The sequence below is a fragment of the Equus quagga genome, chromosome 20 (assembly GCF_021613505.1).
Source record: "Equus quagga isolate Etosha38 chromosome 20, UCLA_HA_Equagga_1.0, whole genome shotgun sequence".
NCBI lineage: Eukaryota > Metazoa > Chordata > Mammalia > Perissodactyla > Equidae > Equus > Equus quagga.
Genome location: NC_060286.1, coordinates 11,930,326 through 12,002,414, shown reverse-complemented (window position 1 = coordinate 12,002,414; position 72,089 = coordinate 11,930,326). Strand labels below are relative to the sequence as shown.

The window sequence follows — 72,089 nt, the reverse complement described above, 5'->3', positions numbered from 1 at the left end:
TCAGTTTTAAGTGTGGCCTCAACTCAATTTTCTTAAGTATGAAATCAAAGCACTTAAATTCAGTAAAGAATAATTTTACATAATAAAACTGCAGCACTTGAAGTTCTTCTACAAGACAAAACTGCACACACAGTTTCATTTTTGTAGGGGGTTTTTTTGGCGCAAAATTACATGGACTGTCAAGACCACAAATATTAGCTATCTGTAATAAAATCCACTATTTGCAGACTGCAGGCTGGTGCCCCTTCCTCTGATTCTTCCCCCTTTCCAGCCTCCACCATAGTAGACAATATTTGTATCAATAACTTTTCAAGAAAAAAACCTTACTTATTTCCAAGTTTACATATCCATTTTATCATCAAATCCTACTGTCCTCTGTTACCACTTCTCCCAAACTTGCAACTTCCTTTTCATTCCTTCAGCTACATTCTTATTCCTTACCCTAGACTTACTCCTAAACTACTGTGCCTCATTCTCATGAGACAGCTTCTCCAGATTATCTTTAATTTCACTGCCAAAGTTATCCTCTCACCTTGACATTTTGCCTCTGCCACTTATCGATCCCACCTCAGCTTTTCAAGGCCTTTGCTTTACGTTTTTATTCTGCTCAAGAGTCTCATCCTCAACAGCATATTCATTTATAAGGTTGCCAGTGACTTTGAACTTGCCTTAAAAATGCCAGTTTCTTTAATTTCTGGTAAATGTACTAAATTCTCTCTTCAGATAACCACATTTACTCCTAATCCAGCTGAATATGGAATTGCTTTTACATTTAGCCCCCAAACACGAGTATTTACTTAGTTTTAACACAATAATTACATACATTGTTTCTGTAGCTGTTTGCATAATCCTTGTTATCACTATCCGACTGTACGGATACAGATAAGGGCTGCATCTTTCAAAGCATTCTGTAGAACACCTATCTATTTGACCCAGATAAGATAATTCACTACATAAAACTATTAGGGAAAGCTTAAATAAACAAAAAAAAAAACTCTTATGATTTAACTTTAAAACATCTATGACCTTTCATTTCCATGCACAGCTGACATACTTTGGCTTTCATTAAGCTTCACTCTTACTACTCTACTAATTTTCAAACCACGGCTACAATTTCAAGTGCAAGTCGATGGCTGATATGGGGTATACACTTTTACATCCCCCGATTAGATTCTTTAAAATCAGCAATGCCAACTCTAAGAATTCTGAGATATAACTGAATCTTCGCACAAGACAGTTTCAGCACCAAAAGAAGAGAACAGAGCATCTTCTGATTTGGGGGTTCCCTTCCCTGCAACTGGTTTAGACTAGTTTCTGTACCCCAGGGTCTGTGGATTAGCAAAATTCAATAAATCACCATTAACATCTGGAAAGACTACCAGGGAAAGGCAACCCGTTTACTTAAAAGAGGAAGCGGTATCTCCCCGGATAACCCCTTTTCATATAATTCGGCAGCCAAATTAAGCTTTGCACTCAGTAACTACCTACAGAGATTTTTTTCTACCTAATAAAAGCAAGTCTCATTCAATTTAGTCCCTTCTCGAGCGCCGTCTCAACCCATCAATTTGAAAAGGGGAAAAAAATTAAACAGAAGTGGTGGGGGGAGACACGAGGATTCCCGTCTACCTCGATTCTTTTTCCGAAATCACATCAGTAACTTGGATTTCCTTCACTCCGAACTAAGCCCTCAGATGCCAAATATAGTTCTTTAACCCTTTCCTCGCTACTCAATTACACATAAACGTTGCCAAGTACAGAACCACAGCAGAGACCCCTACAAATCGGCTTAATATTCATCTCGGAAGTCATGCCCTGCAGCAACTGCCTATCGCCAAACTGAGGAATATTACACAAATGCAACGCAACGGAATCAGACATGCAGAGCACACACGGCTTCCGCGAGGGAGGGAAACGAGACCCGGGAAAGTGCGCTCCTCGCAAGCCTCGGGACCATCCGGAGGGGGGTTCCCAGAAGGGAGGGGGACAGAGGAGCCCGAGTGGGGGAATCCTTCCCTCTCAAGTCCAAAAGGCTGGATCCCTGGCAGCAGGCTGCAGCCTGTCACTCTAAGGAAAGGAAGATGCAGGCAGAGGGCCCTTTGCTGGGGAAGGTGGAATGCACTTTCCGAGGTCCGGGTGCAAGCCGATCCCCCACCTCCCGGGGGAGACGAGGGGTGTCCCATGGGCGGCTAAGGGGATGCCTGGCTCGCGAGAAGCAGCCGGGAGCGGAGCAGAGTTTCGCCGGATGGACACCTGCGTCGAGTCCGGCCAATGCCCGGGGCAAGCACAGCTAGGGCGGCGCGGGGGGGAGTGGGATTCCACCTCTCGGACGGGCACCAGCCGAGGAAGCGCGCGGGCCGCCGAGGGCTTCAGACTGCGGAGCCGGGATCCCGCCGCCTGCGCCGGCAGCAGGAGCCCCGCAGCGCCAGTCGCACCGGCCCCTCGGTCCCCGGGGTCCAGAGACTTCGGCTACGAAGGCATCGGGGCCTGACATCCCACGGAGCCGGCCCCAGCTCCCGGGGTCTCCGCGGGAACACCCCAACCTCCAGCAGCTTTCGGCGGTTGTAAAACGCCCTCCCCCGTCCCCTCCTCAGCCATCCCTCCTCCCGGGGCCGCAGAGAAGGGTCACCACAGGCGAGAAGCCTGAGGTAAGTCGGCGACAGCGGCCGCGGCGGTCCCGGATCTCCTTCCCCAGTTACCTGTGAGGACTCCGACGCGGATTTGATGGTCGTGGTTAGTGAGGATCATTCCCTCGGTCGCCATGTTTCCCAGCGCAGTCACCGCACTGACAAGAGCCGGGAGAAGCCGGAGCCCGGAGCGCGCGGGCCGGGAGCGCGCTCGCCTCGGAGAGCGCGAGAGCGCCCGGGGAGCGGCAGGCGAGCGGGACAGGGGGGCGGGCGGCCGGGCGCTCGGAGGCCTGAGCCGGGAGAGGCCGGGCCGGGAGTGCGCGAGTCCGCGGGAGGAGGTGGAGTCAGGGCGCGCGACCCCGAGTCCCGGTCGGAGGCAGAGAGCTGCGAGGAGTGGACGCGGAGGCCGCACCAGGAGAGCGCGCGGGGGCGGCTGAGGGAGGCTGGAGAGACGCGGCTGCTCTGCGGAGCAGGGGACCCAGGACGGCTAGACGGCAGGAGCCTGCGGGGAAAGGAGAGCACACGTTCCGGCGGCTGCGGGGGCGGGCTCAGGAAGGGGCGGAGCCACTCCGCGAGGCGTGGAACTCGTGGAGAGTGAGAGGAGTGCGAGCTCGGTTGCGGAGTACGGGCAGCGCGGAGGAGCCCGCCCAGCCCGAGGAGGGCCGAAGAACGCTGCTGGGCGCGCGAGTAGCGTCCGATTGGCCGAGAGAACGGGGAACGGGCGCGCGCGAGACCCGAACGCAGCCTCCGCCAGGCCCAGACAGAAGCAATCCCCTGCCGAGCCGGGCTCCTCGTCGGTCGTCGGCGCCTTGGGCCGGCTCTCGAGGCCGGCGAGCCGCTCTCCGAGGGGACGAGAGGAGGGCTCAGCGTACGTAGCCTCTCCTCGCAGCTTTCAGGAGCGGCCGGCCGACCCCCTGCAGGTGCCATGGGACCTGGAGGTAGCTTAGAAAGCTGTGTGGGTGGCAGCAGCGCGGGTGCTGTGACAGCGAGGCCGCCGTGGGCGAAGAAGGAGGCATCCTGTCCGCTTCGTCTTCCCGATTGTTTCCTCGGTCGGCTCGCCCTGCCGGAGGGTTTCCGCCCCTCCGGTGCTTCGGGATCCCTTCTCCAAGTCTGTACCTACCTGACCGTCTTCACAAGAGAAGCTGGGAGGCTGCGGCACAGCGTCTTGAGTGGAGAAATATGATTTCTCTTTTTCCCGCTGTCCCGTGATTTTGTGGCCTTACGCTTCATCGCCACGGTCTCTGCTTTTAGATGAAAAATGCCGATCTTAAGGAATGAGAAGAACGTGTTTCTCCCACCTGAACCACGGTCACGGCAATTGAGTTTCATTTCAGTAGATGTGGGATAGGAGATTACCGTAAAGATAGCTTTGTTGCCGCTTATTTTGTTTTTCATAAAATGTTATTAATCACCTGTGGCTGTTCCACATCGATTTCTTAGTTCCCTTCTTTCTAGCCCTTTCAACTTCTGAATAAAAACTGTATACACATAGATGTAAATGTATATATTTTTTCCTTCTGTTTTCACCCATGTTAAAACCTGGGAAGTATAAAAATGAAAAGAAAAGTGTCAAAAAAATGTATAATCGACATTGGTACACAACTAAAATCTCAGTCGATTTGATGGTTATAAGTTTTTTGTTGTTCCAATTGGAACATGGACTTATCCTCTGAAGATTCACGTTGTTATGTATTTTAAATAATGGGAGTATAAAGGAGATGATTAGTGGATTGAGGTGGGGTAAAATAAATTAGTAAAATTTCTTTTGAGTATGTGTATTGCTAGTATTTTTGACAGTGGATTAAAAATTGAAGCCAGATCATGGACCCACCTCCTATAATAATCTATCACCCCGGAGCCTGGTGGCCAAAGCCTAGTTGGTTACACTGTTAACTTTCTAACCTATCTTTATTTATAGCGCCCTCTGATTTGAAATGATTAGAAAATATCTTGAAGTTTTAGAGAAATTCTAAAACTACTCACTAATAGGTCCAGTAATCTTAAACAAGTTTGGGCCTTTTTCTTTGTCCTTTAAATACAGTAGTAGACTAAATAAGCACTCTTTAAGTAGTAGAGTAAATAAGCACACTTTCGACTTAGAATCCTATTCTATAAGTATTCATGGAAAGAAACGGGCAGTTTTGTTTCACGAATAAATAGAAGATGAGGGACTATCTGCATCTATAAAAGCAGTAATGGTGAAATTCATTAAAATTTAATTGGGAAGGGTGAGTATGAATTAAGGTTGGAGGTTTGCTGAACTACTAAAATGACTAAAAAAAAAAAAGTAATACAAATGGAACTAAGCAGGACAATTAAAATAGATACTTATCTTCCAACAATTTTTCTCATGTGAATTCCTCTCTGCCAAATTTAGCAAGGTGTAACAAAATTTACAGAGGAAGAACCCAGGGACCTTACTATCTAGTGTGATCTTCTTTTCTTTTACTGCTGGTTATTGAATGACTACTGGAGTATGCATGTGCTCTTTTACTCTTGTTACAGTGTAACATTTCTTCAAAATTCATCCTGAAATCAAATGTTAAAGAAAATTTTCTGAAAGGTAGAGAGTAGCGTTTCCAAATATTGACAAATGTCTCAGGAAACATGTGGGGGAGGGGAAGAACCAGAAGTAAAGAAGTTGAAAGTTTGTATGTAAAGAATTGTAAGTGTCCAGGGATTTATTCTCTCCATTTTTAAAAGTTTTAATAATGAAAACTAAAGGAGTTTATATTAACTGAAAATTAACATAAAATAATGATTTTTGTTATGAAGATGAAACTTTATCAGTAGAAGTGAATTACTGAATGAATGAAAGTTGAGTTTTTTCCAGTAGTGGTGTATATACACAGCCCTCTTGGTACTTTAGTTTTCCCGTGGTTAACCACAACTTCAATGCAAATAAGGTAAACGTTTAGTAGACTCTTCTGGGGTCAGACTCCTCATTAGCACTAGATGAGCAAGAATGAGTTTGGTAATGGATTATTCCTCCTCTAAGACTTATTCCACTCTTGACTTTCCTGATTGGCTAATGGCCAAAACTAAAACTGAGTCGATTAAAAATGGGTGCAGCAACATTTTGAATACAATTAATGTCACTGAATTGTACACTTTAAAATGGTTAAAGTGGTAAATTTTGTTATGCATATGAGCACACACACAAAAAGTGGGTGCAAGGTGTAACTCTGGTTGATTTTAACCAAGTTTCTTTCCCTAAAAGGAAGCTTCTAGTCAAGATGAATTTTAGACTGGCTGAATTAGGGAGTGTATTAGTTTCTAGGGCTGCTGTAACTAAATACCACAAACTGGATGGCTTCAAACAACAGAAATTTGTTTTCTCATGATTATGGAAGTTAGAAGTCTGAAATCAAGGTGTCGGTAAAGCCGTGCTCCCTCTGAAGGCTCTAGGGAAGAATTCTTCATTTCCTCTTTCTAGCTTCTGGTGGCTGCCAGCAATCCCTGGCCTTTCTTGGTTTGTAGCTGCATCACTCTAATCTTTGTCTCTGTCTTCACATGTCTTTTTTCCCTGTGTGTATCTTCACTTGGCCTTCTTATAAGGATACCAGTCATTCGATTTAGGGCTCACCATAATCCAATACGAGCCAATCTTAACTAATTACGTATATACAAAGACTCTATTGCCAAATAAGGTCATATCCTGAAGTTATGGATGGATGTGAAATTTGAGGGGACACTATTCAATCCAGTACAGCAGTGATAGATTACATTACTGTGTATTTCCATGAAAACATAAATTAGAAATTCAGCCTATCAGAAAAGAAGGTTCAAAGGTTAAAGCTAGGATTTAGAAGTTAGACATACTCTTAGAGAAATACAGATCTATAGAATAGAGAATACTGGGTAAATTTTTAATATTTGACCTAAGTAGCCTAAATTCTTTTCCCTCAGAAATAGTTTTCTAAATTAGAATTTTCCAGTCTGATGAGATAAATTTCTTCATACCTACTAATGAAATTGACGTTTTGCTTTCAGTTCTGATGCCCTTGTTATCTTTTAGTGAAGTGTAGTTGAACTACCTCAATTGCTCATGGAGTTTGATGAAACTCATTTGGGAACAACTACGACAATGTTTTTCAATGTCTGCCAGGTTTATTAAAATAAAGTCGAACTTTTCCTTGCACTTTTGATATTACATTTCTGCTGCCCAGATTGCTGCTTGAATAATTATTTTGTGCACTGGTCCCTTGTATTTTTCCCACCTTTAGTCTCTTCCTCTGAGTTCCCAGCTGGAAATTCAGATGTATGAGAACATTTTTGGTCGCAAATGACTGATCCTAGTATGAGCCAAAAGGAATTCATTGGCTCATGCAGCTAGGAAGTCTAGATATGTGTATAGCTTCAAGATATGGCTAGATTCAAGATCTGAAACTGTCATCAAGATGCCATCTTTCAGCTATGCTTTCTTCTTTGTTGACTTTTCACATTGGCTCTTCCTACATTGCAGCAAAGATGGTATTGGCTTCTCTAGGCCATAATTTAGGTGAGTAGTTTTCGAGTCAGTTTTGGAAAACCTGGAGACCCCAAGACCCTTTCAGAGGTTCTTCAAAGTCAAAAATATTTCCATACTAATACTAAGGCATTATTTGTCTTTCCACTCTCATTTTCTCATTAGATAAAATGAAATTTTCCAGAGGCTACATGATGTGTAATGATATCATCATGCTGATAGCTAATAGAATATGTATATTTTTATATTAAACAAATTTTTAATATAGTAAATATAGATAGATTTAATCTATATAAACAAAAGCTCTTTGGAGTCCTCAATAATTTTCAAGGGTGCAAAGAGGTCCTGAGACCACTATCTTGAGAACCATAGATTTAGGTCATGTACCTATCCCCAAAGGAAAGGGGAATGGCATTTTCTTTTTCTTTTTTTTTTTTTTTTGTGAGGAAGATTTGCCCTGAGCTCACGTTCATTGCCAATCCTCTCCTTTTTTCACTTGAGGAAGATTAGCCCTGAGCTAACATCTCTGCCAATCTTCCTTTATTTTTTGTATGTGGGATGCCTCCACAATGTGGCTGATGAGCAGAGTAGGTTCACAGCTGGGATCCTAACCTGTGAACCCAGGCTGCAGAAACTGAGCATGTGGAACTTCAACTACTTGACCATGGGGCAGGCCCCGGGAGTGGCATTTTCTGATTGGTTAGATCTCAGTCATGCACTTGTCCAGAGGATGGTGATCAGCCACACCCCTACCAAATGGACTAAGATCTAGGAAGGATGGATCTGGGTATCATATGTAAGGCTAGTGCCTTGATAGGTTAGCAGTTAGTTCAACTCTTCTTACAGACTCCTGTCTCTCTCCCCATTACTATAGATTTTATTCTTTTCTAAGGGCTCTGATTTATACCTTTAATACTACCCACATGTTAATAAAGAAACCAGGAACAGAAAAGTTTTATTTCTAAAGAAAGTGTTGGTTTTTCTCCCTCCTTAATTCAAATAAAGTGTAGACTATAAAGGAGGAGGACAATGTTTGCTGGAAGAGGAAAGAATTATTAGATAAGAGAAAGGAGAGCGAGATCTGTTAAATGGAAAAGTAACATTAAATGCCCAGAAGCTATTCGATTTCTTAAAAGGGCTCTGTCTACAAGGCCTTCAATTTTAGGATTCAGAATACACAAGTCAAGAAAGGATAGTCTGAAGTTTAACAACTGACATGGATTGAGTTTAAGTGAACTTTTTAAAAGATCAAAAGCATCATGCTTTTATTAAATTATTATTATTATTAATTGGTTTCCATGTATATTTTTGTCTCTATAAAAATAATACACAGAAACAAAATTGTTAGCCTAAAAAATCTCATTTTCTCTCAGGTTGACTCAGAATTGGAGGAAATATGTTTTATAGGAATGTTTGTACAGTGTTTCAGCTTGAAATGAACCTTAAGTAAAAGTGTGAAATGTTAGGAATCATAAATGAATTTGTGAAGGAAGCAGAAATGATGGGTTTTTCAGTTGTCCTGAAAAATCTCATTTTACCATGTAATAATTACATTTCATATTTATCTGCCTGTGTATCTCCTGTGTGGGATTGATTAGTTGCAGAGCAAGCATCCCTTTCCAATAGAATACCTTGTTCTCTTCCCGTTTCCTAATATTTGAGGACTAAATACAGAACATATGAAGCAATAGGGACTTTGAATTGCTAGCAGTGCAGGCGTCTCCAAAGGTGCCAGAGGGGTTATTAGATATTTACCTTGGCATGTTACAGACTGCAGAAGCCTCTCTTGTAAAAGGAGACACCACCTAAGGTGGCCATAGTTCACATAAAGAATACTAAAGCTGGATTTTCTGCCTGGATCTAAAAGCGTAAGGCAAAATGTTGCATACTGTCACTTGCCCTCTATGATGATTGCAATTCTAGACTAAAGATGAAAGTATTAGGCTGTTGTTGACCTTATTTTATTTAGGAAAGTGTGACAAACATTATTAATCACTTTGGGGTCAATGCAAAAGTCAACTTCTGGGGGAGAAATGTTAGCAAATATTCCCTGAATAGCTAGAAAGTCAAGGTAAAATAAATGAGACAAGCCACAAAAGTAGTACTACCCAACATTAAAATTTGTAAATGTACTGCTGATGGGACAGTTTTTCCTCACTTGAAAAGTATCTCCCAAGTACAGTCAAAGATTTCAGGGGTTTTATTCTCAGAGAAACATAACTGGAATACTATGCACATAAATAAAACTATAATAATGATGTTGCAATTCCACCAATACTTTCTGATTACTAGTTCAGTTTCCTTAATAATTTGATTCTGAGATGGGAATGCCCTAAATATAGACATATTCCAACCACATTGGAAGGTATAGCTCTCTCTGTAATTTAAATTAGTATTTGATTTATCAGTGACATTCTTGGGAGTTAGAATAGCTTGAATGAGTCCCTGATCTGTTGGGTAAGTTGACCAAATAAATTTGTACACACAAAGTTGAGATCCATATCCTGGATTTATTGAAATGTAGACACCTATGAACAGCCAGCCAACCTGATAACTTTGCACTGCCATATAGGTGAAAGTCAGAGTCCAATGTGAAGTCTTAAAGACAAAGTAGAATAAAACGCTATGATATTTCAATTTTGTATTTCGAAGAAATTGAAAGTTTGGAACATTTGAGGGAAAGGTGATAAGCCTGACGGATAACAAACATTCAATTTCAATACTTTGCAGATGGCAAATGACTCATTTCTTAAGAAATTATAAATCTCTTAGCAAGTAAACTAATGTATTTCATGTTTTAGTTAATGAAAAAAATAAGGGAAGAAGGTCAGATACTCATCTAAACTCATTAAAGCAGTAAGAAAAAAACCCAAAAACTATGATTTTGAAACATTCAAATGGTGCTCTTTTAATCCAATTTTAAAATTGGGAATCTAGGCCCTTAGATTAAATGATTTGAGACTAAATGACTTGTTCAAGGTAATCAGTGGTACAGTCAGATCTTATATTCCCGACTTTTGCTCTCATTGCTCTGTCTAATCCAGTTGACTTGGAAAATCTCTCAGGACTGCTAAAGCATAGAGGGACTAAATAAGTACAGAGGTGACTTTCTTAAACAGAATGTGGATTACACACTCCACTAACTCAGTTGGTAGAACATGAAACTAATTATCTCAGGGGTGCAGAACCTGTTATTTTTTGTGGTCAAAGAGGAAAGATATGAGTTGGATTGGACGATGAACTGGCAGTAATAATACCTGGGATCTGTTAACCAGTTTAACTGTCAACAGCCCTAATTATCCATTGGACTTTGGATACCCCTTCAAAATATCTGAACTCTAGTTTCCTCTTTTGTAAAGTGAAGGAACTTTGTACTTACTTAAAGTCCCTTCTAATGCCCAAATTCTACGATTTCATGTAAACTTTTTCCAGTCCAAAAGTACATTTAAAAAATCCACCTTTTGGGGCCGGCCCTGTGGCCGAGTGGTTGGATTCACACACTCCACTTCGGCGGCTCCGGGTTTTGCTAGTTTGGATCTTGGGTGCAGACATGGCACTGCTGGTCTGGCCATGCTGGGGCAGCATCCCACATAGCACAACCAGAGGCACTCACAACTGGAGTATACAACTGTGTGCTGGGGGGCTTTGGGGAGAAGAAAAAAAGGAAGATTGGCAACAGTTGTTAGCTCAGGTGCCAATCTTTAAAAAAATAAATCCACCTTTAAATGCACCTTTAAAGATTTAGATTGACTTTTCAAGAAAGAATACTTTTAATTGGTTGGTTTACTTTGCTCATTACCAGACTGTACAAAGGATTCCTAGAGATTTCAAAGCATTTCGTAACAAATCAGCTTTCTTCATATTGTCATGAGATAGGATATTAATGAGAGCTTAATCAGAGTAAAGAAAAGATCTGAAGATCTCGGGGACTACAAAATGATCCAGTGGTATCATATTGACACAAGACAGGGTTCAAGAGACCTTGCAAGGGACTTTGCAATGAACTTTCTGTGACCTTATGCAATATCTGAGCTTCTGTCAAATCCCAGGGACTGTGTTAGTGGTCAAAATGAAAAATGAGGGGCCAGCCTGGTGGCACAGCGGTTAAGTTTGCACAATCTGCTTCGGCAGCCTGGGGTTCACTGGTTTAGATCCTGGATGCGGACCCATGCACCACATATAAAGCCATGCTGAGGAGGCCTCCCACATATAAAGTAGAGGAAGATGGGCATGGATGTTAGCTCAGGGTCAATCTTCCTCAGCAAAAAAAGAGGAGGATTGGTGGCAGATGTTAGCTCAGGGCTAATCTTCCTCAAAAAAAAAAAAAGAAAAAATGAACAAGACATAGTCCTGGGCCTCAAAAGCTCACCATTTGTGGACAGAGATAGCTAGGTAAACAAATAATTGCAATATAGTTCATTAAGCACTATTACAGAGGTAAAAGAGCCTAGAATAGTGATTTTCAAACCTGGCTACAACAAAGAATTTCCCTGAGAGTTTTTAAAAAACACAGATGCTCTTGCCCTATCCTTCAGAGATAATGATTTAAATGCTCTGGAGAGGGGCCCAGTGACTTGGTATTTTTAAAAGCTCCCAAGGAGATCCTAATACACAACCAGGATTGAGAAACCCTTGGAGAGAAGGGCACCAGACTCAGCCTTTAGGACAAATGGGCAGTGGTCAAGCAGATAAGGAGAGAAAATCTTTGAGGCAGAGGAGCAGCTTTGTGCAAAGGCCTGGAGATAATAGAACTCACAGTGCATCAAGGGAACTGCAAAGAGTTCTATAGAGCTTGTGGGAGATTAGAATTGGCCACCCCAAGATATATCTCTTTGGCATGAGGATTATTTTGGCCTGGTTACTTTTAAAAACTGCAGACATGAGAGAAACTCTGAAAAGTAGAAGTTACCCTTTGTAAGAGACATTTACATTTGTAGAAGAAATCTCCATCTGTAAAGGTGTCTCCCTCTCTGTACCAGGAAGGCGGGGATGACCTTATATTTAGAAACTGTTGTCAATGCAGAAGGCAAGGACTTAAATCTGCATAATAACCTCAATCTTGTTTACTGTGATTTTCTGGGAATCTCCCATAACTGACTCCCCCTACACCCAACATCCTCCTTTGCCTTTAGCTGAGGAGAGCTTCCACCATTTTGGTGAGTTACTCAATTTTTCTGGGCCTCTCCCATGTATACACGTTATAAAGCTTTGTTTAATTTTCTCCTGTTATTCTGTCTCATGTCAGTTTAATTCGTAATCTGACCAGAAGGACCTAGTGTGGGTAGAGGGAATGTCTTCCTCCCCTACAAGCTCAATGTAGGATGTATGAGGGAGGGGGGACAGAGTGAGAGATGAGACTGGGAACATAGGTAGGAGGCAGATCATTACTTGATCTGTGAAGGAATTTGGACTTTATACTAAAGTCGGGAAACCTGTAGGGAAGTGACATGACCTCACTTCTGTTTTAGAAGAGAGAGTTTCAGCGGTGCTGGTGCCGTGGAAGATGGATTAGAGGGACTGGAAGCTGGGAAACCAATTAAGAAGCTGTGGTAATCCAGGCAGCAAGGAGCGCCTGAACTAACACAGTGGTACAAGGAAGGTAGAAGATATTCGAGGAATAGGTGACTAGGAGGCAGAATCAACAGGGCAGTAGGATGTGGTTGGTGAGAGAGTAAGGAGAATCTATGGAGTATAATTTTCCTTATTTTGTACCTATTTTTGCTCTTTTGCCAGTGGCGGATCTGCCCAGAATTAGACATTTCAGAGGTGGAGAGGAGCGACTTTTTATGGACTTATTAAGAACATACAATGTGGTTTGAATCTAGTCATTTCAAAATGCTCTAAAAAGCTATCATATCATACCACTGTATATCATATAATATCATATCATTTCAAATGCATATGAAAAGCTACCAAAATAACCAGAAGCTGTTTACAATCCCTAAATAACGAAATTCCTGACATGCTTAAGGCCAAGCATCTAACTAGCATTTCCACCCAGTTTGGTGGAGAGAGAGAGAGAGAGAGGGGAAACAACACTGAAACAAAGGTTTGAGAGATTTTAATTAACACCATTGGCTGTACCTCGTCTTTAAATCTGTCCAAAGCAAATGGAGTGAAAGCTTTCTATTCTTTCAGAGCTTCATCCTGCAGTGACCTCAGAAAAAGGAGCCTCCCTCTTGGACCATCAAACTGACTTTCTTTAGCTCCTTGTTGTTCTGTGTAGGTCTTTGATCCCAGAATTCGCTAAGACGGGAGAAAAACAGAAGAAAAAGACAACTAAAACATCAAAGTGTCTTTGCAAATCCCCTAAAAATATTAAATCAGAATGTATGTTAACAAATGCATTCCAAAAATCTACACCCGCTGTGTAGTCAAGTCTTTAAAATGATTTTGAAAAGAAAATAGTTCTTACCCCATTAGATTCATTTTTGCCTTAGTTGTTCTGCCCATGGTTGTGGCGCCCATAGTACCTGGTGGCAAACATTAGGAAAATGAGAGCTTCCTTTGAGAGAAAAACTAGTTTTGTTGTGAGTTGCAAGGCTATTAACATTCATCACAGTATCGTGTCATTGTGTCACTATAGGACTGACTCTGGTGTTAGCATGGATGTAGATTTTCTAATTATTGTTTTAAAAAATAACTTGACCCAACAATATATATATGTATATATTTTTTTTGAGGGAGATTAGCCCTGAGCTAACATCCATGCCCATCTTCCTCTACTTTATATGTGGGATGCCTGCCGCAGCATGGCTTGCCAAGCGGTGCCATGTCCACACCCAGGGTTTGAACCGGTGAACCCCGGGCCGCCAAAGCGGAACGTGAGAACTTAACGACTACACCACTGGGCCGGCCCCTAACCCAACAATATTTTTAAAGTTGGAGTAGTAAACCTTTTTTCTGTTGAGAGCTCATGTCCCACAGGAAAAAAATCATTTGAGGATTACATGCAAGTAAAAACAATTTTATTTGAGAGACTACAGAATGTACTTCTAATACAACTTTTAAGTGAAGAAATGGGATGATAAATCATGAAGATGTATACACACCCTCACATAACCCAGACACATATGCCACAAAAATGGCCTACTGTGGATAGTGGAGAACAAACAAACGATAAAGGCGGGGACAGGGATGAGAAAGAGGAAGCAGAGAGAATGACAGGCTGAGATAGAGGGGGGTAGGGAGGCAATGAAAAGGGGAAAAGGGAGAATTGTAGGGTGCCAAATAGGCTCTGTAGTGAGTCTGTCCTAGGTTAGGGTTGCCAGACAAGAATGTAGGACATCCAGTTAAATCTGGATTTTAATAAACACCAAATAAATTTTAGTATAAGTATGTCCCATGCAATATTTATACTAAAAAGTTATCATTTATCTACAATTCAAATTTAACTGGGCATCCTCTATTTTCTAAGTATGAGAACCCTATCCTAGACATCCTGCTGCTCTCCTGAGTGTGTGATGCAAAACAGTTTGGAATCTATTATCACTCATTGAAATAATCATACTATTAATAAAGGTATAGTTTTTTTTTTAACCTTCAAAATTTATATTTAAGGGGGCAGGCCTGGTGGCGCAGTGGTAGTGTTCGCACGTTCTGTTTCAGTGGCCTGGGGTTCGCCACTTCAGATCCCGGGTGCAGACCTATGCACTGCTTGTCAAGCCATGCTGTGGTAGGCGTCCCACATATAAAGTAGAGGAAGATAGGCACAGATATTAGCTCAGGGCCAGTCTTCCTCAACAAAAAGAGGAGGATTGGCAGCAGATGTTAGCTCAGGGCTAATCTTCCTCAAAAAAAAGTTGTATTTAAGAAAGAGAATTTTTATGCTTCTACTGGACTTATGTGGCATTTTATAGGAAGTGAAAGAATGACCTAGTTTAGAAATTAACTTCATAACCTACTAATACCATAAACCTAACCTTGACTTTCAAAAGGTTCGAGTTGCCTCAAAGCTGGAAAAAAGCCTGTATTTGAGAGTAATACTATTTATCCAAGACCTAGATTTGAGCTAGCTGTGGGTTTCCACCCCTGCCTTTCAGCAGTTTAGCTTAACACTACTATTTTCATTTTGGCAGCACCTGCTGGTGTGTATTTCAGCCATCAGGAAGAGTAATACTGAAATGAAGTAAAGGTTACAAGCGGGAAGAATGACTTGCTTTCAGAACAGAGTGAGCTATAGAATAAATAAGGTCTCAAGAGTATTCATTTCTCACCTCACTGGCCTTTCATCTGAATTTATAAGTGTAGCAAAATATTCAAATCTAACCTTCAGCTTCTTCTCAAAAGAGCTGAAAAAAAAAATGCAAAGGTTTTGGGAGGTGGGATGAGGAGGAGAGAAAAGAAGGCCATCAGAATCAAATATCTTATTATCACTGAAGGTAAACCTCCTCTTTAAACACCAGCAGGTGTGATGGGAAAGTCAGCTGAATCTGAAGATTGCTTGGTGCCGGTGCTCTCTAAGATAGATGACTGCCAAAGGCCACCAACTGCTCTCTTGACTCTACAGAAGCCAGGGAAGGGCTGCCACCCCTGTGGGTCAAATTGTAATTTTACACCGGTGGGAAAGTAAATCCCTTCAGATGTGACCTGTCTCTGGAAACACCAAAAGGAAAGACTTCACTGTAGTTATAAAATGTTTTCCTCTTCTATAAGACTAGGTGATGCAGTATGCTAAACAGCTAAAACTGATAACAACGGTAATCCTACAATCTGGACCTCAAGGGAATTTGCAAGCAGGGATTGCTTGAAGCGTAACAAAGTCAGGAATATTAACACTGGGTTGTATTTTGCCAACTGTGTAGATCACACCACTGCAACGCAGCCAACCAGCACACGGGGCAGTTGATGTGGAAGGAGGGGTTCTTGGCCAAAAGCCATAGGAGAAACCCTCCCTCTACTTGGAAATGCCTAGAACAAAAGGGCCTGTACCCTAAGGTGTGTCCAAAATGACATTCCACCCTTTTTTTCAGACAGGTTTGTGAAATTCAAGTTTTTTGAAACTAGAAGAAAAGGAACACTAGCCAGGAACACTATTAAGTGCCTAAACTTTAAAAAATCCCAGCTTGTGCAATTGGCCAACCAATTGTTTAATTCAGTGTTCCAATCACTTCATTTATCTGTGGTAGAAAGAAATAGTATTAGATAGGGATTGTGGAAGAAGCAGGCAGTGGCTGTTTTTGGAATCGAGGAAACAGTAGTTCACAGAGTGGAATAACGGGTGAGGAGTGTGCTGCAGAATACTGAATTTCATATGGTCTAACAGAGGCTGCCAGTAACACACCTCGGTGCCGAGGAGCATGACAGAAAACATCAATAGTTTCTTTCTGTCTTCATTTGATATCTAAATGTAGCACATTTTATCCTAAGGGTAATAGAAGGCTAATCTCTTCCCACAGCATTTCACATTTCCTGAATTACCACTATTTGTGGTCTAGAAGCCTAGATGTGATTGGTGCCACCCAGTGGGCTAAATGCAGAATTACTAACCTGTCAACCGTTTTGAACTGTTTTATTTATTTATTTATTTATTTATTTTATTTTTTAAAGATTTTATTTTTTTCCTTTTTCTCCCCAAAGCCCCCCGGTACATAGTTGTACATTCTTTGTTGTGGGTCCTTCTAGTTGTGGCATGTGGGACACTGCCTCAGCGTGGTTTGATGAGCAGTGCCATGTCCACACCCAGGATTCGAACCAACGAAACACTGGGCCGCCTGCAGCGGAGCGCGTGAACTTAACCACTCGGCCACGGGGCCAGCCCCCTGAACTGTTTTATTACTGAATAGATTGACCTTAGGGAGTATGATTCTTCATTGGGAGGATTATACATTAAACAGTGATGTTTGGATTCAAATCATAGCCTTTAGAGGTGGAAGAGATGAGAAATCACTACTTTAACACTGTCATTTTATAGCATATCCTAGGAGATGATATGGATATCATCTTTGGATATGGAGTCAGAAGCCTGGCTTCTCTGAACTTGTTTCTTGTTCTATAATACCTACCCCATAGAGTCATTGTGAGGTTACACAAAACCAAATGTTTTCAATATGCTCTATGATGTGTTGTGGCTGTTTTAGATAAAGAAAAAAGCTGAAATTAAATGACTTTCCCAGATCATGAGTAAGGCCTGCAACTCATGTACCTCACTCTAAATCCAGTGCCTTTTCAATTAAAATACTATTTCCCAAAATGTGATGGTGAGATTATTTTAGGTAGCAGCTGAGATAAATTTAGGAGGTGCTGGAACACAGCATTAAATACTATAAATCACAATGAGAAAATTATTTCCTTTTCACTTCTTTCAAACTTGATGGCATCAAGGAGAAAGTTTCATTTTGATGCTGGTTTTCTTTAAAACTCTATCTTGCTAATCTCATTTCCTAATAAAGATAAAACAGGTCTCAGGCTTCAGCATCTTGTCAAAACATTGAGATTTTGTTTTCTGTATATTATTATTGGGGAAAACTATATTGATTTTTCATTTAAAACAGTAATATAAATTTTATTTTCAAGGAATGCATTTAAGAAATTAAAGAAGTCAGTCTAAACAGAAAATATCAAATAAACAATAGTCCCTGTGACACAGAAGTTGGGAAACACTGAGAACCACAAAACCACCTCCCTATCATAACACTGTTGGTAACAATATTTCAACATAATTACTTTAAAAACCTCTCCATGAAGAGAACCAATATTTCTTTTGTTTTCTTTTCAATAATCAAACACTAGGTTATAAACAGGTCAACGTAATCAAAATCTAGGACTCAGATTTCAGATCCACTTGGGCACAAACAAACCCAAAGATTTTTGTACATGTGTTGTTAGAAAATGAAACTGGTCTATAATCAGTGCTCAATGAACGTGCAATCAGTAAAACACAGGAACACTGGGTCACTTGTGCCTGTGGCTACATTCATTTCCTCTAGTGATGCCATAAATTCTTTGGAGGGAAATGCTGAAACTCCCAGAAGAATATCTGGATTGATGAAACTTGTGACCATTGTCAGATGTCTATCTCCTTGGCCTGCTGTTCTGAAGTAGCAGAATTCTATTCCAAGAAAATTCATGGGACCAAACTACTCTAATTCGTAGGAAAGGGGAAGAGGTGAGGAAGAAACTAATATTTTATCAAGTGCCAACTATTTATTAATTACGTATGCTAAGTACATAATGTATTACTTAGCCTTTACAAAGGAAAATTTCATTTCCTCCAGAGGAATCCTAACCTTGGTATAAGAGCTTCTGAATAATAATAATAATGATGATGATGATAAAATTTATTATGACACTACTAACATTCAGCTTCCTGTGTGCCAGGCATTGTGTTGATCACTTTATAAATAATGGGATCTCCCATGTGAAATAAAACAAAATGAACCTCAAACTGTTTACCTATGATACTCTACCTACCTTGGGATCCAGGAGGATTAAAAAATGCTTGCTTTGTCTCAGAATTCTGCTGTAAGTACAATGATAATTTCAGGTCATCTGCCTTCCGGTAGTTCTTCAAAGCTTCCATTCTCAGCTCAATCATTTTGCTATAAAAGTCATTCTACAAGAGAACATTTTTCAAAACTACTCACATAGTGTTGGCTTGTCTAGATCCACTGTTACCCAGATCCTTTTAACTCAGAAGTTAAAAAATGATCCCATCATGCTTAGCCTTTAAAAGTTGGGCAGACGGTATATGTGATTTTTTTTCCATTTCAAATAGAACAAAATCATGACTGTAGGAAAATATGCTATTTATCCCAAGTTACTCAAGGTGAAGCTGAACTTTCTCCAGCCATCTTCCCATGAAACATTTCTTTTAGCAGGACAGTTGGTAATCCAGATGAGGGAATCAGGCTTAACATTGTGAAACTACAAGGCTTTATATTGTATGAGCGAAATGGTACCCCATGTCCAGCCTTGGAAGATGTTAGTACCTGAAGGATGTTGGCTTGTTCCTGATACCTGCCCCATGGTATTTTCCTCTGTTGCTTCTCCTGGTGGAATAAAGAGCCTCTAGGTGACAAAGTAAATTGAGATCAGAAATCAGTTTTCTCCATATGCTGCAAAGACTTTATTACAAAAATCTGGTGTCATAGATTCACTTATAAATTGGTTTCAACTGCACAATCCTCTAAATTGGCCTCACCTGTACAAACCACTTTCCAAAAGCTAAAAGTTAAATGAATAGGATCATTTTCTGTGAATGAGTTAGTTATGGGAAGATTAGATACAAGCTTAATACCGCTAAATAAAGGTTCAAAAACAAATTAACAAGTGTTTTGACATCACATAGCTATTGCAGAGCTGTCATGGTTGGTACAGCTTTTCCCACTTTGTCCTAGCTAATATGATTTCCCAGAAACTTGCAGTGTCACTCTGACTCAAATATAATATTCCAAGGGAACCAGATCTCCTATAAAATTTTGCATCAGTTCGGGAGCACACCATAGTTTAGGCAGATTGCTGCTACCTTAAAGATTTCTAATCTATCAGCTCTAAACCCACTCCCATTCAGAGAGATTGTACCACCTTCCTTGTCTCTTTCACTTTCCCTGCATGATGTCTCCAGTTCATTCTTGGTCTTCCTAGGTGATGAGAGGGTTTTGGGAGCCTGGGATGAAAGAAGAGAGCCAAAGAAATAGGAGGTCCCAGGAAAGAAATGCAATGTCTCAGCAGACAGTAAATCTGATGTACCCTACAGGCCCAGGTAGATCCTACCTATCTGCCTACCCATGTTAGCCCTGATTATCAACAGGCTGTTTCCAGCTGTGTGGCACCAACAACCCTGAAATTCTAAGTGCCATGCAGTCCACTTGCCTTTCCATCCTGCAAGTCTGCCTTGTTTTTTATCTGTGGTGCTTTTTGTTGATCACCAAGTTCTCCTGTGTCGAATGTCTGTAGAAAGACATTTTTGCAAAGCTTTAAATTGGTGGGAATTAGTGAGGGAGGGGGAAAACCAATATGGGTTAAGGCTTTTGGTTCCCGCCAGTCAGCAAGTTCTCAGGGCCTTACGTGAACAGCATCCTACCAAAGGGGTTCAGAATAAAACAAGCCATTCCGTTTGATCCCTTGAGTGTACTTATCATAATAAAACTATTAACTGAATCCTTACAATATGCCAGTTACTACTGTGAGCTACTTACTACATTACTCTATTTATACTACTCTACTACGTTACAAACATTTTCACTTAATCCTCACATGACTATTTTTATTTCCATTTTATAGATGAGAAAACTGGGACTTGAAGAGGCTAAGTCGTTTGTTTAGGGTCACACAGCTAGGAAAGCAGAGCTGGAATTTGGACCAGATCTCTTGGGCTTTGAAGCCTGTTCTTAACCACTCAGCATTCTGCTCTTCTCTCTCCATTTCTTCCTGTCTAAAAATACAGGTGGGAAAAGTCAATCACAAGCTAAAGTGTATGGACATCCCTTATAAAAAGTCTTATGGGAGCTCTGGAGAAACTGGATTTTGATAGAGGAATTTTGCTGGCACATTTCCTATCATGAGGACTCAAGAACTCAGGAACTATAACTTCTGGCAATTCATAGAACTGATTTGTAGCTGCCACTGAGAACTAGAAGCAGATCTCAGGACAAGATGCAGGGCTCGATGGTATCTTGCTTATGTGCGGAAAGGTGAGATGAAAAAAACAGTCAGATATCACACCATACACCTGTTTATATCACAAGACACAACCTGCTCTTCTAGTCTCGCAGTTTGTGAAAAAGCACTTGGATCCCAAGGCCTTAGACCACAAGGGAATTTCCATCCCTGCCTGGTTTTCCAGCAAAAGTCCCTACTATTGTTATCTTAAACAATGCCATGATTATTGCAAAATCAGAATTATAATTAGGTGTTCCTTCACCTTACATTTATTGATTGTCTACTATGTTCCAAGCATTCTGCTAGTGCTAGGGATTCAGAGATGCACAAAGCAAACAAGATACTGGAGGAGCTTACATTCCAGAGAGGGGCAGGGAGACAAGGAACGAGTTAAATAATACTTATAACAGAATAAAAATAATAATAAACTTATATTATAAAAAGTACTATGGAGGACACGAACAGAGTTGTATAACAGAAAGGGGGGGGGCGGTGTCCTATTTTGGATGGAGTGAACAAGGAGGGTTGCCTGAGGAGGTGACATTTAAGCAGAGACCTGAAGGATGAGATAAGAAAATAGCATTATAGGCCTGGGGGGAAAGCAAGAGCAAAAGCCTTGAAATAGGAAAGGTTTTGGTATGTTTGAGAAACCAGCTCAAGGAAGCCAGTGTGGGAGAGGAGGACTTCTATGAGAGGACTAGGAGGTAGGCAAGAGCCAGATTATGCCACAATAAAGAGTAAAGGGTTTTCATAAGAAGCGTGACATGATTTGATTGTTTAAGAAAGGTCGCTCTGGCTGCCATGCAAAGAATGGATTGGCATGAGGCATAGGTGGGAGCAGAGACATGAGAAAATGAGGTTGGGGAGCAAAGGAAAGGGAAGTTCTTTGCATTATGGTCCGTGAGACAATACTTTCAAGAGATCCTTAGAGGCACACCTTGTTCCATAGCATCTCCATTTCCTTCCGAAGCATCTTGTTTTTCCTTTCCTGTTGGAGGAGGAGAAAACCAAACAAACAGAAACATGTGTTTGTCCAGTCATTGAAGTGAAGTTGGAAGAAATTAGTGAGTAAAGGGAGGAGAGGAGTTCAGGGACATAGTAAACCAGAGAGCAAGGCAATGAATGGGCCTAACCCCAAATCCAGGAACATGAGTCATGAGTTTGATGATGACGATAATACAAAAAAAATAATTTTGAATAACTTTAATTATGGTAGTTGTGGTATACATATCAATAGAAATGAGTTCCTTACACTTACAACACTTGATAGTCTAATCTTATGGCAATTTTCTGTGGCTTAGATCACTAATTTCTAGTTCTTAAGGTCTTATACAGTGTTAAGTTTTAAAAATCTTACATGAATCTCTCAGAGAAAACTACTTCTTTTCTTTTACTTTGGTAGGTATTTTCTATTCCTTCTGAAATGTGAAGAGTTAATATGCTTGTGTTCATTAACCCCCAGATGAAAAATTTTTTAAAAAGTCAAAGAAAAAGAACCTTTGCTAGCTGGTCCTTGTTCTCCCCAGTGTTTCATCTGACTCCCTTCAGATCACTCTGGACTTTCTAGATCACGGAGATGTGAGAGTTGAAGCATCAGATGCCAGAGATGAGCACTCTGTCTTTCCTTGTCAGATTAAACATCCAGCGACAGGAATGGAATTGAACCCTGTTCAGGACGCCATGCCCTGGAGTGCCCACCAATGTCTTACCAGATTCTGCTTCATCTCTTCTGCTTCTTTAATGAGCTCCATGACTGAGGATTCCTCAGCACTCTTCCCTGACATGATCTGCCTCATGATGTGCAGACTAGGAGGAAGAGAGAGACATCATAAAACATAACACTTCATAAAGAGGAATATTAATATTCTGCAACCAGTCAGAAAGTACTCTACCACAGGAGTGAGATGGGGGCTGAAATCACAAGAGTTATGGGAGTCCTTCTGGCTATAGATGGTCTCTATAGGACAATTCCATTCCTAATTGACATTTGCCTTATCTGTACGCTCTGTAATGAATACTGTGTTCTATAATGAATTCTGTGCTTTTTAATGCTCAAAACTTTGATATCCAACAGCCAATGAGATTCCTCTCCATTCCTTCAGAAGAATGTTTTGGTGTATGACTTTTGGGGTAAAAGGGGCACTTTTGAAGAAGGAGGTCGAAGAACCTATTGTCTTCAAGATAAATCCCAGAATGATTCCCTACCCCATTCCTGTCCATCTCCCTCACTTTACTTCTTCTTATAAAGACATTTGAGGTAGTTGGGGAAACCACTTACAGTCTTACAGTAGCCCCCAGAGAATCCAAGCCATCAAGAAGTTTCTAAAAAAATCTGAATCAATAGCAAGTCTTTGACTGTTAGAGAGGATATCCTTTAAAGGCATTAGTTAATTTATGTTTATGTTAATTGTAGTTTTCCCTCCTCCATTATAAGGAGAGAAGCAAGCTTTTGTGTTCTCTTGCCCTGAGAAAAGTCTGAGTTTCTGGTTTGTAAGCAGTTGATGCTTGACCACAACTTTCTGTTTGACTTTTGTTCTCCAAAAGCTGAGCTCCCTGAGATGCTTATGGTAAGGGTAGAAAATGAAGGTAGACCACTTAAGGTGAGATTTTCCTAGACTAGAAAGAAAACAGAGAGTTGGTGGGTCCCAAGAACAGTGAGTTCCCTACTGAAGAGTTAAGACCTCAATGGGGTAGTATATTTAGAGAGGTCAGACCCCAGTCCAGAGGATTCCTAGGCTCAGAAAAGATTGCCATTCCACTGCTTGGCATGGGAAGAGCAGTCATCTATCCTAAAGTGATTCCACAAACATGATTAAAGAGCTATCAGTGAGACCAAGATAGACTGAAAAATACTAAAGGCTTTTATCTGTTTCTTGGGTGGACACCCTAGGGAAGAAGAAGAAGAACTGTAGCCCTGTGAGATGAGGGTTGAGTCATATTTAATTTTACTAAAAGAAAATAAAGGGCTCCTTGCCACTCTGATTTTGTGGTTACAAATTCTTTACCTACGATGGGTGAATGTCTAAACTTTTTTTTAAAAATGTAAATTTTCATTGCTAATCCTATGGATTAAAGTTCTTCAACCTTTCTTCCTCTAGGAAATCCTGAGCAGGGAGCCCCTACCTTCTTTGTTTTTCCTCCAAGTTAGACATTAACTTCTGGAATAAGAGGTTGTTCTTATCTTCTTGAGGTTTAAGCATCTCTAGTAGTTCTTGCTTCCTCAGCTTTAAGTCCTCGTTCAATTCCTTCAAGTAGTTGTCATCTATTTTAGAACTTCTGTGGGAAGACACGCCACAATATCTGCCTTTAGCCTGGGTTAATGGTAGAGACCCTCTCTTCCCTCCTGGGTAGTTACCACTTGGCATCTTCTGTCAAAGACTCACCTTGTTTTTGAGGACAAGTAAGATCCTGGAGAGTTTGAACTGCTTGTCATCTTGAAGGGAAATTTCTACTCTAAGAATAAAGAGGTCTTCTGGAAAATGTGTGCCTTCTTGTTCCTTTCAGTTAAGTCATCTTTTTTTGTGCTGGTGCTCTTGAAATTCCTGTTGGACTGGACTGATTTTAGCTACAGCTTGAGGTCACAATGACCCTAAGACCACAGAATCAGCAGGTCTTTAAAGTAACTCCAAGATCAATGAGAGCTTGTTGACTGAAAGTACAATGAACTACATCTGATCAGTTCTTGCCTTAGCTCTAGCCATTGCCAAAAATTTTATTCTGAAGTCTTTGATTGAATATGATAGAATCACAGCACATCTGTATTATGGAATTTCTGTTGTGTTAGAAAATGGTGGCCTGTCAAAAATAACACATCAACACCATCTTCCATGGCAATTAACCTCTAAGGAATGCCTACTATCTGTAGAGCACAGTGCTGGATTCTGTGAGTGAGGAAAAGATAAAGATAAAACATCTACTTTCTAGGGATCTTAGGATAAGGAGGGGATACCTCTACGGGACATTTTAAAAAATAGAGGCTAAACTGGTAAATACAAGATATGGATATAATATTGAATAATATATGACCCAACTGTCATTATTTTCCTATCTTTAAAACTTGATATATCACAAGGGCAAGGTAGAATCACATAGGACATGTAGTGAGAGGATATACTTTGTGAAACATTCATGCTGTCAATGTCTTTCCACAGCCAGGCCCTTTCCTGAGAGTCTGTAATTCTTGACTTACCTCCAGATTCTGATTCTGCCTCAATTTTCCTCTCCTAATTAGAACCACATTTCTCCTAGACTCTAAGAGCTCCTGTCTTCATCTGTGTCATTTAGTGAGCAGAAGATAACCCAAGAGTTGCGCATTTGTTTCTTCATGCCTTTTATTTTTTATTTTTATTTTTTCTTAAAGATTGGCACCTGAGCTAACAACTGTTGCCAATCTTCTTTTTCTTTTTTTTCTTTCTGCTTTTTCTCCCCAACCCCTCCCAGTACATAGTTGTATATTATTAGTTGTGAGTCCTTCTAGATGTGGCATATGGGATGCAGCCTCAGCATGGCCTGACAAGCGATGCCGTGTCCGCACCCAGGATCCAAACCAGTGAAACCCTTGGCCGCCGAAGCAGAGTGTGCAAACTTAACCACTCGGCAACCGGGCTGGCCCCTCTTCATGCCTTTTAAACACAGTTTTAGGGCAGTATTTTTAGTGAGATTCTCAAATGTGAATTGTCACATCAGTTTCAAGTATTCACAGAGCATTTCCAGGTATTTTCTAGGGGCATTCTCCAAAGTAACTTAAACCCTTTGTCTTTTGGGAAATCTTAAAGGCAGAGTATTGTAGTGGAAATAACATAAGATTTAGTTTGTCTTGGTTTGAATCTCAGCTTCAATGAGAGCCGTGAGCTGACTATGAGCAAGTTACTAAATTCTCTGAGTCTCAGTTTCTACTTTTATAAAAATTAGAATGGTAAATAAACAGGTGAAATGTCATATTATGTGAAGTTCCTGGCTCATGTCAGTCGTTTACATTTTAGCATGTTTTTGGTCGGTTTCGGCTTGGGGCTTGTTTAATGCTCTAAGTGGTCAAACAAAAAAAATGATTATATGAAGCTAATGAAGCTTAAGCTTCAGAGTCCTTCATTTTCACAGACCTCTTCCGAAGGCCCTGTCCCTCATTTTGTATCCATAATTTTTTATTCCTTTTTGGAAAGAGAGTACTCCCCCAATTATACACATTTCAGGGTCCCACAAAGCCTGGAGCTACCCTTGCTTAGATAGGATATATAACCCTTCTAAGTATCTTCTACATCAAAACTTCTCTTTAGGCAGTTTCTACAAATACTTTTCTAAAACATACATGTGTCACTTATAAGTTTTATATGATAGCTGGTATAATATGACATCATTAGAACAGCCATATCAGGTGAAGCATAATGTAATTCACATTGGTTTTTTTTAGGAATTCTCATGAAAAGTTTGGGTTAAATGATGGTGAGCAAACTTCACCCAGTTAAAAGAAGGAACCAAGTGGGCTAATTATTATTAGTGGCTTTTTAGACTGCAGGTGTGGCAGGTGGTACCAAATAGGAGAGGACAAAAATGGCACTGATCACTAAAGCATGGACTCTTTAAATTTCATGTCGTGACATTTGGTTGAGAGAATTATGTTAGAATTTTAAAATATTTAATGGGCGGGTAGCATCCCAACTCACCATCCTTTCTGTCCTTGGTTGTGAAAGACTGAACGTGGAAGAACACTTGCTATTCTGATGCGTTCTTTCCTGCGGCCAATCAGCACCTTTATTTCCTAACGTTCCGATGCTCATTTCTTCAACTTGGAATAAGATTTCCAAGAAGGATATTTCCCTGTAATAATGTACACAGACTTTATAGTAAAGAACTTAAAAACGAAAAACAGCATTGAAATGGGATAAGTGATACACTACATTATCTCTGGGACAGAGGAAGCGAGGGTAAAGCTACAGATGACTGGAAGTGGAAAGGAGGGAAACTGAACATTAATTTTTCCTGAACCAAGAACTTGGGTTATCTGTTGATTGAGGAAGCTTGGTAGGAAACTTTGGAAGAGTAATGACTTGAGGATGGGAATAGCACCTGAGCAGTGGAAAAGGAAGCTAACCAGGCAAGAATGAAAGAATTGCCAAGTAGTGCTAAGAGTCAAGGTGAGTTTGGGAGATGCAGATTTTCATGGCATGGAGCAGCAGTTACACAATTTCTCCAGCAGTACTTGGAAAACTAGCAGCAATAGTAGAGAGAACAGGTGATTATTTGACTCTGAGCTGCAACTTGGCAGAATAGATAAGCAGAAGTTCAACAGAGTAATGGGACTAATAGTGCTGGTGACAGTATCCATCAAAAAGCTGATCATTGTGTTCAGGCTATGCAGGGAAGAAAATGAAGAAGGGGATGGCTAAGAGGGGAAATTAGAAAGGGGTAGAGTTTAAAGAGTCTGGGGTGGAAGATCAGGAGGTTCTAGTCAGTGAATATACTTCTATGAAATAACTTGTGGAACCTCATCACTGTTTAGATAAATTATAGTAGCAATTCATGATTTTTTTCTGCAGTCAACTTTCTGCTGTTTCCTTGTCTCTGCATAATATTCACTGAAATTCATGTGGTACCTCAAAATAGGCCTTATAACAAGCTATTCACAATGACCTCATCCAACATTATAGCATTTGGTTTTAGTATCTGTTAAGAAAAAGTGTGATTGCGCTATAATTAGAGAACTCAGAGCAATAACATTTTAGTGTTAGTTTTACCAGTAGAAAATCAGATTAGTCTAATTAAGCAAGGTCTCCAAGAGTAGAGGCAATTATTTTCTTATTAAAGCAAAAAAAAAAAAAAGAGAGAGAGAGAAAGAGAGAGGCTTTCTTATTCTTGCCTCCCTCAGCTTTGGTCTTGGCAATGAAATTACGGCACACCTCAGGGAGGAAACATGAGGACCTTCTGCTCCTTTCTGACCCAGAGCCAGGTCAATCCTTGAGGAGATTATAAGGATTTCATTAACTAAAATAAAGAGAGAAGTACTGGCAAAATCACAATGGCAAAACTTGTAGGCTGTGCAAGATCTTCCACATCTCCCTACGCTGTTTGTTTTAACCATTTTGTCATTTGCTTCACCTTAACCCTTGCTATAGCTGCCCCAAGCTAGGCTGCATCTATATTTGGAGTGAATCCAGGTAGTTAAGAAGATTGAGATAAATTTAAGGACTCGTGAATTCTCTCTGTTATTGTTGAGATCTTTTTAAAAGCAATGCATTCTCTAAATGTGTCCAAGCAGTTGGTACAATGGTCTTCAAACTGAGGTATGTGAACTTTCACAAACACTTTTCAAGAAATGTGGAAACAAGGGCAGTTTTCAGGGAATCTTTTGCTGGATCCTCAATTTCCACAAGTACTCTTTTTCTAAAATGGATCTGCCTGAAAATTCCCCTTGGCCTCTTTTCTCATCTCCCCTACCCTCATCACACTTTCCCACTTGTTAAAATGGAATACCTTTCAACAATTTGAAATCTTACTTCATTGACTTACTTCAGTGATTTGCTTTGGGGGCGTTTACAAACCTCTAGGGCAAGACACAGTTCAAAAATGTTGGTGTTGGGGTTAAAGAGAGTGAATGATAGTGACTGGATTACAAATTCTTTTGTAGGTCAGATGGTTTCCAATTCTTTGCTTTCAACAAAATTGATGGATGACCTAATAAAATTGTCAGCTTAGATTTATTAAAAATTAATGTTGATGATAAATTACTATATGGGTTTTAGTTTATAATTCAGAAGGAGTTCAAAGATTTGAGTGACACTGCTATAATCAAATACCTTCCATTCCCATCTACTTGTGTAAACAAGTTTTCTCAGGGAGTATTGTACGTAAAACAAAAAATATGAATAAAATTGATGCTGAAGACTGTCTTATTCCAGCGATATGTAATATTCACCTATGAATACATCAACTAAATAGGGGAAAACAGTCTACCCATCAAACTAATCGAAGCATCTCCAAAATAATTCATTACACCTAAAAAGTATTTATGCTAATGCAATTGTGAAGAAATTTTAACACTTAGAACCTTAAGGTCACAGGGAATAAAAAAATAAAATTTCAACCTACATACATATTTTCCAGGGACGTATGATGGGGTGATTAAAACAAAGACTTCCAAGCATAAAATACGTTGCATTTGAATAAAATTCTGTGGAGGAAGTGGGATGGAAACATGAGTTCAAGGAGAAAATGTAAAAATTTTAACTGCTAAAGAAGAGCTTGTTCATATATTTAGATTTTTATTGGATATGGGTTTTTAAGCTGAATTGTATACATTTTAAAGTGATATAAAAGATTTGTTTGGAAACATCAGTGTTACAATACACTTTTCAAATGTCTTTTTGTGACTGGTTAAACTTACAACAAAAAACTCGAGATATCAACCTAAAAACATGTGAAACGATACCTAATTTTTCAAAATTCTTTTAGAACATACAACCAAAATAAAAAAAAAAAGTCTAAAGACCGCTGTTCTAGGGCAGTGGTTCTCGGCTCTGATGTATTTAGGAATCCCCTGGGAATCTTGTAGAAGCTGCAGATTTCCTGGCTCATCCCCTAGAGATCCCTTCTCTGTGGATCTGGAGAAGGTGGGTTTTAACAAGTGCTCCCTGGTGACTCTGATGTGTGATCTGTGGACCGGCGTTTGAGAAAAACTGCTTCAAGGTTTCTTCTAAGACCACAATGCATCAGCAGAAAGCTGCTTACTTGAATCATCTTTTTTCTGGGCCATCTGTAGACGTGCTTCTTCTGAGTCATATTTTGTGTCACCTCTTCACCTTTTACTTGGGATACCCTGAGGAAATTTTATGAAGGCTTCCTGTATTTGTAAAGAAAATTATCCAAGACATCATTCCATCACCAACTCTCTTCAGCCACCACCACTGCCCACAGGTGACCACACATCATAAATTTCTTTCAGAATTTGGTACTAAAGAAAGTATTGCTTCTTCAGTGAAATATTCGCATGTATTTTTCCTTAGGGATAAATCAGTAAACTAGTTTTGTTTTTCTTTTCTTTTCTGGAATCTCAGAGATGATTTTGTGACTTTGGACGTTTGGGTCCTAACACCTGCTTATGGTCTTCTAACCTAATACTTTTCTTGGTCCTGATTTTTTTAATGTTTTTTTCTTTTTTATTATTTTAATAAATTACTTCTCATCCTTTCTAAAAAAGTATAAATAAGCAAAAATTATTCTCTTTGCATACATTTTTAAAATATATGGATATAATAGATTGGAATGAAATGCATTTTCTAGTTTGTTCATCTACGTGTGTGTTTGTGTATGTGCACACATCTGTAAAGAAAGCTTATTTTACTTGCAGGAGTAGAGAATGATTGACGGAATTTACTGTTATATTTTGAGTGTACTCAGCTGTAAGGCATATTGGGATTTCAGGTGAACAACTGGGTAAATGAGGGGTAGGACAGACTAGAAGGACTTGAGTGCCTAGATGGATGCTCAGGCTTCAGTTCCATCAGGCAATTGTAGTACATAGCAAATAGGAAAAGTAGAATCTCTTAATATGGAGGAGTCTAATTAGTCCATAAGGAGATACAAGGTCCATACAATTTACCTTAAAGGAGGTCCAGATCCCACAGGCTAGTGAGAATGAGGGTGGCAGTATTCCTCCAAATATATCTTAAATTTTTTGACAGTTCTTGAAAATAATGTTTAGTAGAGGGTAGAAGCTAGTAATATGTATTCAAAAGTCATTTATTTGTCCTATATTTTAAAAATCCTATTATATGTCCTAGACCTGCCCAGCCTCAAGATTACAAAGTCAAATGAGACAAATAGGATAGAATCCTTGCTCTTAGGACTTTCCAAGCAAGGACTGGAAATCCTGCAAGGGCTACCAGCCATAGGTCTCCATTTGTAAATTAGAAAAAGATATCCCTTCTTGGCAATAAGGCCGCTTAGGTGCAAGGCCTAGCAAGGGGAAGGGATGAGGGCGGCCCCCACTTGCCTCCTTGGTGAGAGAATCTTTGTCAGAGCACACCTGTGCAATCATATGCAGAGAAGGTGCCTTAAATGAGAGAACCTGGCAGGGTATGAGTGCTAAGTGTAAATGCAGAGCTCTTTGCTTGGTGAGACCATGTGGGGATAGAGGACAGCAGAGGCCTAGTCTACAGTGGGGTGTGGGGATGGGAGCCACCACTCAGCTCCAGCTGAAAATGCAGAACCAATCTTGCCAATTCTTAATGACTTTCAAGAGAAAATGGAAACCTAATTTTTTTTCGATCTCTTGACTATTAAATGTCACGTGGACCAAACAACATATTTGTGGGCTTCGTTTTGCCTGCAGACTGCCATTTTGGAAACTCAATTCAAGAAAAATCAATTCTTTTTATGCGTGTGTGTTCTAAGTTTTTCTCTTTGTTTTTCTTTTTTCTTGCATTGAGATGATGATTTTTAAAGAAGGCCTTTAAATCCAAATAACTCAAGCAGTGTTTTGCTTAAATCCTGTGAAACGTCAATTTGATCTCGTTTCCTAATTTGGTGGATTTAGGTTCAGTATGTCAGAAAGTGAAGGACAGAGGTAACACTTTTCAAAATAAAATGAAAACCAAAACCCCAAAACAACAGACATTTTTTGACATCTATTGTTAGGCATTATGGAGGACATAAAAAAGTATTACATAGATCAAATGTAAAATTTGTAAAGGGTTAGGGTGTATATAATGCATTCAGATTAGATAATCCAGTCATATTGCATAGCCAGAATCAGAAGGAGGCTCAACAGCCTAAACTGAACAGAGAATTCTCTAGTTGTGGTTTAGCCGTAAATAAAGGTTTATTCACTACTTCAACTGAAAAAACTGAACAACCTCAAGTATTCCTCTACTGTAATTTCCTTAATTTAGTAATAACCATGTATAATTTTAGGCACTACAAAATAAAAATAAATACCAAATTATATACCCTTGTCACCCATACTGCTTCAATGATCAAATACTAAAAATAACAGGTGATGTTTGTCATATTATTAAGCCTTTCTTCTGCATAGCAGCATATTTTCTGTCTTTTTTTACTCGTACTCGCAAATAAATAATTAGAGGAGTATAAATGATAATTAGGAAAATATAAAGAAGCAAAGTCTGAGCAGGGATTGTATTTTTTTAAGGGCTGTGTAGCCCTGGGTGACAAAGTCAAGAATCTGGCTTTATAAGCTGCTGTTTTCCATGCACAAAAAAATTTTATTCAGAGACTTGTTTCATATACCAAATCAGACTCCGTTCCACTTTCAGTTTAGATGCACTGTAGCAAACTTTCTGAATGTTACAAAATGAGGCATCAAGTAAAACATTATTTCTGAACTACAGAATTATTTTAAATAAGTGAAGTGTTATTAGTTGGGTACATGTATTATAAACTAATCTATAAACCAAGCAGCATTTACTAATAAATAAAATGAAGCACATTACATAGTAAAATATCATGACAATAAAAGTCCTGAGTTATGAATTAGACAATAACTCTAAATTTTTTAATTCATTAAGAACTATTTACTCCTATGACCAAATGGTCAGAAAGCTTGATTTAAGGAGTTCATATTAATTAAGTAAAATTTCTTTGGAAGTTAAGTTATGATATGGAGTGACATTTAAAAATAATACTGCTCTAGGAACATAAAGAAATTAAAGGTTAAGTGTATTGATGGCTCCTCTGGGAAGGCCTCTATAACGCCATTCTTGGGCATGCGATCATGATGAAAGAGAGACAGATACATTCTTTCATCTGGCCAATTGAACAGATTCAATAATTATCAAAGTGCATTGGACTTGATAGTTGAAAGCAATGGCAATTTTCAGCTTGAAACCTTTTTGTGTGGAGCAGACACCGTCATTTGCCTATATCATTGCTACTTCCTCTTTTTTCCTTGTGTCCAGTCCCAGGGTTGGAATACAGTTGGTCTGAACCAATTGTGACGATTCAGATCCTCTTTGCCAGTGACAGATCTAAGTATGGACGTGTGATTTGGTCCTGGCTAATGAAACATAAGGGGAAGACTGCTGGCGTTTCTGGGAAAAATTTTTCCTCTCTAACAAAAGGAGAAAAAAAACCAAAGGGAACATATATTTACTCTCTACCTTTTCTTTTCTACTTTGGACGCTGTCCTAAAAGGACAGAAAGCTTGGAGGTACTACAGCCATTTTGAAACAATGAAGTAGAAGGCCAAGAGAATTATGAAGAAACTAACCCGGCACCCAGACATGGTAGAACTGCTGAAACAGCCTTTGAATCACCTGCCTCCAGACTTATTGCTATATAAGAAAATTAAATGTCATTGTTTAAGCCACTGCTAGCTGGATTTTCTCTTACTTGCAGCTTAATGCATTCTCCCTGGAATATTGTATGAAGGCAGGGCCAGTGGTGTGCCAGGGCTAACTCACACTGGCCTGTGAGACAACTGGACTTATCTCTTCCTGGTTCCGCTCTCAGTGACTTCCAGCTGGCAGCTTTAAATCACCTCTGGTGGGAGTATTTACGCTATGGAACTAGGCCAATGACACGTATCAGGGCTTTTTTACCCAGAGAGCTACTTGTTAAACATCAGTCACTGAGTGACTTACCTTACTCCTGCAGAGAATGTAGTAACAACTTTTATATTATCTATCATATTTTAAAGTGCTTTTTTTTTTTTTTAGTGAGGAAGATTGACCCCGAGCTAACATCTGTTGTTGAGCTTCCTCTTTTTGCTTGAGGAAGATTGTCCCTGAGCTAAAATCTGTAGCAATCTTCCCCTACTTTGCATGTGGGATGCTGCCACAGCATGGCTTGCTGAACAGCGTGTAGGTCTGGGCCCAGGATCCAGACCCCAGAATCCCAGGCTGCTGAAGCAGAGCGTGTGAGTTCAACCACTATGCCACCAGGCTGGCCCCTAACGTGCATTTTTAACAGCAAATGAGTAATGAATTATATCAAGACATTTTTAAGTTGTGGAGCTTAAGAGCTGGAAGCAATTTTAGTAAATTTAAGATGAGCAAAATTAAATCTTAAGTGATTTAAAAACTAACCTAACCTTACATAACTAGTTAACAGAAGAGTCAAGTCTACACTTTGACTCTTTATTCCCATCTTAGTTATCTTTCCAATACACCATAGCACCATTATACTATTTATATAATAATAATAATAATCATCTTTGCTTATAAACATCTAGTATTAAATAAAAATATTAAGCTGGTAAGATATTCAATTTTTCTATAAATAGACCAACCTAGTTTTGATTATGCAAATAATAAGCCATGTTTAATTATATATTCAAAATTTTAGTCTATTCAGCAAGGATGTAGACGTTGAAGAAAGCTGACATATGGAAACTGTTAGCGTGAGATTAAAAGATGCCAACAACCTTCAATCATCATTACTCACAGTAAGCCCTGCTGAGTAACATGATGATCAGCTGGGCCTGGGCTGCCTGAGTACACCAAAGATACTCGCATAGAGAGGGAGCTGCTGCCCACATCCATCCTCCAGGGGCTGAAGGATGGTCAGTTGAAGTCTGAGCTCTCCTGCTCAATTGAAGATAGTCAGACAATCTAAAAAAATAGAAACTGCATTGTGGGATGAAATGAATTCTCAAAGGATCTGGACTGGACTTGTGGGACAATATAATGCCAGATTCTGACAACTTAAGTCAGAAATAGTTGACCAAATTACCCATCAAAGATTGGATATTGAAAATACTCAATACTGGTTAGAGTACTTGTGGGAGCTTCATGGTGCTGGTGAAAGTGAACACTGATGCATTTCTGGAAAGCAATTAGATAATATACTGCATATAAATAACTTCAAAGATAAAGATATTGCAAAATTTTGAAAAATGCTGATTGTGGGGTGATGTGTGTGGGGGAGTTCATTATACTGGTCTCTCTATTTTTGGGTACAGTAGAAATTTTTCATAAAATTTCAAGAAATGTTTATAGTATTTGGCTCAGGAATTCTAATTTTTAGTGATCCATTTTAAGAACATATCATAGATGCAAAGATTAATGAACACTCATTATTAAGTTATGAAAAATTGGAAACAATCTAAATTTCTAACAACAGGGGAATGGCTGAATAAATTTGATATATCCATACAATGGAATGCAATGGAGCCATTAAAATCTTATTTCAAAAGATTTCAATAAAAAGAGAAAATTCTCAAGATATATCAAATAAAAAAGAATAGAGAACAATGTAATCTATGTGTATGTATATATATGTATGTGTTTAGAAGACTGAAGAAGGTGCACTAAGATCAAGATTTTCTCAGTGATTGTATTTTCCCTCTATTTTTCTGGATTTTCCAAAATTTCTCTAATGAGTAGGTAGAAACTTGTAAAATTAAAAACTTTTTTTCTTATTATAAAATTAATACATGCTAATTTAAAAAAATAGAAAGTATGGAGAAAAAGAAAATATTGAAACATCTAAATTTAGAAAAAATAATATAGAACTGAAAGACAGAAGAAACAAAAGTCCTTCAAGTCACTTGGAAATAATACAATAAAGGGTATCTGTCTCAATCAGCATTGAAGTCTAGAAGGGAAAGCTGCTCCCAAAACCTCTGAGTAAGGGACAAAGCTGATTGACTGATAATGCCATCTGGGAGGTGAGGAAGAAAGGAGAGAGACCATGGGCTGCTGTTGGGTAGAGTTTTGCAGGAGTAGGGAATTGAGAGTGAATGTTTTCGGGAGCAGCTGCCATCTGTGTGAGGCTGCTGAGAGGGACAGTGATGGGAAAAGGACTTACAAGATTTTTACTCTGGATTTAGAATGTACTCTCCACTTTGGAGCACGTGTTTCTCCACTCAAGAAGTAAAAAGTGAGGAGAGAATTGTACTCATAATTGCTTTGTGACTTCCCAGTTGTGTGTCTCCGAATATGAGAACAAGTTGAGAGTGAACCAAGGGAGGCCCAACACAACTTATTTGAGTTATACTGTCATCCCCAAACTTAAGACCTTGGTTGTCCCAGATATGCAATTACACGGCTCTAGAAATCTGACCAATTTTCTCACGTGACCTGAAAAGTCTAGACCAGTAGTTGTCTACTTTTTTCTTTTGGCAACACGAAGGACAGATGACGTTCCCATTTGGAACGTATTATTCCCATTGTGCACCCACGGTTAAGAGACCTTTCTCAAACTCCCATTCTTTCTCTCCAAATTAAGAAAGCAATGCTAGTGAGCACAACGTTATTATGAAGAAATCCTTAACTGTACTTTGATCTATATTTGAAAGTAGTGATTAATTCACCAACACTGGCTGTCTTTAACAGGCTCATCCCTTGGGTAGGGCACCTGGGGTAGCCACCCAGGCCTCATACTTGGAGGCAAGGCCATGTAGGTGTTGCACCTATTCCTCTTTGCTGAATGTAATTAAAATCGCTTTCAAAAATTCTGTCTATAATGGTATCCCAAGAGGCTTATGAAAGTTGCTAACAGTGCAGCCTCGTTTGAAAGGAGATTAGCTCGGGCAGGCAGGACGAGTTGAGTTGTCAGGGCCCCTCACCCCTCTGGGAGTGGCCTTGCTCTTTTAACCTTTCCCAGAATCAAATTACAAATAATCTCACTTGAAAGAAGGCTGCACTGTCATCTTAAATAGGCTCTTTTACATTGAAATTAAAACTATGGGTCAGAGGAAAGTCAGAATGATGGCTGATGATATTTATTAATTCATTAACCAATGATTTATTTAAATGTTTACTGTATGCAGACACTGTTCTAGACTCTAGGGATTCAGCAGCGAATGAAGACAGACAAGATTGATCCCTACTTTCACGAAGCTCTCATTCTAGTGGGTGGAGACTGACAGCAGACAGGAAAAAAACCTGAAAGCATTGGTGGTTCATTTGCTCGCTCATTCAGTTCATTTGTTTAGCTAACATGTACCAAAAAAACCTAATATGTGCTCGGCATGCTAGACTCTTTCACATAAATTATCTCACTTAATTTTTAGATTAACTCTGCACAAAAGTATATTATCTCCTTTTTATAGATGCATAAATAACAGTTTGTTGTAACAGTAAAAGAGAGAGAGCAATCAATGTGTGCAATTTGGGAGAATTGTTAAGTAAATTATAGTAATCTGTACGATAAAATTCTATATGATGCAGCTATTTTTTAAAATGTAGCTATTATAAAGATCTCCATGTGCTGATATGAAAAGCTTCTCAAGATACAGTGTTAAAAAAAAGGCAAAATGCTGAACAGTGTTTAAAATCAGCTCTTGTTTATGTTTTCTTTTAGAAAAAGACATTCATACAACTATGCTTGGATATGAAAAGTTTGTGAAAGTCTATAAGTCATTCAATAGTGATCACTTCTGGGGCAGTGGATTGGTGATTTTGGATGAGAGGAATACATACTTTTAATCGTCTATCCATCCTTTGGACAGTCTGAAAAGTTAACCATATACATTAATTACTTTTTCAGTTAAAACTAAGTTTTTTAGAAGAATGTTGATTGACCTTCTGGGAGCTTAGAAGAATATTAACTGAACTTCTGGGAGCTTCAGGGCATGTTCAAGATCACGGAAATTTCGTTCCTAGGTCCTCAATTTAGGAATGAAGATAGGTAAATGTCATATAAAGGAAGAATATGTTAACTTGTATGCTTTCAGGTAAATGTTGTGTGTGTGTGTGTGCCTGTGCACGTGCATGTTGAAAGGCAGGTGGGGTCCTGAACCAAAACTAAGGGGGACCCAATGTAAGCGGGATGATTTAGAAAAGATGCTAATTAATGTTTCAGCCTTCGTATTGGCAGTACCTAGTACAGTGCTTGGCACTAATAGATAATTAGTGTTTGTTAAAAGCACGTGAGATTATCTGAGGCTATTGGGGTGAGAATGCAATCAGGTGATCTGCATGAAGTTAAAGCAGTTTCTGGGGTTTATAATACGATTTCATCATCCTTGCTGGCTGAAGATGCAACAGAAACTGCGGTTCAGAATATAAATTACTCAGTTCCTTTTTATCCCCAGTAGAAGGCATAGCCCCTAAGTTTGCTGATTTGGAAAATCCTTATTTTTTGCAAGGACTGAATTCCCTTACTTGCTATTTATCAGCATTCTGCTGACAAGTCTTGTTCCTTCTCTGTCTTTAGCCCTGTTCTTGTTTTCCTTGTTAAGAGATCTATTGAAAAAAAAAAAGCGGTTCAGCAGCCTAACTATTTCAAAATCTCATTTCATCTCATTCGTCATTTATTAATGGGCCTATTTTCTCTCCAGTGTTTCTTATTCCCCAGACATATTTGAGGAAACTCTTTTTAAATCTCTGAGGCTATTATTACATCACGAATTCTTTTCACTGCTTTTTTAAAAAATCAGACTCAGACTTTAATCACTCTGTATATTACGTCTCTCTCCTACTTTTCTATTTCAAGTATTTTTTTTTCTTCTTCTAAATCTACTACTCTGAAAAATCTCTAGTGAGTCCAAGCTGGATGTGTTTTTGTTTTGAGAAATCTATCAGATGAATTATAATTTATTACTGCTTACCTCTAGGTTATTCGAGGATAGCTTTTTTTAGCCAACAATTCCCTATGTCTTCTCTCATTAGGGTATGCAAAGATACAGCTCGTTTGGCGGATATTTAATATTTACCCTAATTTTGATTTGCTATTGGTTTCTTAATTTTTAAAAATAGGCTTATTTGGAACCCATTTTTAATAAATCTTCCCTTCTAAACATGTCTCTTGTCTGTGTCCAATTCTAAGGGCCCTTTTAATGATTTTTCTTTTGCATTTCAATATTCACTTGGTGTTATTGAATAGGAGACTCAAGAAAAGAAAAAACCCTTTGCTATCAGAAGGCTGCTGGCAAGAATGAACATTAAGTTCAGAATTAGGAACTTAGCTTTCTGTCTTGCACTTTCTTTTTTTTTTTCTTTTAATTCAGGCTTTGCTTATCCTTCTTTCCCTATCTAAAATCAATCATCTCCCCTCTCTTCTTATCTAATATATTGGAAAAAATGCATAAGAAATTTTGCAAAGAACTACGAATGCCTGTGAAAAAGGGCATTATGTAAATGTCCAGTATTGTTATGCTGGAATTTAGCCATTATGCTGTCTGCAAAAGAATAAGATCTAGAATAATATTATCTCCTTTCAACCCCCAAGCCAAGGAGGTTCCTACCAAAATACCAGGAGAATGTTTTTTATATGGTAGACACATCGCAAAGCTCCAAGTCACTAGATTTATGCTTTTTTTTTTTTTGCAGTGATTACTGTCATTATTACTATGTTAACCCTCTTGAGAGAGTCATGGTAATAGGGGGAATTGAGGGCAGGATGTGCTGCCTTTGCTTATTTTGCTTAGATGAAGGAAAAGGTGATACAGGAGTGGGTCCTGCCTACAGTCCAAATGGTCCAAATAGCCCAGTTTACACATGAAAGGGGGAAAAACGATGTTGCAAAATGCAAATGAAATTTGTATAAATATTGACGCTGCATATATAGGATATGAGGGTTTATCCTGCCTCCAGAGCCACTAGAAGGTACATGGCTACATGGCTTGGATGGAAAGGAGTTAGCATCCTATGTTGGGCAATTTAAGGATGTAGAAATGCCTGGTCAGCCTCAAAATACTTCTGGCTTCCTGGATTCCACCTCTGAAATCTCCACCATAAGACCTACTCCATTGGGTTTCATTTGTCATCAATCATTCTATTCAGAGCCCCTGTATAGGACTAGGTGCTTATGTTTAACACAGCTAGCAAATAACTTGCTGTAAAGTTTGCAAAGGATTGATTCTCAAACCTTCATAGAAAAGATGGCTTTTGGATGGGATGTCTTGAAGGATGAGTAGGGGTTCACTAACTCGAGTGCCTTGTGCGGTTAACATAAATAGGTGCAGTAGAGTAGATACAACACAATAACTGCTAAGCTGCTTGTGCTGCTGGGTAAGAATAACATGTGCTTCATTGCCTATTATAGGCTCAATGAAGTACCAAACAAAACATAACCAGGCCCCATAAAAATCCTAGGCCACCAGTTTGAGACCCCTGATTTTTATAGATAAAGGAAGGATAGTGAAGTATTATAGATTGAAGGTATAATATGAAAGAAAATTCCTGGAGACTTGCATGTTATCTAAGACTTTACTGGCATTGGTTAATTTATCACAGGGATTGGTAATATTTCAGGAGCAAGGTTGTAGGAAATGACCTCTATTCTTTTGAAGAGATACAACTGGTAGAGCAAAATCTGATAGCCCAGAGTGAGCAAAGTCATCTTAATAGTTCAAGGGTTCAGAAATATTTCCCATAAATATTTCACCATTTATGCTAACACATTCTTCTTCAAAATGTAGATGTCAATCAGAAAATTTGAAATCAAATTGCCTTGTTGTATAACGTAGCTGAGATTAACCCCAAAGAGAGAATAGAAAATTATACAGGGGGAGAGAGGGGAAAGTTTAGAGCTTGAGGCTTGATTAGAAGTCAAAGTTGTAGGTGGATGTGAGTGCTCTAACAGGCTGAAGGCAGCTGAGGAACCCTGCAGGTATGGGGGTGGGTACTGCAGGGGAGGGAGGAGGCAAGCTTTGCCTACTGTGCAATTTTGCCTAGGGCAGCTAATTACTTGGGCCCAGAAAATTGCCTCTAGAAGCCCTGGGCAATATGCAGGTTTTCCCTGATGCCTAGTTTATCAGGTTAAGTTGAAGTTTGGTAGGGAGGAGAGGGCAGAATGATGAGCTGAAAGAATTCCTGAGCTGAAAGAAGCCTCAAAGGGCACCAACTTTTTCAACAAAGTATCTCCAATGGCAAAAGAGAGACCTTGAACCTCCAGGAATTGTACTTTAACCCAAAGTAACCGACCACAAGTAGAAATATCTTTGAGTACTAAAAGGGAAAGTGAAAGTGGGATTCATTTTATAAGTGTTTTCCAGGATTGACTCTGGTGTGAATATATAAAGTAAGGGAAGGGATCTGACAGTCATTAAGTCTCTTGCTATATACCCATGCTTTGTTCTGGATACATTATATTTATTATTGCATTGAATTTTCATAGCGATTGCGGAATAAGTTATCACCATCGTATACTACAGTATTAACAAATCCGAAGATTAACAAATTTGCCAATGGCTACTCAGCTTGTAAGAGATAAGAGAATTTGAATTCAGGGGTGTTTGATGAGGCCACGCTACCTTTTTCTGTTGTTGAATGTCTACTACATGCAAGGTACTATGCTAGGTGTTTTAAGGATATAAACAAGGAGCTGATGCTTTCCTTGTTCTTAGAGTTTATAGTCTAGGGAAGATACCCCTTAATTAATTAACTGGTCATCTTAGCTTTCTATTTAATGTCCCAGTCTGGTAAAGAAGTCGGGGAGATCACTCATGGCCACATAAATTGGAAGATATTCTCAGTGTTCATAAAACCTTTTTAAAAAATTAGGTGAGGTGCCACACATGGCCAAACCCTTTTTATTAATCCTTTATAGCTTTGCTTGGCATGTAAAACAATGTTCCAAACTGTCCTAAGATATTAATAGGTTCAGCAAAAACGAAACAAAATCCCAGAATCTGATGTTAGCAATGTTTTCTTCAAAAGTACATTTCAAAAATATGTGTAAGAAAAATACTAAACACATTTCTGTTGCTCTTATTATGTAAAAGTCTGTCTTTAAGATCTGGTGGGCAATTCTAAGAGCAAAGGAAGCTGCATATGTCACTTGAAGGATAATTGACTGATGCTCAATTTGTTAGTTAATGCAGAGTCACATTTGACCATTTTACCAATGTGATCTAAACATTAATGCATGTCGACTATTCCAACATCTTCAACCTATATTATGCATATTTTTGACATGGAAAAGATTTTGATTATGTCTAACAGCAGTAATGTTTTCTTAGAGACCATTTTTTACTGTCTACTTTAATCCAGATGCCTATTATATTTTATGAGCTCATGTTGATTTTTCCTCATCACTTTATTATGAGGTCAAACACGTTTAGGAAATACTGATCTAGAACTAGCTGCCAAGTTGGTACCATGCTCTGATTGCCAATTTCCCAAAGGGTACACTTGTCTTCTTAACTTGGTTTCCTACTTTTTGAACTTTTGGTACTTCATTAGACAGTTCGACAGTGTCCAATGCACGTAGATCTGCAGTATAAATGCACAGAGACTTAACACTTTCCGTACATACTTGATGACAAAAAGCATGTTACCAGAATGGTTAAAATAGTAAATTTTATGTTAAATGTATTTTACTACAATTAAAAAAATGCAACAGGGATGACAATGGTACATAGGTAAGAATATAAACTCACATATTGCAAAAAATAATATTTTTGATGTCATATTATATGTAAAATAATAAATAATAATATTTTATTAGTGTGAAAAATGTAAACAAGAGCTAAATGTCATCTAAAATCTATACAAAAAATATACTCATGAGAATATTTACAGAAAATTAAGTAAAAATCTGGACCACAATTTCCATGAGGAAATGGCTCATTGGTGTGTTCTCAGCACTGGGCATAGTGCCTGGCACATAGTATGTGTGCCACAAATATTTGTTGAATGGATAAAAGGATTGTTTCAGCTCTGGGGTTCTTTCCTTAGTTGCCCATTTAACCTGTTTAACCCTGTCTATTTCCTAGAGCAGTTACATAATTTATACTTAATGTTTCCACGTTCCTAGTTCCCTTAGAACACAGTAAGGCTGAACTAGCGCAATAAGATTTACTCTTGGTAAATCTCAGATTAGAAACAAACTAATACAAACAAAATCTGTTGTATGTAACAAATATATCTGGCTAAAAATAATTGTTTAAAAATACTTTTAGGAGGCTTTATTTTAAAAATCATTTCTATAGCTTTATTACCATATTAGGATGAATCATATGAAATTGCCATTTTTTGTAGATCAAAAATTGGCAAATTCATATGGTTTGATCTTAGTTTAAGAATTACTGGCTAGTTTATGCCTACAATTTCAAGCGATGGAAACATTGAAGCTTGGAGAAAATGTACTTTAATGTTCATTAAAAGGGCTTTTCTTTGCTGCCAAACGCCAGGAACTGAAAAGTGATCTCAAAAATCAGAACAAATATTATAGCACCTTCATTAAAATATGTGAAGCTGACACCTTTACTACTAACTTTTATGGTTAATCACAAATCTCCTACTGGAGACTGTGAAATGACCATTTGAATGTCTTGTAAAAAGATTTAATGACCTTAAATATTGATTACCTTAACACATAGCAGTCCCTTCCATTTCTGAAGTTAAAATGAGCATTCTCAATTATTGTGGTTAAAAAGGATGGAAAAGTCATATATTTTATAATTAAGAATATAATAAAGTGGATCTATAATCTGTTTTTAAAAATACTTCCAATAATGATAAAAGAAAGGGAAATTAATTTTGATTATTCACTATTTGAACAATTTCAAATCTCTAAATAATAATAATAATTTGAATGGCCTAGGTCAGAGCTAGAACAAAAATGGCCCCACAGCCACACCAGTGACCATGGGCAAAGTCCCACACAGGAAATATAATAATGCTTTGCTTCTGCTGTCTTCCATGACTCCTTTAGCTGCTTGTGGACACTGCCACATGAGAGACCCCAGGGGAAAAACCTTCAAAATTGAGAGGCGTAAGGGGGAGAATTAGAAGGGTGCAGACTACTCCTCCTACCTTCTAATTGTAACCAACATGTCCCCTTTCTTCTCCCAGTCTCTGCTTAGCAAGAGAAGAGTTAGGCTGAGTTTACACAAGAATGGCTGGTTATCAACCTACTAGCAGACTACTCCAATGTTAGTGGGAGGAGTGAGTGCCTAATGTGCTACATTTGGGAATGGGAAAAGCTTCCAAACGTTTTCTATGCTTATATTTACTTATATATTAAAAAAAAAAAAAAGTACCATATAGCACATGCTGCATTGTAGCCTGGTTTTGAAAATTTAAAAATATACATATTATGCACTTCGTTCCCTGTCAGTTTTTTAATGCAACATTCTTTTTTATAGTTGCTTAAAACTCTATTGTGTATGTGGTGCTCCATAATTCATTCAACCAATCCCCTATTGCTGTTTACTGAATCTTTCTGAATTCATTTCTTCACTATTAATAACAGCATTGCAGTTAAATCTGAGCATAAATTCTTAGTTTTTTTCTAGTATAAATGTAGTAAATTCTGGAAGTGGAATTTCCTGGTTGACAATGGGGATTTTGAATGATTTCCTGGAGAAGACTTTTAGCTCCCAAGAGCAGAGGTAAGGAAGAGATAAGAGGCCTTAGGTGAACCCTTTCATATCAGGAGAGCTTCCAAAGAGAGTCTAGCCTAGCGTTTGGGAATATGGAACGTATATTTGCCGCCTATACTTACACAATTATTTCAGACAAACGTCAGAAAGACAGGCGTGGTGAGGAAATCGAAAATGGTTAACATTTTTTGAGCGTTTATTATGTGCCAGGCAGTGCTCTAAGCATTTTCTGCGTCTTATTTCACTTTATTCCTACCATCTAAGAGGAACGTAAGGAATGAAGGCAAGAGAAGTCAAATAACTTTCCCAGGGTCCTACACCTAGTTCACGGCAGAGCACAGAACCATCTGTGCTTTTAACAACTGCGCATTGTCACCTCCTGTCCAATACACTGGGCTGCTTAAGCAGACAAGCTAGGAAAGCCCCCAAATAAAAGAGTCTACAGTGCACACTGTACCTTTCTAAAATCTCCTACTTTTCTCTTTCTCAGAAGTTTGAATTTTCTACAAATGCCACATTCTTTCTTGGTAGTAAATACAGTGACTATACCCTTAAGTATTTGTAACTAATCATGCATAAGTCATTTAAAAAATTGATCTATGTTAATTAGAAGGTACAACATCAACTGCTAGTACAGTTTAATTACTAAGTTCTAATTGTTGGTGTAAACAAATAATTATTTTCGTATGATAGTACTTGCTCAGGACATTGCTGAATTCTTATTAGATGTATTCTTTATGTTCCAAATAGCTTGAAAGTCAATCAAGGATACAAGACACAACAGGGAAGACTGTGGTAACTGTCTTTTCCAGGAAGTAATGCTGCACAGGCTTTGACTTTCACATAGTACATAAAAAGTTTTATTCTAAATAAATACCTAACAGTGTCTGAGTCAACATGTTCTGCAGGAAACATGGATTCCCATAACATTGTCTCTTCCTCTAAAATGGCTGAACATATGCACACATTGATACTGAAGAGTAACTCAAAGCACACTTGAGTAAATCAATGAGGATTATGTTTGCATTCAGGTACAAAGATCAACTGGAACAGATGTTTTCCTTGCCCCCATTGCTGCTTCCTCTCTCCTTCTCCAAAATTCTAAGTTCCTTTTACGTGCTGATGAGTAGTACAGCAAAGCAGTTAAATGCATGGATTCTGGAGCCAGGTTACTCAGGTTCCAATCCCAGCTCTGCCATTTACTAGCTGTGTGACCTGGGGAAAGTTCCTTGGCTTCTCTGTGCCTTAATTTCTTCATCTGAATCTCCAAACCTATATCTCCAGATTTGACTACTCCTCAGAACTGTAGATTTGTATGTGTGATTGCGGAGCTGCTATCTCAACTTGGCTGTCTAAAAGGCACCTCAAACTTAACATCACTAACAGAAGCTGCCTCACTCCTACTCTGCCCTGGCATGTAAATGGCAACATCACCCACACTTTGCTTAAACCCCAGATCTAGGAGTTTTCCTTGATTCTTCTTTTTCCCTCATTGCTATACCTAATCCATCAGTTAATCCCATCCCCTTTACCTTCAAAACATATCTCAAACCTGCCCACTTCTTCCATTTGCCCCAGCACCGCCTTATCCAAGCCACTGTCATCTCATGTCTGGGCTCCTGCAATGGTTTCTTTACTGGTCTCCATTCTTCCAATCTTACTTCTCTAAAATCCAATCTCCCTGTAACCAGAATGATTTTTTAAAAGCATAAATCATATTAATAACTCCCTTACCCCAAGTCCCCCAATGGCTTTTCATTATATTTAGAATAAAAGGCAAACTCCTTAATCTAGCTTTCAAAGTCTTACAAAATTGGTCCTGTGGTGTTAGGTAGTATCCCCCCAAAACTCATGTCTACTTGGAACCTCCGAATGTGACCTCATTTGGAAATAGGGTTTTGCAGATGTAATTAAGATGAGGCCATACTGGGTTACAGTGTAGCCTAAATCCAATGATTGATGTCTTTATAAGAAGAAGGGAGGACACAGAAACAGAGGAGATGCAGAGAAGATGGCCATGTGAAGACGAAGGCAGAGATTGGAGTAACATAGTGACAAGACAAGGAACACTAATAATTGCTGAGAGCCAGCAGAAACTAGGAAGAGGCAAGGAAAGGTTCTCCCCTAGAGCCTACAGACTTTGGAGGAAGCAGATCCTGTTGACACCTTGAATTCAGACTTCTAGCCTCCAGAGTTGAGAGAGAATATAATTTATGTTTTTTTAAGCCACCAGGCTTGTGGCATTTTGTTATGGCTGCCTTAGGAACCTAATACAGATGAACTTAAAACTCTCTGGCTTCAATTCTATTGTTCTCCCCTTGCTCTCTCTACCTCTAGCCACACTGCTCTCCCTTCTGTCGTTGGTGGTGGAACACCAAGCTGGTTCCCACCTCAGGCCTTTTCATTAGCTGCTCCCTCTACTTGGGATGCTCAGATCTTCTTGTCGTTCAGATCTCAGCTTAAACGTCACTCTGTCAGATTCATTCTTCAATCACCCATTCTATAATAGCCTCCCAAACACTCTCTGTCACATCATCCTGTTTTAATTGTCTGCTCTGCACTTAGTACAGTTTGACATTTCTTATTCATTTATGTATTTATGGAGTCTGTCACTATACCCTCTATACACATACACACATACCCCACACTCATGCATTCACTAAACTGCACTATCCAATATATTAGCCACTAGCCACATGTGGCTACTTAAATATAAATTTAGACTAGTTAAAATTAAATAAAATTAAAAATACAGTTTCCAAATTGTGTGAGCCACATTTCAAGTTCTCAATAGCCATGTGTAGCTAGTGGCTACCATATTGGACAGCATAGATGTAGAAGATTTCCATCATTGCGGAAGGTTCTATTACAGAGTCCTGCCTGATCTAATATAAGCTCCAAGCAAAGAGGAATCTTGTGTCCCTAGTACTTCAAATTTCTATGGTACATAATTGATTCCAAATAAATAATTTTTGAATGAAGACTGAATGCGTGTTCAAGAAAAACATTGCCGAGCTTTGATGTGAATGAGCTTTGTAGGGGTAAATGGCAGCATCACTGCTAATGGAAAGGAACATGGTTTTCAGCAGAAAGATGACTTCTGTTCTCCTTGCCTTTCCACCTGGGCAGTTCCTATAACCACATCTGCCATTGATTATTCCTTTTGTTTGTTTGTTTACTCAATAAACACTCAAAAATAGATCTGGTTGTGAAGAAGTTTTCAACAATGTCTCTCATCTTGAGTGGTGGCTTCTTTGGCGTCTAAATAAAAACTTTTAGAAGGGATCCATTGAGAAGTGGAAGGAGGGCAGATGAGAGTGCGGCTTGAATATTATCTTCAGTGCAGTATGGTATTTGCTCTAGATGTCTAAAAAGACAGTGCTATCAATCCCACATCTTTAGTAATAATTCCTCTGTGCTTTGATTAACGTGGGTGTAAAATGTGTCTGATGCAGCAGCATGTGTCTGAAATATCCTGAGACAAGAAGAGTCAAAAAGTATTTTAATTTTAAAAACGAATTTTAAGTAGACTAAAATGGAATGAGATTATTTAATGTAAAAGGTAAGATACTATATTACTGCTTCAAAAGAAAAAGCGTAGAAATGTATCTTTGTCAGACTTGTAGGACAAATAGAGCCAGTATGTTTTTAAACCATTAAATTTTTGGCTATCAGGGTTCTATTCTGTTTTCAAATCATTATAATAAGATTAAGATTAAAGTTTGTGAGTGTCTGCTACTGTGCCTAGGATATAAAAAAAAAAAATTATTGTTGGTTTCTCTATTCCATCCATTCCTCTATTTTAGTTCTCTAATACGCGTCAAAGTTCTTAAAAGAAACTCATTGATTAGCTAATAGAAAATTAGTATTGATTAGCAGTGGAGAATTATTACTTCAGGAGTAACTGTGATTCAAAAGCTAGGGACTGACAAGTAATCCGAAGACGAATTCAGAATGGGAGAACTTGAATAATATTTATTAAAACTTACCTATTTCCTGTTACAAAATTGATCACAGAGTGGGGTTAGGCCACTGTGAAAATGTGATAATCATAACTTGGTTTGAAATGGTATAGTTGCTCCAGGCACTATTACCTAATTAGAATAGAATATTTCCAAACCATAAACTATATGGCTTTAGGATCATTGCTGATGTTTTTACATGCAATTGAAACAGAGGAAAACACAGGGAACTAGATAACACTTCTTTGGTGTAAAATAGAATAAAGAGAGATGTGTGTGTCTGTGCGTGCGTGTGTGTGTGTGTGTGTGTGTTTGTGAGAGAGAGAGAGAGAGGGAGGCAAGGGAGAGGGAGGGAGTAGAACAAAAAATTAGAAATTATGGGAATATGTCTGATTTCGTAAGTCAACAAAACAGAATCTTGAAAGGGTTCGGTAAGTTCTGTCCAAACTCTAGACTAGATGATCTTCTCCTCTAGCTCTCCAACACACGGGGACATCTCAGAATTTCTGAGTTGTGTTCAGTGGCCAGGTGCCCATGCCTGAGTGATAAAGCTCCTCTGCTAGAGGTGAGGTCACCTCACCCTTACTAGGGCTCTGGCGAGAGGCAAGAAAGGAGCATGAGGGCTACAGCACAATGGTTCTTGAAACCCTGATGAACAGGGCCTTGGTTAAAGTGAACCAATTTCAGATCCATGAGTGTAAGAAAGATGGAAGTCCTTTGGCCATGGACAAATGAAACAAGAGTATGCTAATTGGAGGTTCCCCTGTGCAGTCCACCTTTCCCAGAAAGTGTGTCTCCTCCTAGAGTCAATATTTCTTCAGAGAAGTCCCCATGTTTTCCATTGCTTTGTGTGTTTTCCTGCCACAAATGGGAGAAGAGGAAAAGACAGTGAGGAGAGTAGAGGCAGGGAGGAAGGGATGGGAAAAAGAAGAAAGGGACAATTTTTTTTAAATCGACATAGAATTGACAAATAACATTGTATTAGTTTCAGACGTACAACATAAGAAACATTTGTGGGAATTACAATAGGCCTGGAAATCAAGATCCCTCACAGCCCTGCTTATAGAAGAGTATCTGGTTAATATATATTTAGATAGATGATCTAGATAGATAGATAGGTAGACAAACAGGCATGGAGCATAAGATAAAAATGTACTCCCCATAAAAATCAGATGTCAGCCCTTCCTGTGTTCAACCAAAGGAACTCCCTTCCTTTGTCCTTTGAACAGCTTCAGTTAAAGTGGGTCTGGATAAGAAAGGACTGGTTTCTGGCAGCGGAGAGTGTTGTGGGATGGAGATATATAGAGAGGGGGGAAACAGAAGAGGAAGGACAGAAGGTGAATGCTTCTGCTGGGGTGCTGCCTAGGAGTTTCCTTAGATGCTCCAGGCAATTGCAGAACTGAGCTTGCATCTTGTACTGGCCCTACGCCTCTTCTCCTAGACTTGAAAATACGTTGAGTTCTGAGTAGAGATCCCAGCCTCATTGTGCCCACTTTATCTCTGCTTTTCTTCTTCTTGTTTACTGCTCCTCCCTTCTTCCTGAGCTCTCTTCAGTCAGTGTGCAGAGAGGGCAGTTGCTGTGGCAGCTCTCGTTTTGATTCTTTCTGTCTTTGACCTCCCACTTTTCATCCCAGGAAAAGCTTTGAGGATCCCACAGGACTCACAGCCCTATTTCACCTCTGCAAGGCACTCACTGTGCCCAGAAATTGAAGGAAAGAAAAGGATTAATGGCGTTATTATGCTGACTTTGTTTTAACTCAACCCTGAACCAAAAGGTAGATAGGAAGACAGCAAAGAAATAAAAGTTGGGCAAATAAACAACTGTTCTCTTTTTGAGAAAATCATTGCATGACAAATCTCAAATTGGACAAAGTAGGATTAGCACGTCACATTGCATAAGCCATCTGTCACTACAGGTTCAGTAAATCAAATAGCAGATCTAAAATCTCTAAGTGACATGCTCTTCTACACATGATGAGGGCAAAATCTGTGATTTGGGTGTTGCAGAAATCAGAAATATGGGGTCAGAAAGAGCCAATCTCCTTATGGTCTAGTTGATGAACCCTAAAATCTGGTTGCTATGCTATTACCAGATCAATCTCCCTTAAATCTCTTCTATCACATGAGTTCCCTACTCTAGAAATTTCATCCTCTCTCTATTTCAAATATTTTCTTTCTTCCTACACATTTTCTTCTAAATTGACATTCCTGCCAATTTTAAGTTGGGCTTTCAAAGTCCACCCCTAGTCTCCCAACATCCATCTATAAGACCTCTGTTTCAGTAAAAGCATTTGCCCATAAACACACCATGATCAGCTTGCTCTGCTCCTTGCCTCCTTTGAATGCGATGCTTTTCCTCTGGAATATGCTGCTTTCTATCCAGCTTCACCTGCCCTCAAACAGTTCAACATCTTGTCTCCATTCAGATCCTGTAACTTCAATGCAGCCATTCCTGCATGTAGCCTAACTGATAGCTCTCTCCTCCAACTTTCTATACCTCTTAATGGACTGCACAGTCTAGTGTTGATTATATACACTTGCTCACACTTACATAACATTACGTGTGAAAGAGCTTTATAGTCTAAAAAGCATAACAGTGTCTGGCATATAGTAGTCACCCAATAAATATTCATTCGTTTATTCATTTCCTTCTTCATTATTGTTGCATATTAATTGTTTTCTCCCCAACAAAACTGACAGCTAATGAAGAAAGTGATCAATTTATCTCCTCTTCTATGTGTCCCCCACAGGGCCTGGCACCCAAGACAGCACTCAGTAGATAATCAATAGATACTTACTGACTGAATGAGTGATTGATTAATGCACTTTGCACTTGGATTCGAAGTACAGAAGCCCTTGATGATGTCCTAGTTTTCCTCCAAATGATCTGAAATTGACCTCTACCACATGGTGGACAATTCACTGCTCTTTTGCAGATAGGAAAGTTGAAATATGAAGAGAATTTAAATACTCCCAAAGTCAAACAGGGCATTAGTGATAACTATAAGCTAGAATTAGAGGCCAGGCATCCTGACCTCCAGTCCATTCAATTCGGAGTCATTGAACTGTGCTTTTTTTCTGACGTGGTAGCTTTTGTCCGCCTGTTAACCTCTGATGTATAAGCTGTAGCATGTTGCTATATGACTCTGCTTCTCTTTCTTTTTTGTTTTGTTTATTTTTGAGTGATCCTTACAGGTAAAATTATCTAATTATCTATCATGGTGGTTGCTTCTTAAAAAACTTTTTTCAAATTGAGGTATAAATAACGTAGAGCATTATATTAGTTTCGGTGTACAACATAGTGATTCAATAGTTGTATACATGGTGAAATGATCACCACAATAAGTCTAGTTAACATCCGTCACCATACATACTTACAAATTTTTTTTTCTTGTAATGAGAACTTTTAAGATCTACCATGAGGGTTGCTTTTTGTTTCTTTGTTGGCCTTGCAAGGTCAGGCACTGTGCCTTATGTGCTCTTACATACATATTTGGTGTCTAGCACAGTACCTGACACTTAATAGATGCTTAATACATGTTAATTTAATGGGTGAATAGTATCGGAAAAAGACCTTTGGAGAGTACTGAACGATTAACATACCTAAATCCTCCTTATAGTATTGAGGGGAGTTAAGCTTACAGATAGTCTTATTTTATTCATAGCAATCTATTCTCACCACTGAATTATAATTCCTTTGTCCAGTTGTTGTCCTTTAGGGATTGCATAAGAAACTAAACCTACCATAGCATTGTCCTTGGTTTGATTCCTAAACTATAGGCTAACCTAGACTTTAATTTTTCATCCACAAATAAGCACATAACCCTTACACATTGAAGAAAAGAACTTCTCTCAACCAAAATAAGAGGTAATTTAAGGAGACAGAATTATCGGCCCCAAGTTAGCAAAAAACAAGAATTTTATCTCAACTCATCTGAGCTGTATGGATTTCATAACTGATGATCAGCTTCTCTTAATCAGTTGAACATCCATTTAAGGGACAAATTGATTAGCTCCTTGCATAATTAACACTAAGTACCATCGCTTTGAGTTGAAAAAATTGTTGTGATTAACAGCAAATATGCACAATTTAACATTAAGACTTTCAATGGTGTTATCTCAAATTATTATTAATGTTTTCTTCAAAATTTTAAGGAGGTGTTTGTAGCTAGCTCAGCGACCAATGTTTGCAATTCCCAAAGCATCTTCATTTTTCTGGCTGGCATTGAATGTAATATACCTTTCCCACAGAGAATGAGTATAATATAATGTATAAATAATAACCAACACTAGTATGTGATCAAACTCTCAATTTGTACTCACTCTCTAAAACAGAAAACACAGTTCCAAGGCATAGAACAAGGCAAATAATTAAATATTAAACTTTTACAAATCATTTCAAAAGAATTTCTGAGGAATTGGAGAAGGGTTGGCCAGAATGTTAAAATGGAGAGAATGGTTACTAAAGGTGTCAGGATCCATACAGGACATGAGTCAGGAGCCAGTAGAAAACACAGAGTTGAACAGTGTGGATGTAGGAAAGAGTAGAAGTGAACAAGACATTAGGAAACTGAAGATGGGAAGGCTCCTCCTGCTGAAGCCAGGTCCAAGGAGATATTCAAATGGGGAAGAACAACTGGGAAATGATCTTACAATCCACAAGAGGGGCAGCAAAATTGTTTAAAGATGTGCTGAGTCAATAGTCCACAGAAAATTGCATTAAACTACAGAAACACATAATTAAAGCTAAACATTCGGAATGTTAAGACTGCACCATCCCGAGACAGATGGTGGGTGATTCTGACTACACCTTGGGCACCAAGGACCTAATTAGTCTTTTCCAGAAGGTGTGCAGGGCTCAGTCAATTCTGAAGTTAGTGCTGAGCAGAGCAGGATGGTTTAATGGAGATGCTGGAATATTTGAAATTGACGAGGCCTGAGGCAAGTTTCAAACACTATATGCAGAAGTTTAGGAACTTTGTGAACATGCAGGAAATTCGGTTTAGGCCTATTTCTGAAAGTCTACATGTGTTAAATGTTTGTCTTTTCAATTCATTCAAATCACCACTCCCAATAAGGATTAGTTTAAAAGAGGACCATTTTGTAGGCTCCAATCAATAGAATACTAAACAACTTATCTAAAATGGTCATATTATTTTAATATTATTACATTCTGTGGTTGATTAAGGAATGTTTGGCTGTGACAATGCAGTGTTACGTGAATGGCAGCAGAGCCCACATAATTGCTGAGAAACAGTCAAATAACATGAGTTCCACCAGAGCAGCTTCTCAGACTGTGTTCATAAGGGCCTGGCTAGCAAGTTGAAAATACACACTGCCAGGATTGTCCTCAATGATCCTTATTCGGTGAGTTTGGGGTGGGATCTGAGAATCTTCACTTTTAACAAATACTGTTAGGAGATCCATGGAACTGTCCTTTGAGAATCACACACAAGCCAAGAGTTCCTTGAGGGTAAGAACAGTTATTTATTTTTTATAATTGCTTTGGGACCTAATGTGATGATACTTGACAATAGTTAATAATGATTTGTTGAATGAATAAATAAATAGGTGGGTGATTATTTCTCACTCTCACTTATTCTCACTTAATAGCAAAGTATTTTTGCTTTCCCCAAAGTTTGCCTAGAAGTTCTAGTCTTAAATTCTTCATCCTAAACAATAGAATCATGTTTTGTAGTTGGGGTTCTTATGCATTCATTGATTCAACATTCAAAAAATATTCATTGAGGGGCTGGCCCCGTGGCGGAGTGGTTAAGTTCGCGCGCTCTGCTGCAGGCGGCCCAGTGTTTCGTTGGTTCGAATCCTGGGCGTGGACATGGCAGTGCTCATCAAACCACGCTGAGGCAGCGTCCCACATGCCATAACTAGAAGGACCCACAATGAAGAGTATACAGCTGTGCACCTGGGGGCTTTGGGGAGAAAAAGGAAAAAATAAAATCTTTAAAAAAAAAAATATTCATTGAGCTCACCCTATATACCAGAGACTGTTTTAAACACTTGAGATACGTCAGTGAAATAGACAAAGATCTCTCCTTCATGGAGCTTACATTCTAGAAGTTTACATGTATCCTATTTCTTCTTCTAGTTTTTTTTTTTTTTGGTGAGGAAGACTGGCCCTGAGCTAACATCTGTTGCCAATCTTCCTCTTTTTTGCTTGAGGAAGATTACCACTGAGCTATCTGTGGCAGTCTTCCTCTATCTTTTCTATGTGGGACGCTACCACAGCATGACTTGATGATTGGGGTGTAGGTCCACACCCAGGATCTGAAACTGCAAACCCCAGGCTGCTGAAGCAGAGCACACGAGCTTAACTACTACGCCTCCGGGCTGGCCCCTGCATGTATCCTATTTCTAACTCTGAGATTTTAAAATTATTTTCTGGGAATATAATTAGTGTTATAAGTTCTTCACACCAAAGAGTTTCTTATAGTCTTGAATTAAGTAAAAAATTCATTTTGCAGACTTTCAAATCTAGCTGAGGAGAAGAGAGACTGGCTTAAAGCACTAGGGAGTTTTATTTTTGCACATAAATATTTATGTGTGTAAAGGGGTGTGTGGTTAATTATAAGCGACCGGAGGAGAATGACAGATGCTTAGATCCTCTGTCCCCACGGAGAGACAGACCTTGCTTGTTGGAGTGTAGTGGCACATCGTGTGGTCTGTGTACTGAATCACTGATTTAAATATTGCAGCAGCTGGAGTGCAAAGTATATCAGCAAATACTACAGGAGGAGGAGCGCGTGTGTCTTGAATACAGAGTAAGAATGGAATAGGTTTGCACAGTCACACTGAGGAGGCTGTGGCTGGCCCTTTTCTTATTATAGTTCAGTTTCACAGGAGAGCTGGAGAAGGGCAACTGGACAGTCCAGGGACACAGGCAGATAAATGAGTACAGTACCTGATGTTAACTTCCTAAATTCTAGATTTCTATTCCCCGCAGAGAGAGAGAGAGAAATTCTCACCCTGCCAGGGAAAATCTATTCAGAGAATTCATCTCCATAATGAAAGCACTAAACCAAACAAGTATAGTCCCTCCTTCAGTGCTCATGGGGAAAATGAGAAGGAGAAACTAGTTTTCTTTAGCAACTTTCATTTTATTGCCTATACTTTGGGTCTAATGTGAAGTGCAAAACCTTTTTTTCAACTTTCCTTTACTAAATAATGTCCATAAGGGCTTGCTAGTTTACACAGACCACAGCTTACTTCGCTTATTACTTTTTCCATAGTTTACAGATTAGGAATCTGAGGTTCAGAGAGTTCAAATGATGCTACGCGAAGATCACTCACTTAGTGGGAAGCAGAATGAAGACTAAATCAGGTTCTCTGATCACAAATCGGCTTCCACCGTCAGGCTGTCTCTTCTTATTCTTACTCCTTTTGTGTGATTGTTGTTGTTTCTCTTTTCCCTTTATAATTTCCCAAGTTAGAAATGACAGGAAAGCTGGGGGAGTGAGGTATTGTGGGTGGGAGGTGAAGAAAATGGCTAATGCTGATGGGTAGAACTTTTCCACTTACAGACAAGGTGTTGAAAAGCAGTAGGAAAAATTGAAGAGCAGCTTCAGAAGTATGAATTCAAACAGCAAATGAACAGATGCATCTCATACTTGAAACAATGAAATAGCTAAAAATGAGAACTCCTCTTCTCAACATTCTAGATCTCTCCACTATCACCTGTACTGAAGATTTCGCATATCTGGTGAACTTCTTGGGGAGACCACGTGACTAAAAGTATCCCTTAAAAGTTCCATGACATCAAAAGAAAATGTCATCTCAATCTCAACCTGACAATGTCAGTGATGGTCATTGGAAATTATGGCCCAGGGTCACTTAATATGTTAATTCCTTGTGAGTCTGAGTCAGAGCTCGCCATCCATGTTGACGCCAGTGAGTTTTGTAGTGTTCATGTGGAAACAGCAGGGAACAGTGAGCTGGATTCCATCCTGCCTTGTGCCTCATCAACCAGATGGTTGGCTGTATCAAAGCCAGTAATGATGATGTCAGAGGCGAGAGAACACAGCTGGATTTTCAGGTTCAAGAGGAAAGAGGGAATCTATAATGCTAAAAGTTTGGGAGGAAATTGCCTTTGGACCAGTGGATAGAGCCAACTAGAACTGATGGAGAGTTTCTAATGTTAAGTCCTGCAGCAACATTTCTGTGTAATTGCTTTTTGGGCCATGGTAGGATTTGAATCCTCTTTATCTCACACCTGCTAACAGGCCTACTGGTGCCAGTCAGCGAGTTATTGTGTACCAGATCCAGAGGAGATTTTAGAACTGACATATTAGACTCCCACCAACTCCAGCATCATATTATCCCTGGGATTTCCGGTGACTAGCTTGAAACCAAAAAATGCAAGTATGGAAAATAGCTTAGAAGACCAGCTCCTAGGAACTCGTCTATGAAGATTTTATTTTTATGTGCATATCAGTGTAATTTTGCACTTTAACTTGGATATGAGAAAGGTAATACATGCTTTGTTTTCTGGCTTGGGCATGCTAGGGCTAGCAAGAAATCTAATTGCAGGCACATGGCGTGGGGGAGTCGCAACAAGGCTATTCCTCTGCCAGAACTTCTACAGTGTAGGAAACTTGGAGAAAAACCTCAGTTTTTATTCTACCATAGCTGCTGCTAAGGTGTTCATTGTCCAAGCCCATCTGGTCCATTTGAATACGAACATTTGAATATCCGGCCCAAACTTGGTCACGGCTTCAAAGGCCATGATACCTGGTATCCATATGTTGCCACATCAGAGGTCTGACTGCTCCTGGGCCACTGCATGGGAGTGAGGTCCAAGTCTGCTATCTATACCTGAAACACCCAACACCCTCCAACCCTGCAGAAATCCTTCTCTTTCTCCAGAGTTCAGAGCACTAATCTGTTTTCAAAGCACCAGTTTCTTCCCAAACAAAGGTCTGGGCACGAGGTTAGGGGAGTTGGAGGGATGTTGCTTTCAGGATCTCTTCTGAAGCATAAAGAAGCTACTAAAATAATTCCCACAAAGCAAGGGAGGTGGATCAGAAGAAGGGAGGTAGGATGAGGAAAATTTCCCTTCCTTCTTTGCATTCTCCTACTGCAGCAAGAACAAGGTAAAATTAATATCTCAATGAATCATCCTGCCACAGAGAAGTAGGTGACTTGTAGGTTATTGAGGTTCAGGGAAGACTTGTGGTCTATGCACACACTATCTGTGATTGAATCAAGTTTGGAAATGCAGGCCCAGAGAATGATTGAGCGATGATTTGCAGATTAGTGCTTGATCCAGGAAGATTCAGGCAACACTTCACTGGGACAATAATTGTGGCATTTAGTGTCAGGAGAGTAACATATCCAGGGAAGGAGAGCTGTTCAATCCTAAATGTGCGGAAACAATAAATAGCATTTCTGTTGCCAGGAGTGCCCAGGTATGTGTGCATAAAATGCTTAAGCAGTAACTTGTCTGTGATGCTGCAAAAAAGATAGTTTCTCCCACAGTTGTTATAGCAAAAGGGGTGCTGTGGAGTTTAACCCCTAGGAATTAACCTATGTAAATGACTTCTGGGTAGCAGAGACTATTTTTTTCAAAAAGCACTCAGCCCAGAAGTTGTTCTTTTCTTGCCAACATTCTGGTTGATTTATTCAACTGTTCCCACTGAAGAGTGCAGAGAGAAGGAATTTTGCAGCAGAACGTGATTGTGGAACTGGAGGCAAGAGATGTCCCCTGAAGTTGTAATGATCGCACAGAAGCAGAGTGAAAAGATCAGTTAAGCCAAGAAAAACAAATTTACTTTAGCTATGACAGTGTATAGATGAGATGAGGTTAAGAGTTAAACCTCAGCTACCTGGTTCTTATTACTGTTCATTATTTATAAATAATAACTACTACATGCTTATTGTATTTATAATATGTTGCAATAAAATAAGGAAAAAATAACTAACATGCATTAAACAGTTATAATTTTGCTAAAAGTCTATGACAGATTTCAAAAATGGCAATAAATTTGTCCCTTCTCTGTATTCACACCTCTGATGGTGCCTTCCTTCACTGACTCTGGGCTATGCCATATGGCTTGTATAGGTAAATGGGAAAATAGAAAATGCGACTGAGGTAGAGATTTGAGAAATGCTTGAGCAGTGGAGCTTGCACTGTTGCTGCTCTTAGAACCCTGAACAGTCATGTGAACAAGCCCAGGCTACCACGTGAGAGGAAGAAGGACATGTGGTCCATTTACTCCATCATCAGAGCCAACAGTGTGCTGAACCCCAGAAGCAGGGTCATCTAGCTGATTGGCAACTGACTGGATGCATGAGAAAGCTGCACTGAGACAAACAGAACCACCTGGAGAAGTCCAGTCAAATTTGCGACCTACCAAACTGTCAGCTAAATAAACGCTTCTTGTTTTAAGCTACTAAGTTTTAGAGCATTTTGTTATACAAGTTTGTTATAACACCTTACACACATGTGGCTCATTTAATGTTCACAACAACCCCATAAAATAAGTAGTATTATAAAATAAGTAGCAGTTACTCTCATTTTGTAGATGGGGAAGCAGAGGCAAAGAGAGAACAAGATCATGGAACAGTCTCATACAGCTTGTAAATGGCAGCACTGAGATCGAGGCAACCTGATTCCAGAGTCCATGCACTGAACTGCTATGCATGATCAAATATTAACTTCTGTCTTAGCTAATTGCTTATTAAACCAACAAAACAAGAAAAACCACTGGTCTTCAAACAGCTGTTCAATTGTTTTCAGTTAATCCGTTCATTTATCTCTAAAATGTCTGGCATTAAACAGAATCCCTCAGGGAACTTCCAGATATGATAGAGTAACAAGGATCATATTCACTCACTTTCTTTAAAAAAACTGGACAAAAATAACTGAATCAATGGGTTTCAGAAATTGAACAACAGGCGGCACAGGACAGTGATTACTGAGACAAGGGAAACAAATGAGGTGAGTCCCACAATTATAATAGTTTATGACCTGAAGAGAGTTTCCAGACTGTGGGGCAGGGAAGGGAACCCAAACAGGGACTAGCAGTCTTGCTGAGTTGAGACAGAGTTTGAAGTTCAGGCAAACAAAGGTGGCTAGAATTTTCAGTATGGGAGAGGGGAGAACTTCACAGACAGAGATCTTTCCATATCTGTAGAAGAAATTTCTTGAATCTTTGGCCAAGTAATTATCTGCATGTAAAAAATTACCTGAAGTCATGGAAAGAAGCCTGAAAAGGAGTAGGTAAATTTCAGAGGGCAGGGAATAGTGGGTGTTCTCACCAGCTGGAATGGTAAGACTTCCTGATACAAAAAGCCTACATCCAACTCAAATTATCAGACATCCAAAGAAGCAGGAAAGCATTATCCGTAAGTAGAAAAATCAATAGAAGCATATCCAGGAATGACAGAGATGATGGAATTACCTGACAAAGACATTAAAACACCCATCTCCATATGCATGAAAAGGGAGAGGAAAGCATGAAAATGATAAAGAGAGAAGGAAAAGATATAAAAAACATCCCAATTGAGCTTCTGTAAATGAGAAATGCAATACCAGGAATGAAAAATACATTGAATGGGATTAATAGATGATTAGAACTCTACAGAAAAAAAGATCAGTGAATTTGAAGATACCACAGTACAGACTATCCAAAATGAAGCATATAGAGAAAAAATTCAGTAACAAGAAAATCAGTGATTTCTGGGATTATATCAAGTGGTCTAATGTACATGTAATTGGAGTCCCAGAGGATAAAACAAGAAGGAGAGACAGAAAAATATTTGAAGAAATGATAGTAAAAAAATTTCCAAATTTAATGAACACTATAACCCCATAGACCCGAGAAGTTCAATGTACTTCAAGTAGAAGCAATAGAAGAAAACCACACAAGTCGTATCATAATCAAAGTGCTGAAATCCAGTGACAAATATGAAATCTTTTTTTTTAAAATTGGCCCTGAGCTAGCATCTGTTGCCAATCTTTTTTTTCTTCTTCTCCTCAAAACCCCCCAGTACATAGTTGTATATTCTAGTTGTAGGTCCTTCTAGTTCTGCTATGCTGCCTCAGCATGCCTTGATGAGTGGTGCTAGGTCCATGCCCAGTACTTGAACCGGTGAAACCCTGCGCACCAAAACAGAGTGTGCAAACTTAACCACTCGGCCACAAGGCTGGTCCCTAAAGATGAAATCTTAAAGCAGCTAGAGATAAAAGACAAATTACATAAAGAGGGACAAAGATGGAAATGACAACAAACTTCTTGTTAAAAACCATGCAAGTCAGGGACCAGCCCAGTGGCTGAGTGTTTGAGTTTGCACTCTCTGCTTCAACAGCCCAGGGTTTCCCCAGTTTGGATCCTGGGCATGGACATGGCTCCACTCATCAGGCCATGCTGAGGCTGCGTTCTACATAGCACAACCAGGAGCACCGACAACTAGAATATACAACTATGTACTGGGGGATTTAGGGAGAAGAAGAAGAAAAAAGAGAGATTGGAAAAAAAAAAAAAGAGAGCTAACAGATGTTCGCTCAGGTGCCAATCTTAAAAAAAACAAACAAACCATGCAAGTGAGTAGACCATGGAATAATATCTTCAAAGTGTGAAAGAAAAAAATCCACCCTAGAATTTTTATACCCAGCAAAAGTATTTTTCAAAAAATAAAGGCAAAAAAGGACATTTTCATAAAAACAAAAGCAGAACAAATTCATCACCAGAAGACTACACTGCAAGAAATGTAAAAGGAAGTTCTTCAAACACAAGGAAAATAATACTAGAGGGAAATCTGGAATGGAAAGGACTGGAAATGGCAAATATATGAGTAAATATGGAAGGACCTTTTTCTCATTAAAACGTTCTAAAAAATGATTATTTAAAAATAATAGGACTGTATTTTTGGATTAATAATATATGCATAAATAAAATATATAACCACAACAGCATAATGGATGGAAGGGGAGAAATGGAAATACATTGTGGTAAGATTCTTACAATGTACATGAAGTGATATAGTCTTATTTGACAGTAGACTGATAAGTTACAAATATATGTTTTAAATCTGAGAATAAAAAGTTCCTACAAACTTAGAAAAAAGACTTGGCTATGGTGAAAAGTAGCCACCAGAACTAGCTTTAAACCTGTTTAATCAATCAACAACTCACCTCAGTGAACATGCTTTTGCAAGCCAATCGATCAATGTTAGCTCCTCACTACTGAAGTGAGTCAATTTGGGATGGATTCACTTTCATAAACATGCCACTGAGTGCCAATCAATCAATCAATATTTCACCTGGGTAATCACACTTCCACGTACACCTCTCGAAGTCCACCAATCCCTGAACTCTATGCTTCCCAAACCCAAATATAAAATCACAAATCTGCTCTGCTCTGAGATACTGTGCCTGATCAGTACAGCTCTTCCTTTCTATTATCTTTTTTAATTGAAGTATAATTGATATACAATATCTCATTAGTTTCAGATGTACATCATAGTGATTTGATATTTATATACATTACAAAATGATCACTACAATAAGTCTAGTTACCACCTGTCACCACACAAAGTTGTTACAATATTACTGACTATATTCCCTATGCTGTACATTACATCTCCATGACTTATTTATTTCATAACTGGAAATCTTTGCCCCTTAATCCCCTTCACCTACTTTTCCCACCACCCCAACCCCTTTCACCTCTAATATCCACTAGTTTGTTTCCTGTATCTATGACTTTGTTTCTGTTTAGTGTTATTTGTTCATTTGTTTTGTTTTTTAGATTCCATGTATAAGTAAAATCATATGGTATTTTTCTTTCTCTGTCTTACTTATTTCACTTAGCATAATACCCTCTAGGTTGTTGTAAATGGCAAGATTTCATTCTTTTTTATGACTGAGTAATTTTCCATTGTAAATATATATATCACATCTTCTTTATCCATTCATCTATCAATGGACATTTATGTTGCTTCCATATCTTGGCTATTGTAAATAATGCTGCAATGAACATAGAGGTGCATATATGTCTTTGAATTAGTGTTTTTATTTTCTTCAGATAAATACCCAAAGGTGGAATTGTTAGATTAAAAGGATCATACATTATGATCAAGTGGGATTTATTCCAGGGATGCAAGGATGGTTCAACATCTGCAAATAAACTAATGTGACATACCACATTAAAAAATGAATGATAAAAATGATGTGATCATCTCAACAGATGCAGAAAAAGCATTTGACAAAATTCAACATCCATTTATGATTAAAAAACTCTCAACAAAGTGAGTATAGAAGGAACATACCTCAATGTAGTAAAGGTGATATATGACAAACCCATAGCTACCATCATACTTAATGGTGAAAAGTTGAAAGCTTTTCCTCTAAGATCAGGGACAAGACAGGGATGCCCGCTGTCACCACTTTTATTCAACATAGTATTGGAAGTCTTAGCCACAGCAGTTAGACAAGAGAAAGAAATAAAAGGCATCCAAATTGGAAAAGAAGAAGTAAAATTTTTATTTGCAGATGATATGATCTTATATATAGAAAATCCTAAAGACTCAACCAAAAAACTGTTGTAACTAAGCAATGAATTCAGTAAAGTTGCAGGATATAAAATCAACATGAAGAAATCAGTGTCCTTTCTATACACTAACAACAAAACATCTGAAAAAGTAATAAAATTATCCCATTCTTGAGAGCATCAAAAACAATAAAATACTTAGGTATAAATTTAACCAGAGAAGTGAAAGATCTCTACGATGAAAACTACAAGATTTTGATGAAAGAAATTGAAGACAACACAAATAAATGGAAAGATATACCATGCTCATGGACTAGAAGAATTACTATTGTTAAAGTGTCCGTACTACCCAAAGCCATCTACAGATTCAAGGCAATCCCTGCCAAAATACCAAAGGCATTTTTCACAGAACTAGAACAAAACATCCTAAAATTTGTATAGAATCACAAAAGACCCCAAATAGCCAAAGCAATCTTGAGAGAGAAGAGAAAAGCTGGAGATATCACACTCCCTGACTTCAAACCACTCTACAAATCTACAGCATCAAAACAGTATGGTATTGGCATGAAAACAGACACATAGATCAATGGAATAGAATAGAGAACCCAGAAATAAATCTATGCCTAATTGTCAATTAATCTGTGACAAAGGAAGCAAGACTATATAACGGGAAAAGACAGTCTCTTCAATGAATGGTGTTGGGAAAACTGGACAGCTACATGCAAAAGAATGAGACTGGACCACTATCTTACACTATATACAAAAATAAATTCAAAATGGATTAAAGATTTGAATGTAAGACCTGAAACCATAAAACTCCTAAGGGAATACATAGGCAGTACACTCTTTGACACTGGTCTTAGCAATATGTTTTTGGACAAGTCTTCTCAGACAAGGGCAACAAAAGCAAAAATAAACAAATGGGATTACATCAATCTATTATCTTTTTATGTCAGGTATTGAGTGATGGTCTCATCTTCTCTTGACAAACCTTAAAGCAACCTGCAAAACAAAGAAGTATAGCTGATGAGTCAAAAGTGAAGACAAAGGGGCTGGCCCCGTGGCCGAGTGGTTAAGTTCGCGTGCTCCGCTGCAGGTGGCCCAGTGTTTCGTTGGTTCGAATCCTGGGCGTGGACATAGCACTGCTCATCAAGCCACGCTGAGGCAATGTCCCACATGCCACAACTAGAAGGACCCACAACGAAGAATATACAACTATGTACCGGGGGCTTTGGAGAGAAAAAGGAAAAAAATAAAATCTTAAAAAAAAAAAAAGTGAAGACAAAATGGAATCATGAAACATATTTGATTATTCCAAAAGAAGACAGGAAAAGAGAAAAAAAGAACAAAGAATAGATGGGACGAATAGAAAACAAATAGCAAGATGGTAGATATATAACCAACCACATCAATAATCACCTTAAAGGGAGATAATCTAAATAATCCAACTAAAAGGCAAAAATTATCAGATTGGATTAAGAATCAAGTCCCAATTACATGCTGTCTATGAGAAAACCACTTTAAACTCTAAAGATATAGATAAGTTAAAAATAAAAGTATCAAGAAAGGTATACCATGCAAATACTAATTTAAAGAAACTTGAACTAATTATATTAATACCAGATAAAGCAAATTTCAGAACAAAGAACATTGCCAGGGATAATGATAAATGGATCAATTCATCAAGAGAACATAACAATCCTAAGTTTGCGTGTGTATAATAACAGAGATTCAAAACACATAACGATGAAAATATAAATCCATAATTATAGTCATAGATTTCAATATTCCTCCCTCAGAGTTTATAGAAGAAGTAGACAGAAAATCAGTAAGGACAAGGAAGATTGCAGACTACATAATTATCCACGTGGGAAATCCTAAGGAATCTCCAAAAACTACTAGAATTTACAAATGAGTTTAACAAAGTGACAGGATAGAAGGTAAATAATTGTGTGTACAACTTGAAAAGCCAATTGTCTTTCTTTCTTTTTTTTTTTTGGTAAGGAAGATTGGCCCTGAGCTAACAACTGCTGTCAATCCTCCTCTTTTTGCTTGAGGAAGATTGTCACTGAGCTAACATTTGTGTCAATCTTCCTCTATTTTGTATGTAGGATGCTGCCACAGCATGGCTTGATGAGCAGTGTACAGGTCCACTCCCGAGGTCCGAACCTGTGAACCCTGGGCCGCCAAAGCGAAGCATGTGAACTTAACTGCTACATCACGGGGCCGGCCCCTAGTGTTCTATATACAATTGACGCTTATTATTTGCGGATTCTGTATTTGCAAATTCGCTTACTCATTAAAATTTATTTGTTACCCCGAAATCAATACTCACAATGCTTTTGTGATCATCTGCAAACATGTACAGAGCAGCAAAAATTTGAGTTGCCCAACTCTCACATTGACAGATGAAGTCGAACAAGGTGATGCCCTACTTTCTTGTTTCAGCTCTCCTACTGTCAAGTGTCCAAAACAAGTGTTTCGTACTCCAGTGTTACATTTTTCTCATTTTTTGGATAAGTTTGCTGTTTAAAATGACACACAAGCATAATGCTGAAGTGCTGTGTAGTGTTCTTAAGTGCACGAAAGCTGTGATGTGCCTTATTGGTTTGGTAACTTTCATTCAAGCATGAGTTACAGTGCTGTTGACTGTGAATTTAGTGTTAATGGGTATATATTAAATAAGATGTCTTTAAACTGAAATAGACATAAAAGAAGGTTGATGAAAATGTTGTGAATAGAGGCTCACAGGAACCTCATGCTGTATTTCCCCTAGGAGCAAAGATTCAGTAGTCACTAATTCAGTGTTTGTGGTGGCTTTATAGAACATAACCAGCGCAAAACGAGAGTCAACAGTACTTGCAATGAACAATTGGAAATTGAAATAGAAAACAATACTTACAATAGCATCAAAAACTATGTAATACTTAGGAATAAATTTCATAAAATATGCTAGATATGTACTCTGAAACATTCATATTATTTGCGAGAAATTAAAGACAAATAAATGGAGAGCTATACTACATTCATGAATTAAATAACTCAATATTGTTAAGATGTCAAAATCCTAGCAGGCTTTTTTGGTAGAAATTGACCAGCTGATTCTAAAATTTATATGGGAACACAAAAGACCTAGTATAGATTAATCAATTTTGGAAATAAAGGGAAAAGCGAGATAACTTATAGTATCTGATTTTAACACTTCGTGTAAAACTAAAATGATCACATAATGTGATTTTGGCATAAAGATAGAAAAACAGATGAACAGAACAGAATAGAAGGTCTAAAAATATATCCTAATATGTATGATCAACTGATTTTTGACAAAAGTGCCAAGACAATTCGGTTAGAAAGCATAATCTTTACAACAAATGTGCTGGGACAATTGGATATCTACATGCAAAAAGAATCCCTCAGGTGTGATTTAGAAGAAAGTCACTGTCTGAAGGGATGATTGGAAACAAGATTCACCGTCTTTGGAGCCTTATAGGATGATGCCTGGAGGAGGCCTAGTCCTGGTATGTCTCGTCTCTGAGGTGCATTTTTGGTACCCCAAGTTCTGGGGCTGACTTCTATTTCCTTAAGCATGTAGTGTGTTACTTATTAGTTTGAGTTGAAAAGCTTCCTCTCCTCTGGTGTTTAAATAACTAATCTCACCCACACATGTCTAAGATACTTATTTTAATTGAGAATACAGGAGAGATCTCTAACTATGTTTTGAAAATGCTTAGCCTTTGACTAGAGACCTGTGTACAGAAAGGGGAAATATTTTGAAGGCACAAGAGAAAGCTGTATTTCACATGTCATTAGGTATAATTCTGGGTTTAGCACACCCAAATTGTCTAATGGTCTATTAATACATTAGCCATAAACTTCAAATATTTTGCCTAAATTTTCCTTGTTTACTTTTTTCTATCTTTAGACATGATTTTTTTGGTATGTTTTTTATTGTGGTAAAATATAAATAATATAAAATCTACCATTTTAACCATTTTTAAATGTGCGATTCAGTGGCATTAATTACATTCACAGTGTTGTACAACTATCACCATTGTTTATTTCCAAAACTTTTTAAATCACCCCAATCAGGAACTCTCCAAACATTAAGCAATAATTCCTCATTCCCCCTCCCCTCAGCCCCTAGTAACTTCCAATCTATGAATTTGCCTATTCTAGATATTTCGTCCAGTGGAATCATACAATATTTATCCTTTTGTCTCTGGCTTTTTTCACTTAGCGTAGTGTTTTCAAGATTTATCTGTGTTAAAGCATGTATCAGAACTTCATTCCTTTTCATGGCTAAATAATATCCCATTGTATGTATGTACCACGTTTTGTTTATCTAATCATCTGTTGATAGACACATTGTAAATCAATGTTATAATGAACATTGGTGTACAAGTATCTGCTTGAGTCCCTACTTTCAATTCTTTTGGGGATATACCTAGGAATGGAGTTGCTGGATCATATGGTGACAGGATGATTTTTTTAAAGCATAAGTAATACATGACCTTTATGGAAGAATTAAAATGTAGAGATAAGCTTGAAGAAAGAAACCTTCCTGTTAGTAGTAAATTGTTTTCCCAGTCTTCTTCTGTGCTTCTTACCTGGCATAGCACAACGTTTAAGTATAAAGGTGGGTACATGTGGTACCTGAAAGTAGTTTTTATAATCACCTTCTCTTTATGGTTTGCATTCTAGCTACTTGCTCAAAAGTTAGATGACTATCTTTCCAAGCAGGAAAAGAGCAGAAGGAAATCAAGACTATGATAGCATCCGAGTAGAGTGAACAACTCCTCCCACTTTGCCCAGAACTTTCCTGCTTTAGCACTGAAAGTCCCACATTCTGGGAAATCCCTCGTTCCCAGGCAAACTGAGGCAGTAAATCACCCTGCTTCAGAGTCTGCCAATAACCTCTACTCTTTTACACAAAGGCATTCTTCTTGTTGTTGATGCTGACCATGGTAATTAGAAAAGTGTGCTGGGTCTCAGTTTTCTCATTTGTGAAAATGGGTATAATATTTTCTATAAATACTACATATGTACTTTGGGGAAAACAATATGTGGAAGTTCTTTGGAAAGAACTTAGCAAAATGTTTGGTGACAGTGGTATTACCGTCTTAGAAAGGTGTGTGTGAGAGACCTCCACATAATGCCTAAGTCTCATTTTTTCTTTTTTAACAATAATTTCAACAATCTTTTAAATCAAACGTTTTTCTAAGCAGCTGATAATTAGGCTAACTTACTGATTTAATTTTTTTTTAAGATTTTATTTTTCCTTTTTCTCCCAAAGCCCCCCAGTACATAGTTGTGTATTTTTAGTTGTGGGTTCTTCTAGTTGTGGCGTGTGGGATGCCACCTCAGTGTGGCTTGATGAGCGGTGCCATGTCTGCGCCCAGGATCCGAACTGGCCAAACCCTGGGCCGCTGAAGCAGAGTGCGCAAACTTAACCACTCGGCCATGGGGCCGGCCCCGGATTTAATTTTGGTTCCTTTCTCTTTCCCATCTTTATTTGCCTTTGTTGAGTCAAATGGCTAAAACTTGGTTGCAGGAAGAATTGCAAGGCAGGAACATACTTCACAAGAATGGAATCAGTCAGATGGGGAAGTTTGCCTTAGGCAAGGTCCTGTGCGGAGCTTTCTGGAGGAAAAAAGCTGGTGATAGGTGAAGCTCAGGATTTCCAGATATAATCCTGGATTACAGTATTTACAGGCCACTAAAGGGAATTACACAATATGTATATATTACATAACACAGCCAGTAGAGTCTGTGGCAAGTACCTGTAATCAAACGCATTAATATTTCTGCAGCGAAATATGTAAGGACTAGAATTAGCTTCCCAGCCATTCAGGTCAGGTTTGCTGACAAATGAGTTATAAAGAAACTTTCAATTTTAGGAGCACTTCATGATTTGTAATTGTAGATAGACTGTTTGCATAGTTTTCAGTGAATCACGCTAGTATCTTTTGGATTGAAATCATGAAATATTAAAAAATAGAAGAGAATTCACATGTCATCTTGTCTAACCATTTTTACCAGTTAGGCAACAATACCAATATTAAGTGAGCACTTAAGATGCCAGTCCTGCATCATCTCACTTAATCCTGCTTGACCATGACATTAATGAACATCAGTACTAACCTCCAATGAAGGATCAGATCCAGATAATACTTGGATAAATCAAACGAGGTTGGTTACCAAAGAACACAGAAGGAAATCAGCATGGTGGCCAAGTTCTCCGATGACTCAGAAGTCTAAACTTCCAGGGTTTCCCCCAAAGGGCCACCCCAGTGGGTAGATAGTGGTTGGCTGCTTAGTCTGAATGATTTAGACCACGGAGACATTTGACAGATTCATGAAAGCAGCTCTTCTTGAATATTCCATTTAAAAATAACTTTCCAGCTTGACTTATTCTTCAGCTTCATCAGTCTCTTATTTTCTGTTAGAAACTCTGTTTATAATTACAGTACTTTATTAGGAACATTATCACTTTTAATCCTCACAACACTCAAGGTGGATATTATCACCGACATGAACAGATAAGGAAACTGACATTCTGATGGCTAACTACCTTGCCCAGAGTGCACAGAAGAGACATTATTGGGATTTTAACAAGGGCTTGTTTTTCGTTTATGGTGCAGCCTTGAGGTTCCACTTTAAGAAACGTGCTCTATAGAAATCTAAACATAAACCCAGACAAATTAGGAACTTAGTTATGTGTAGTGATATTTATTTTACAAACAAATTTTCTTAAATAGCAGAATTTCTTTAAGTTATAGTTTTCTTGGCACATTTTGTTTATTGGTCATTAGTTACTTGATGGAGAATCTGGGGAACTGCTGCCAAATGCTGATTAATCAGAAAGGAGGATAAAGAATTTCTAGAATAATAAATAAATCACGGGAAAGTATGACTAAATATATTCCATTTTCCATAAATACATGTATGCTAGAAGTTGATTGATTTGGGCTGAAAAAGTATTCTTGCCAAGGTAGTTAGGAGACATATTTTAGAAGTCCTGCATTAAAAAGAACCCTGTCGGATGTCATCACTGAAAATAGGAGACAAGATTCTTGCGTATGAAATGGGCAGATCAGGAAAATAGGTTATGCTAAATGCTACAAGTAAAGAGATACTGCTAAAACCCACCTAAAAACGTTGTCACAGTTATTTTTACCCTATCACGGTCTTCAAATTTGAAGATCCCCTGTCCCCTTTATAATTACTCCTGTTTTTGATATTATACCTGGAATGCCGAAGTACTACTCAAGAGGTATATTGATCAGAACCACAGAAGGTGATTTAACATCATGCAACAATAATAAAAGATTGGTGGGAAAGATGTGAGAGAGTCCATAACAAGTGTATTTCGAGCAAACAAAAATTAGCTTTCTTCTGGAGAAATCTTCAGAATGAGAAAGTGACAAAAAGAGATGAAAATGATGTGAAGGGAAATTGAAAAATAAGCTTCTGCTTTAATAAACCGCCACAATTAGGTAACAAGATAGGCACATGATTAAATAAGGCCCAACCACCGAGACATTAAACTGATTCAGGAAAGCAATTCTTCCTAAATATTCCATTTAAAATAATTTCCCAGCCTCACTTCATCACTTTCATCAATCTTTTATTTTGTATTATGTCAGTGCCTTTCAAATCTAAGCGTTTGATTTTATCATCATATTCATCTTAAGCATGTCTCCTTCCTTTTTCAGACTTCTCTACATTTTGATTGCTCTATACCTACAAGACATTTGAGTAAAATTTCTTCCTTTCTTAACAATACCAATAACAATAACAAAGACAATAATAATAGCATCTGCCATTTGTGGGCTTTTTTGCTAGAGAGTGTGCTAAGTGTTTTATATGATTTATTTTCATTTAAACCCTCAACAAGAATGAAACTGAGGGTTAGAGAAATTACGTGATGCGTTCAGATCATAATGGGAGAGCCAGACTTTGAACATAAGGGTCTGCTTGATTTCAGAGTCTCTGCTCTTACCGTTGCATAGCACCTGCCTCTCGTACAGGCACAGCCTCATAGTCCTGAGACCACAGTCCAGAGACCACCCATCTTGTGGAGGGAGAGGGGTCCTCCAAGAGACTTCAGGCTCTGTCATCTGATAACTGGGCAGTAGCTGTTTGGTCCCTTATTTACTGATACACAACTCTTTAATTCCTGATTTTTCTTAGAAGATCTTTGGAGTAGATAGACGGCTATTATTTTAAATCTCAAAGTTAGGTCAAGAAAGAGAACTAGTCACAGATTAAAAGACATCGGGGGATGGAATTACAGGGTATTGAGCTCCTCTGGGCTAGGCTCTGCAGAAGAGAGAAAAACAAGTCCAATGGGATAATTGTCCTCACCCTGGGTTCCTATTCTAACGGGGTTCAGGCCTAGAGCTCTCGGTCTACCCTAAACCTCCCAACGGATTGTTTCTCCACTGCTGATCTCTGCCTCAGTGGAGCCGTGTAATCCAGATATATGTTAGTGTACCGTGGGACTGCTCCTGGAAGGCAACTGCACAAACTTACGTGCGATCAATTGAGATCCATGTTTCTATAGCGGATGGAAAAAAAGCAACAAAACAAACAACTCGTCATGTTAAATCTGATTTTAATTCTCCTTAAAAAAAAAAAAAAGCAACTGGCATGATGTTTTGGCAGCTTTTTGACAGTGCCCACATTTGATTTGATGAGATGCATGCTCCTATTTGAGTTGTGTCCAAAAGAGGGCAGCCAGATGGAAGCCTTTTACAAAAGGAAAAAAATCCTGGTTAGTGTAAGCCTGGAATTCCTAATTTGCTTTTAATTTTTTTCTTTTAAAAAGCAATAAATAGGTCTTAACAGATGGGCTAACACTTGAGTTAGAAGCATCCTTTGAAAAATTACAAGCAATGAATGCCTTTTACAGATGCGGAGAGTTCAAAGGCATGTAAATCACAGCAAACCACACGGGGTGAGGCTGGAGAAACAGAAACTTTCTGAGAAAGGAGGTTCAGAGAAATAAACACATACTTAGCTACAAAACAATCTGCTGTGGCACTCCAGCATAGCTTTTCAAACTGTGAGTCATGACCCATTACTAGGTCAGGAAATCAATTTAGCGGGTTGTGACCAGAATTTGAAACAAAAGGTGGTGGGGACAGGAACAGGTAACATTCAGAGTACACCGTGTGTGGTAAGAATAAATGCTGTTTCATGATGGTTTGTTTCTGTTACACACTGTTTATTGGGTCATGATGTATTTCTTACCATAAGTCGTGGTTAAAAATTTTTTTTTAAAGATGCCAGTGTAGCAGGTGGCTAATGCAACTATGTCACGGCATGACTCCATTCATGAATAACCAAGCTTTATTATGTGTTATGTAGCACGAACACTTGAGTTGTGCTTCTGAGTATGCCAAGTGTGGTCAAGGAAGTCCTAGTTGGCTTGAGTAGAGTTGGCCAGAGGTGGCCTGTGAAAATATCCTACCTGCCAGATGTCCCTGGTATGGATACCTGGGGCAGACTCATGTCTGTTGGTGTGAGATGAACACCCAGAGAGTGGGTGATCAATTGCCTTTCTTTTGTGGACCCAACTCAAAGAGATGCTACTTTCAGATCCAGGAGGATGATGTGATTAGGTGTGTGCTAAAAACAAGAGACTCAGAAGCTAAGCTAAGAGGAGAACAACAAAGTGACAGCTTGTTTACTTGT

The 72,089-nt window shown here is 38.7% G+C and overlaps 2 protein-coding genes across 5 annotated transcripts in view; both read right to left on the bottom strand.

Annotated features, from left to right (window-relative positions):
• LOC124230929 (gephyrin) overlaps positions 1 to 2,812 on the bottom strand; it is a 575,937-nt gene extending 573,125 nt beyond the window's left edge. For all 4 annotated transcript variants that reach the window (XM_046647482.1, XM_046647483.1, XM_046647484.1 and 1 more), the window contains exon 1: positions 2,697 to 2,812. In XM_046647482.1, the coding sequence (XP_046503438.1) occupies positions 2,697 to 2,760 (64 nt within the window). In that variant the 5' untranslated portion in view covers positions 2,761 to 2,812. The remainder of the gene's footprint in view (positions 1 to 2,696) is intronic.
• Positions 2,813 to 13,218: 10,406 nt separating this feature from the next.
• On the bottom strand, positions 13,219 to 24,127 carry CCDC196 (coiled-coil domain containing 196). Its single transcript, XM_046647155.1, is given in 11 exon segments — positions 13,219 to 13,338; positions 13,508 to 13,527; positions 13,530 to 13,565; positions 18,505 to 18,646; positions 19,023 to 19,099; positions 19,618 to 19,699; positions 19,906 to 19,983; positions 21,632 to 21,682; positions 22,404 to 22,500; positions 23,818 to 23,970; positions 24,078 to 24,127. Coding segments are annotated over 11 exon segments (906 nt in total).
• Positions 24,128 to 72,089: the final 47,962 nt, after the last annotated feature.